Source organism: Oncorhynchus kisutch, linkage group LG5 (genome assembly GCF_002021735.2).
Source record: "Oncorhynchus kisutch isolate 150728-3 linkage group LG5, Okis_V2, whole genome shotgun sequence".
In the NCBI taxonomy this organism is placed as follows: domain Eukaryota; kingdom Metazoa; phylum Chordata; class Actinopteri; order Salmoniformes; family Salmonidae; genus Oncorhynchus; species Oncorhynchus kisutch.
Window position 1 is genome coordinate 44,679,279 of NC_034178.2, and position 72,089 is coordinate 44,751,367.

General features: G+C 42.9%; 3 protein-coding genes across 20 annotated transcripts in view; 2 read left to right on the forward strand and 1 right to left on the reverse strand.

Moving 5' to 3' along the window:
* The first annotated feature begins 1,102 nt into the window (after nucleotides 1–1,102).
* cdk18 (cyclin dependent kinase 18) lies at nucleotides 1,103–46,888 on the forward strand. 3 transcript variants are annotated; one of them, XM_020483381.2, is made up of 17 exons: nucleotides 1,170–1,498; nucleotides 17,120–17,179; nucleotides 26,772–26,893; nucleotides 38,369–38,517; nucleotides 39,510–39,656; nucleotides 40,126–40,182; nucleotides 41,173–41,287; nucleotides 41,565–41,659; nucleotides 41,776–41,838; nucleotides 42,187–42,310; nucleotides 42,476–42,596; nucleotides 43,471–43,568; nucleotides 43,716–43,821; nucleotides 43,928–43,970; nucleotides 44,061–44,151; nucleotides 44,287–44,364; nucleotides 44,490–46,888. In XM_020483381.2, exons 3-17 carry the CDS (start codon nucleotides 26,776–26,778, stop codon nucleotides 44,522–44,524), a joined length of 1,440 nt encoding a protein of 479 aa, XP_020338970.1. In that variant the 5' UTR covers nucleotides 1,170–1,498; nucleotides 17,120–17,179; nucleotides 26,772–26,775; the 3' UTR covers nucleotides 44,525–46,888. The 3 variants fall into 3 exon arrangements, with proteins under 3 accessions (XP_020338969.1, XP_020338970.1, XP_031681000.1); XM_020483380.2 differs by lacking the exon at nucleotides 17,120–17,179 and having other exon boundaries at nucleotides 1,103–1,498; XM_031825140.1 differs by lacking the exons at nucleotides 1,170–1,498; nucleotides 17,120–17,179 and adding an exon at nucleotides 19,874–20,068.
* A 1,345-nt stretch (nucleotides 46,889–48,233) lies between these two features.
* LOC109891083 (major facilitator superfamily domain-containing protein 4A) lies at nucleotides 48,234–59,114 on the forward strand. Of its 15 annotated transcripts, none has more exons than XM_031825142.1 (8): nucleotides 48,243–48,694; nucleotides 54,782–55,038; nucleotides 55,277–55,433; nucleotides 55,764–56,133; nucleotides 56,520–56,666; nucleotides 56,731–56,801; nucleotides 57,248–57,368; nucleotides 57,658–59,114. In XM_031825142.1, exons 4-8 carry the CDS (start codon nucleotides 55,800–55,802, stop codon nucleotides 57,738–57,740), a joined length of 756 nt encoding a protein of 251 aa, XP_031681002.1. In that variant the 5' UTR covers nucleotides 48,243–48,694; nucleotides 54,782–55,038; nucleotides 55,277–55,433; nucleotides 55,764–55,799; the 3' UTR covers nucleotides 57,741–59,114. The 15 variants fall into 15 exon arrangements, 10 of the variants coding, with proteins under 10 accessions (XP_031681002.1, XP_031681001.1, XP_031681009.1 ...); XM_031825141.1 differs by having other exon boundaries at nucleotides 55,277–55,406; XM_031825149.1 differs by having other exon boundaries at nucleotides 55,277–55,406; nucleotides 55,764–55,877; nucleotides 57,439–57,952.
* Nucleotides 59,115–66,812: 7,698 nt separating this feature from the next.
* LOC109891085 (ETS domain-containing protein Elk-4) overlaps nucleotides 66,813–72,089 on the reverse strand; it is a 16,439-nt gene continuing 11,162 nt past the window's right edge. For both annotated transcript variants that reach the window (XM_031825151.1, XM_020483385.2), the window contains one exon: nucleotides 66,813–70,047. In XM_031825151.1, coding sequence (XP_031681011.1) covers nucleotides 69,949–70,047 — 99 coding nt within the window. In that variant the 3' untranslated portion in view covers nucleotides 66,813–69,948. The remainder of the gene's footprint in view (nucleotides 70,048–72,089) is intronic.

Genomic DNA, 72,089 nt, shown 5'->3' on the forward strand with positions numbered 1-72,089 from the left:
TGTGTTACAGGAACGTTCTTGCAACATCAGGCACATGTTTTATGCAAACATACAAACATTTGGGGAATGTTCTTTGGTGGTTGTTACAGATGTTGTGGACAACATTTTAGTGAATGTTAGGAGAACATTCCAAGGATATTTAATCTCAAACATTTTTGATAAACAAATATATTTTGTCAAAACATTTTCTCAAGATAAAACCCTAGCTAGAACTTAATGGGAATCTTAGCTAATGTTCTGGGAATGTTCCCGGTTTGCTGGGTATTCACTACTTTTGCCTTGGGTCGGGTTTACGAGACTAAAAGGTGCATGTGTTGTTCTCATAACTGCTGTAAAGGAGATGATTGTCGAGAGCATCCTGACGGGTTGCATCACTGCCTGGTATGGAAACTGCTCGGCCTCCAACTGCAAGGCACTACAGAGGGTAGTGCGTACGGCCCAGTACATCACCGGGGCCAAGCCATCCAGGACCTCTATACCAGGCTGTCAGAGGAAGGCCCTAAAAATTGTCAAAGACTCCAGCCACCCTAGTCATAGACTGTTCTCTCTGCTACTGCACGGCAAGCGGTACCGGAGCGCCAAGTCTAGGTCACAGAGGCTTCAAAACAGCTTCTACCCTCAAGCCATAAGACTCCTGAACAGCTAATCAAATGGCTGCTGCTACTCTCTGTTATTATCTATGCATAGCCACTTTAATAACTCTACCTACATGTACATAATTACATAAATGACCTTGACACCGGTGCCCCTGCAATTTGACACACTGACTCTGTACGGGTAACCCCTGTATATAGCCCCGCTATTGTTATTTACTGCTGCTTTTTATTATTTGTTATACTTATCTCTTCATTTTTTTGTATTTTCTTAAAACCGGATTGTTGGTTGAGGGCTTGTAAGTAAGCATTTCACTGTACGGTCTACACCGGTTTTATTCGGCGCGTGTGACAAATACAATTTGATTTGTTCAGTTGCTTCAACCTGTTTCCAAAAAATGGCTGTCCTGCATTAGCTGGTTAAAGTGAGAATCATGTCAACACTGCAGAGGAGGCTGTGGAACGCTTGTGCGATGCTGAGCTGTGATTGGCCGTTGCTATAACAATGAGGGCGGGGTGAATGCGGTAGGGGGCGGAGAGAGAGATTGACGATAACACTCTTCTGTAGCGTTCCCTCTCTTCTCATAATCTCGAGTTAGTTTATGTTTTTTTCTGTTTATTATTTTTCAGTCAGCAGGTCATTGCATGCAGGCGGACGGAGTGGCTGAGTCCTGCGCTGTCAGAGGGGGAGATTGGAGTGGTTGTCTCTTGCTACTACGCTCTTTCTATTTCTCTCTCTTGCTTGTGTTCTGCATGCTACCATCGGAATAACATTCCTGCAGCTCTGGATTATCTGCCTAAAACACAGAATTACACTTTTACACACACACCTGGGAAATCTCTGGATACCGTAAATAGAAGGAGAGAGGCTTCTGTTTCCCTTCGCGGGCGACCTCTTCTCCCCTGTAAGTACAACTGCAGCTGCTCTCTCTCCCTCTCTGCAGCGGTGTGTAACGTTACTTCTCACGTTGTCTGTATCTCTTTCTCTCTATCTTTCATACCTATCTGTTTTACCGTTTGCAAATGGAAGCACTTTATGTATATAGTCCCCCCATTTGAAGGTGTCATAGGTATTTGGACAGTGTATTAAAGTAATCAAATCTTTGTTGTACCCATATTCCTAGCACGCAACTACACCAAGCGTGTGAATCTACAAACTTGTTGGATGCATTTTTCAGTTTGTTTTGGTTTGTCTCAGATTGTTGTGTCCAATAGAAGAGAATGGTAAATTGTTAATAAGAAAATATGTTTCTGAACACCTCTATATTAATGTGAAATGCCTCCATGATTATGGATATTGAGGAATAAATCGTGAAAATGTAATGAGTGAGAAAATGACACAGGCAGAAAGATCATACCCCCCCCCTCCCCTCCCCTCCCTTCAAAAAGTATGCCTGCTAATCTTTGTGTGTCTGTGTCTCTCCCTCTCTCTCTCTCTCTCTCTCTCTCTGTGTGTCATACCCCCCCCCCCCCTCCTCCTAAAAAAAATGCTAACCTCTCACCATTACCAATAACAGCGGAGGTTAATGTGGCGGTGTTCTTTTCTCACTCATCAATAGTCACGATTCATTCATGATTATCCATAATCAAATCAAATTGTATTGGTCACATACACGTGTTTAGCAGATGTTATTGCAGGTGTAGCGAAATGCGTGTTCTTCTAGTTCCGACAGTGCAGCAATATCTAACAAGTAATCACGGTAACACACACATTAACGTAGCATGTCTTGGGGATATGATCAAATATGAGAATACACTCAAATAAAAGGTGACATTCTGTAGTGTCGCTACATTTGATCTCAAATCCAAAATGCTAGAGTTAAATTAAAAGTTTTAGCTTGAGGTTTCTACAGATCTGCCAACCCTGGATCGGTAAGGCCTTGCCCTGTGTCCTTTGCAGTGACACATATTCACCTCTGGCACTCTTGCACAATTAATTTTATTATTATTATATATATATATTTTTTTTATAATTGCCAGCTTGGTTCTCCAAAGACACTAGGCTAAAGATCGCTGTTTAAGAGCTAGTTAAAAACACGGTCTCACAATGAGTGAAGATGGAATCACTGAGAAAGAAACAGGGAGCATAAAGGTGTGTGTACAGGTGTAGGATCTTAATTTAATCACCCTGTTGCGGAACACTTCCTAATATTCAGTTGTACCTACTACCATACCCTATTCAAAGACACTAAAATCTTTTTTCTTGCCCATTTTTCTTGCCCTTTTTTTCTTGCACACATACACAATCCATATCTCAATTGTCTCACGGTTTAAAAATCCTTCTTTAACCTGTCTCCTTCCCTTCATGTACACTGATTTGAAGTGGATTTAACAAGTGACCTCAATAAGGGATCACAGCTTTCACCTGGATTCACCTGAATTCACCTGGTCAGTCTATGTCATGGAAAGTGTTGCCAGTTATTCTGCGCTCTGGCACACTGACTAGAGCTCTGAAATCGGAGTAGATAGCCAGAGTAAATTTACAAACACACCCTTAGATTGACACACATGTGCGTTAATCCTTAACAGTCTGTTAGACATATTGTACTTTTCTTAAATGTTGTTTTGTATTTGACTAAAACAAGCAGACAACAACAAAATTGCTTTTGAAAAACGTAAACTATTTGTTGTGAGCCAATGGGGTAACCTAGGTAACAACAGGTTGTTTTCTAATACCGACTGGGATTATCGCAATTATGCATCACCTAATCAACATAGAACCTCCCTTTTTTTTCTTTTTTTTTAAATATATATTTTGAATATTCATCAGTGTGTTGTGTGGAAGCTCTGTGGCAGCAGACTGTCAGCAGGGCAGAGGGAGACAGACTGAGATAAACAGACAGACAACTATTAATAACTCGAACAGCCTTTATCAGCACTGTTTGTATTATGTCGTTACATTACCATAATTACAATAAAGGTTAAATAAATAAAAAATGTGTACACTACCATGAAGACTGAGGGACTAGAGTAGTGCACATGTTATTTCCTTAAGTTTCTAACTGTAGTTATATCATCAAAGAAGAACTAGTATGCTTATACAAACGTACTTGCATTTTTTAAATGAAATTAATTATAAAATGACATGTATACTTTTGTTAATCCCTTTGAGGCTTTGTCTTCATTCAGCTTTGACTTAACTATACTATATAAAAATCTAAACGCAACATGCAACAATTTCAAGGATATGACTTAGTTGCAGTTCTTATAAGGAAATCAGTCGATTTAAATTAATTAGGCCCTAATCTATGGATTTCACATGACCGGGCAGGGGTGCACCCATGTGTGGGCCTTGGAGGGCACAGGCCCACCCACTGGGGAGCCAGGCCCACCCAATCAGAATGAGTTCCTCTTCAAAAAGGGCTTTATTACAGACAAAAATATTCCTCAGCACCCTTGGGATCTTTCATTTCAGAACCATGAAACATGGAACCAACACTTTACATGTTGCGTTTATATTATTGTTCAATATATATTCAGATCCTCTTTTTTGTTGCAGCCACATTTCTCCACCACATAACTTTTTAGAAAACAAAGACAAGCACAAGAGACAACCATTTTAATAAGCCATTATCAATCATCTGCTAACAGAGGTCACATACACAGAAAAACATTTGATAAACAATGTTATTCTTACAAACAACGGCCTCTAGTCTTATGTCGAGTGCTTCCTTGGGAACAGGTCAACAGTACTAAGTAGGATGGGTAAGTATACCAATATGAACATACTGTACATTTGGATAGAAAAATACATACTTACTAGCTAGCTAACAACAACTATCTACTTCCTGTTTTGTCTTCTTCTGCTGTAGTGACTGCTTATTTACTACCAACATCAACTAGTAAAATCACTACCTGATTACTATTGACAAGCCTGTGTGTACTAAAGAGTTAGTGTTTTTAATACTTATTTACAACCAACATCAAGTAGTTAAAATCTCTACCTGAGTACTACTTTACTACTGGAAACACTGTTTTACTACTGAACACAACTCTAATTGTGTATCTGAGTAGTGCATAAACTACACAATCCCTACAAGTCTCTACATAGCCACTACTGCACGAAATATGTTTTGTCTAGTATTTCAGTAGTCGTTTTTCATTACGTAGGAGAGAAATACAACACTGTGGAAGGGAAAAGAGAAGGCAACTGTTCTTGAGAAAATATATATTTTTTTGGCTGAAGACACTTTGATACTCTTAGTTTGACCGTAGCTTCTGTTTGCGTCTTTAGTTGACACAATGTAAAAGCCCTTTTCCTTGGTAAAGATACACTGCCTCACAGAGACGATAAGACACATTCCTCTGTACCTCATGTAGAAGGGGTCTGCTTGTTTCTGCCAGCTTACGCTCAATCGTCTTAGCCCTGAGACCTGTAGTGGCGGTCACTCCTCAACCATGATATGAGTAGTGGTGATTTTCTGCTCTCTGAGGCACGGATGTATGGGCAAAAGGTCAGCATCAACCTTCTCTGGCCATATATATATATATATATATATATATATTACACACACTGTGTGGGGGCATTGATTGTGAGAGAGCTGGGGGACAAACAGCAATGAGTAATTTGAGAGTACTCTGAAATCAGGGTTAGATGAAGTCGTCAATAGAGCCAATACATCACCACTCAGATGTCTGGGATGGTGACATCATCAGTACTATTTAGATGGCCTGGCTCATGAATACTTTATGAAAGAGAATAGTTCAGCTTGCTTAATGTAATGAGTACGATGGGAGACAGAGAGCTGGTTTCAAGCGCAGGGCGCAGCAGGTGTTTTTTAGTAAAGGATCACAGAAGGCAGGTAGCTGGGTCCAGGGACAGGCAGAAGGTCATACACAGGGACTCCAACAAGGTAACAGTACAGACAGGGAAAAGGCTAATAACGAAGTCCAAGAGATCAGGCAAGAGGTTGATGATAGGAAATCTGATAGGCAGGGAATACGCAAAAAGACGTTGTTAGTGAGGATGGCCAAAAACTATGATACACAGGAGGACTAATACGGAAATAAACAGAGCTTCGACTAGATTGTGTATCAAAACAAACAATACCTCAAAATGATGGGGTGCAAAGAAGTGAACTAAATAGTGTGTGTAAATGACATACAGGTGTGTGAACAGGTGATCAGAATTCAGGTGATTGGGATCTAGAGAGTGAGCTGCGTTCAGGGGATCTATGTGTTTGAGAGTGTGAGTTGGAAGCAGACGTTTCACTTCAGGCATTCCCAGCCAATTGTGATATTTTGGTTCTTCTTGAATTCAGTGGCATTTGGGCATGGTTCATTTTTCTTGATAAAAAAAAAATATATCTCTAATTGTAAATCAACTAATATGGCAGTTTAATGACTTTAAATCATTTTTACCATTATGATAACAATGTGCCACCAGTAAAAGTAGTAACATCAATTACACATTTAAGGTAATTGAGTTTAGGTTTAGGCATTCAGACAAGTTAAGGAATGGGTTAAAGAAATCCTCTGGTACTGTTGTATACTTTTTAGCCAGTAGTTCCAAAAGTAGCACTTACGAGCCAAACGTGGTCCCTGAAAATAACATAAAATGTCATATGTGCACATATGTGCATCCCGTCATTATTCTCACTCTGCTGTGTGTGCATCTTGCTAGCTATCACTCAAATGGCGAGGGTCTGAACTGAAGCTCTTGGTTAGAAATCAAATTGCTAGGGGGCAGGCCCACATGGGGGGAAATATAGGGAAAATGGCAAAAAAACAAAATAAAAAACCCCCCAGCTAGTTACAAACAAGAGATTCCATGGCTAATTGAGGTAAAATAGTCATTCTGACAATGTAGATTCTGCATGTATGAACTACACATTGACATATCCAGCCCAAAGCGGGAGGATTAAAAAATACTTTTCTATTCACAAAAAGTTCCAGAGCATGTCTTTAAGTTTTGAGATAGGGTTCAAACAGAACATTTTTAAATGACTTCTGTGGTATAAATGACTTGCATTATGTTTGATCATTGATAATCAGTTCAATATAAACAAAATATGTATTACAGTCATGTAAAAAAGTAAGTAAACCACCTGGAAATTAGTATTTCTATTTGGACAGATGAATATGTAACCTTCACTTGACGGATAAAGGTACTTATACTTTGCAATAATTTATTCATCAAAAATCTACAGAAATGCAATTCCATATACAGTATATTTATAAGACCACTTTCCAAAGTTTACTTACTTTTTCACGTGACGATGTGCAACTATTTGCCACCACATTTCAAGAATGACCCATTTACAAGGTTAATGGGGTGCCCTAACTTTTTAGAATTTCAAACCTGCCCAGAATTAAAACTTGCTGTACTTGACTGGCTAAGCAACTAGTCTCGATTGTAAAGCTTCTTTCACTAATAGTGATTTGTATTGAATGGGGGAATTTGCTGATGTGTAGCACCCTGTTTTGTGCAGTTCAGGAGAACGAAGAGAACTGATATTATGCGGAATATGATGGAGACCTCAGATCTAGGAGGAAACTGACTGCAAACATTTCTCTCAGCCTCATGGCAAAATGTGTAAAATAGCATGTAATTAGTTAATGCGATCATGTGTTGAGTGATTGAATTTACCTGTGTTATCCTGTTATTGCATTAGGGTGTGTACTTACTCCATGTTAGTGAGTTAGTGTAGTGTGTATGATGCCAGGGCTGTAGGGTTAAGTGTCATTTTTAAACAGTATACACTGAGTGTACAAAACATTAAGAACACCTTTCTAATATTGAGTTGCATTCCCCCCCTTTTGCCAGCCTCAATTCATCTGGGCATGGACTCTACAAGTTGTCGAAAGCATTCCACAGGGATCCTGGCCCATGTTGACTCCAATGCAGTTGTGTCAAGTTGGCTGGATGTCCTTTGGGTGGTGGACCATTCTTGATGCAAATGGGAAACATTTGAGCGTTAAAGAAAACAGCAGCATTGCAGTTCTTGACACAAGCCGGTGTGCCTGGCACCTACTACCATAGCACGTTCAAAGGAACTTAAATGTTTTGTCTTGCCCATTCACCCTCAATGGCACACACACTATCTATGTCTCAATTGTTTTAAGGCTTAAAAATCCTTCTTTAATCTGTCTTCTCCCCTTCATCTACAGTGATTTAATGTGGATTTAACAAGTGAACTCAGTAAGGGATCATAGACTGATCAGGTGAACCCAGGTAAAAGCTATGTCATGTAAAGAGAAGATGGTCTTAATGTTTTGTACACACAGTGTATATAAGTATAGGTAGAAACAGGAGCTAAGAATCACACAGGACCAGAGAAGCTCACCATGAAATGTCCCTAATTCCAAACCAACACCTAGCTCCCACCCCTAGACACCTCTTAATACCAACTGTGAGGAGTTCCCTTCTCTGATGTCCCCTTCAATACCATTGACCCATAAAAGCCACGTATTTTACGAGTCTAGGGAGGGAGACAATATTTCCTGCCTCAGGAAGGTACAGTAAGTGACATCACTGCACAATGCTAATTTAAGCCCTATTCTTACAGGACTAGTATTACTAAAGAATTTTGGTTATGTCATTTAATATTTAAAAAATGAAATAATAATTCACCTTTTATTTAACCAGGTAGGCCAGTTGAGGAGATGTTCTCATTTACAACTGCGACCTGGCCAAGATAAAGTAAAGTAGTGCGACAAAAACAACAACACAGAGTTACACATGGGATAAATTAACGTACAGTCAATAATGCAATAGAAAAATCAGTATACATTGTGTGCAAATGAAATAAGGAGGTAAGGCAATAAATAGGCCATAGTGGCGACGTAATTACAATTCAGAATTTAAAACACTGGAGTGATATGTGCAGATGAGGATGTGCAAGTAGAAATACTGGTGTGCAAAAGAGCAGAAAAACAAATATAAGGGATGAGGTAGGTAGTTGGTTGGATGGGCTATTTACAGATGGACTGTGTACACCTGCAGCGATCGGTAAGCTGCTTTGACAGCTGACGCTTGAAGTTAGTGAGGGAGATATAAGTCTCCAACTAGCAATTCGTTCCATTCATTGGCAGCAGAGAACTGGAAGAAAAGGCGGCCAAAAGAGGTGTTGGCTTTGACCAGTGAAATATACCTACTGGAGCATGTGCTGACAGTGGGTGTTGCTATGGTGACCAGTGAGCTGAGATAAGGCGGAGCTTTACCTAGCAAAGACTTATAGATTACCTGGAGCCAGTGGGTTTGGCGACGAATATGTAGCGAGGACCAGCCAACGAGAGAGTACAGGTCACGGGGGTGGGTAGTATATGGGGCTTTGGTGACAAAACGGATGGCACTGTGATAGACTGCATCCAATTTGCTGAGTAAAGTGTTGGAGGCTATTTTGTAAATGACATCGCCGAAGTCGAGGATCGGTAGGGTAGTCAGTTTTACGAGGGTATGTTTGGCAGCATGAGTGAAGGAGACTTTGTGCGAAATAGGAAGCAGATTCTAGATTTAATATTGGATTGGAGATGCTTAATATGAGTCTGGAAGGAGAGTTTACAGTCTAGCCAGACACCTAGGTATTTATAGTTGTCCACATATTCTAAGTCAGAACTGTCCAGAGTAGTGATGCTAGTCAGGCGTGCGGGCGGGGACAGCGATCGGTTGAAGAGCATGCATTTAGTTTTACTAGCATTTAAGAGCAGTTGGAGGCTATGGAAGGAGTGTTGTATGTCATTGAAGCTAGTCTGGAGGTTTGTTAGCACAGTGTCCAAAGAAGACCAGATGTATGCAGAATGGTGTCATCTGCGTGGAGGTGGATCAAAGAGTCACCCACAGCAAGAGCGACATCATTGATGTATACAGAGAAAAGAGTCAGCCCGAGAATTGAACCCTGTGGCACCCCCATAGAGACTGCCAGAGGTCCAGACAACAGGCCCTCCGATTTGACACACAGAGGAGGGGGGGGGGGGGGCTTGGGCCAGTTGCTGCAGGGGGGTGCACAGCCAGGTGGAAAGCCATAGAGAAATGCTTTTTGAAATTATCGTGGATTTATTGGTGGTGACAGTGTTTCCTAGTCTCAGTGCAGTGGGCAGCTGGGAGGAGGTGCTCTTATTCTCCATGAACTTTACAGTGTCCCGGAACCTTTTTTGGAATTAGTGCTGCAGGATGCAAATTTCTGTTAGGAAAGCAAAGGCTAGCTTTTTCAAACTTGACTGTGTATATTGGTTCCTGACTTCCCTGAAAAGTTCCATATCGCGGGGACTATTCGATGCTAGTGCAGTATGCCACAGGATGTTTTTGTGCTTGTCAATGGCAGTCAAGTCTGGAGTGAACCAAGGGCTATATCTGTTCTTAGTTCTACATTTTTTGAATGGGGCATGCTTATTTAAGATGGTGAGGAAAGCACATGTTTTTTAAATAACCAGGCATCCTCTAATGAGGAGGTGAGGTCAATATCCTTCCAGGATACCCGGGCCAGGTTGATTAGGAAGGCCTGCTCGCAGAAGTGTTTTAGGGACCGTTTGACCGCGGACCCATAACGGACGCCGGCAATGAGGCAGTGATCGCCGAGATCCTGGTTGAAAACAGCAGAGGTGTATTTGGAGGGCAAGTAGGTCAGGGTGATCTATGAGGGTGCCCATGTTTATGGATTTGGGGTTGTACCTGGTAGGTTCCTTGATAATTTGTGTGAGATTGAGGGCATCTAGCTTTGATTATAGGATGGCCGGGGTGTTAATCATATGCCAATTTAGGTCACCTAGCAGCATGAACTCTGACGATAGATGGGGGGCAGTCAATTCACATATGGTGTCCAGGGCACAGCTGGGAGCTTAGGGGGGTCTATAGCAAGTGGCAACAATGAGGGACTTATTTCTGGAGAGATGGATTTTTAGAATTAGAAGCTCGAACTGTTTGGACATAAACCTGGATAGTATTACAGAACTCAGCAGGCTCTCTCTACAGAAGATTGCAGTTCTATCTTGGACACTCTATAAGTAGGGCCCCCCCATTCTGATGGCAACACCGCCATCTTGGCCGTGGCGGATCGCTTTTCCAAGGCCGTCCACTTCATTCCTTTCCCCAAGTTACCCTCTGCCAAGGAGACGGCCCAGCTCATGGTGCAGCACGTCTTCCGGGCCCATGGGCATGGTCTCCGAATGCGGCCCTCAGTTCTCATCCCGGTTCTGGAAGGCGTTCTACACCCTCATTGGGTCGTCGGCCAGCCTGTCTTCCGGGTTCTACCGCCAGTCTAACAGCCAGTCGGAGCGAACCAACCAGGACCTCAAGACCAACCTGTGCTGCCTGTTCTCCTCCAATCACACCACCTGGAGCCAGCAGCTGGTGTGGGTGGAATATGCCTGCATCACCCTTCCCTGCTCTGCCATGGGCCTATCACCGTTTGAGTGTTCCCTGGGGTATCAGCCCCCGCTCTTCCCTGAGCAAGAGGAAGTCGGCATACCTTCTGCCCAGATGTTTGTCCGCCTTTGTCATCGTACATGGAGGAAAGCCCGGTCGTCACTCCTCAAGACCACCTCCAGGTATCGACGACAAGTGGATCGCCATCGGACCCCAGCTCCCCAGTATTGTCTCGGGCAGAAGGCATGGCTATCCACCCGGGATCTGCCCCTCCGGGTGGAAATCCCGCAAACTGTCCCCCCGGTTTATCGGCCCGTTCCCCATTCCCAAGATCATTAGCCCCTCTGCTGTTCGTCTTCTTTTGCCCGGTACCCTTCGTAAACATCCCACCTTTCATGTGTCCAGAGTCAAACCCATATCTCACAGCCCTTTGTCTCCCCTTTCCAAGCCCACTACTCTCCCCCGTCTCATCAACGGCCAACTGGCTTACACAGTGAGGAGTCTACTGAAGGTTCGACCTCGGGGCAGGGGATTCTATTACCTGGTTGACTGGGAGGGTTATGTCCCGGAGGAGAGGTCCTGGGTTCCGCCAGGAACATCCTGGACCCAGGCCTCATTGCGGACTTTCAGCACTGACACCCCGGTCAACCAGGTATGCGCCCAGGTAGGACACCAGGTGGCGCCCCATTGTATTCACCCCCCTCCAGGTGTCGCCCATTTTCCCCATTATCCACTGTGTGTTTATACTTGTGCTCTCTGTTTGTCTGTTGCCAGTTCGTCTTGTTTGTTCAAGTCAACCAGCATTTTGTGTCTCAGCTCCTGTTTTTACCAGTCTCTCTTTTCTCACCCTCCTGGTTTTGACCCTTGCCTGTCCTGACTCCGAGCCCGCATGCCTGCCCCTGAGCCTGCCTGCCAACCTGTACCTGTGCCCCCCCTCTGGATTACCGACCTCTGCCTTACCCTGACTCTGAGCCTGCCTTCTACACGGTACCGTTTCCACACCTCTGGTTTACTGACCCCTGCCTGCATTGACCTGTCTATTGCCTGCTCCTGTTGGAATATTACACTATTGTTTATTCGATGTGGTCTGCATCTGGTTCTTACCTTCATACCTGATACGATGTTGCATCTTGAGGAGGACCATTTCAACTTTGGAAATTGATACACTGTGGCAGGACGCTGTCAGTGCATGGAGCCAGTGCATCAGGATACAGATTGAGATATAGTTTTTCATTTTCTAGCTCAGAATATACAGTATTTTTCATAATCACAGTGTAATTTTAAAGGCATGTGCTGTTCTCCTACTTTGCGGCAGCTAAGCGACAAATCAGAGAAGAGATGTGACCAACTGGAGAAGAGAATCGACAGGAAGATAGACGTCATCCTAAGCTCATGTGAGTCTGCTCCGCTCTGCTCACTTATCATGGTTCTGCATCTGGTCTCTTTCAATGGGGCCCCATCAAACACTTCACCCTTTGCAGCAGAACTTTGTGTCATTGACCAGTATGTCCACAGCTCAGGTCCCCCAACCACCCAGTCAGACCCGAGGGAAACTGGTTGTAGGCTTGTATAGAATTCTCCCATGGCCTTCGAACATGACATATCTGGACACACCCATGAAACTGCCAATAGGCCCACGTCCAGATCTTCCGTGGCCAGTCATCCGGTAGGGGAAGGAAACACAGAGGAGAGGCACAGGCCCATGCACAGCACCCCCATGAGTACTGACTTTAATAAGGAGGGCCGCTTCTATGAAGGTGATGGCCTGAAGACCAAGTTGGCTATGTTTGAGGGTAAGGAGGATTGGGGGTCATTCATGATTCCTTTTGAATGTCTAGCACGGAAATACTACTGGAACTCAGAGAAACCTGACAGGCTGCACGAGTGCCTGAGGGGTCATTCCATCTGTTTTGTGTGCTCCCTCCCACAGTACGTTAGGGAGGACAACGACCAGCTGGTCACGCACCTGCAGACCAGGTTTGGTCAGAAGGAACCACCCACGACTGTGAGGAGGAAACTGGGGGAGATTAGGCAGGGTATGGAAACATCTGCTGAGTTTGCAGAGGAGGTCAATTGCCTGGTTTCTCTTGCCTATCCTGGGGCTAGCTTGGTGCCTCAGGATCAGCTTGCCACTGACGCTTTCCTTAATGGACTCAAAAAACAAAAGGTGGCATACCAGGTGATAAACTGTGACCCTGGCTCAAGCACAGCAACTCGTGGAGGTGCGTGAGCACAACTTAAAGGCAACTGTTGGTCGTGTCAGCAAATCAAGGCACAGGGCTCGAAGCCTATCGTGGTCTGACTCAGACGAACAACCAGTGACATACATGGTTCAAGGGCCCACATAAGTTTGAGTCTCTACTAGAAGAAAGTAAAATGTTACGGGTGGAGCTGAGAAGCCTCGAACACCCCCCTGCACCCCCTAAGTTTGTCATGTCCGGCCCCATCAGCTACCTAGAGCTGTCTACTGAGCGGGGGAGAAGGAGGTCCGGCCAAGGCGGAGTCACGTTCCAGTCCCCAAGCCCAAACAAAGGTGCCAAAACCACCTGCTTCCAGTGTCGGGAGGGGCATTTCAGAAGACAATGCTCAAGGTCTCCTGGCCCCACCCCATCCAGAACTCTAGACAGACGCCCAACTCCAGACCTCACCACCATGAACAAGTCCCGAGAATAGGGCGAGCTGCTAGCCGAGGCCCAAGCCTTCAGATCCCAGTCTAAGTTAATGGGGTTGGTCAATTTGCACACTGGGTTGAGGCCTACCCACTCCCAGACCAAGGTACAGAGAGCACAAGAACACATTCTTATTTTCAATGACTGCCTAGCAACGGTGGGTTAACTGCCTTGTTCAGGGGCAGAGCGACAGATTTTTACCTTGTCAGCTTGGGGATTCAATCTTTCAACCTTACAGTTAACTAGTCCAACACTGTAACCACCTGCCTCTCATTGCACTCCATGAGGAGCCTGCCTGTTACGCGAATGCAGAAAGAAGCCAAGGTAAGTTGCTAGCTAGCATTAAACTTATCTTATAAAAAACAATCATAATCACTAGTTTAACTACACATGGTTGATGATATTACTAGTTTATCTAGCGTGTCCTGCATTTCATATTATCGATGCAGTGCGCATTTGCGAAAAAGGTTGTTGCTCCAACGTGTACCTAACCATAAACATCAATGCCTTTCTTAAAATCAATACACAAGTATACATTTTTAAACCTGCATATTTAGTTAATATTGCTTGCTAACATGAATTTCTTTTAACTAGGTAAATTGTGTCACTTCTCTTGCAACAGAGTCAGGGTATATGCAGCTGTTTGGGCCGCCTAGCTCGTTGCGAACTGTGTGAAGACTATTTCTTCCTAACAAAGACAGCCAACTTCGCCAAACGGGGGATGATTTAACAAAAGCGCATTTGCGAAAAAAGCACAATCGTTGCACGACTGTACCTAACCATAAACACCAATGCCTTTCTTAAAATCAATACAGAAAGTATATATTTTTAAACCTGCATATTTAGCTCAAATAAATCCAGGTTAGCAGGCAATATTAACCAAGTGAAATTGTGTCACTTTTCTTGCTTTAATTGCACGCAGAGTCAGGGTTTATGCAACAGTTTGGGCCGCCTGGCTTGTTGCGAACTAATTTGCCAGAATTTTATGTAATTATGACAACATTGAAGGTTGTGCAATGTAACAGCAATATTTAGACTTAGGGATGCCACCCGTTAGATAAAATACGGAACGGTTTCGTATTTCACTGAAATAATAAACGTTTTTGTGGAGCGATGGGTAACGATGCTTCGAGGGTGGCTGTTGTTGATGTGTTGTCGACGTGTTCCTGGTTCGAACCCAGGTAGGGGTGAGGAGAGGGACGGAAGCTATACTGTCACACTGGCAATACTAAAGTGCCTATAAGAACATCCAATAGTCAAAGGTATATGAAATACAAATGGTATAGAGAGAAATAGGCCTATAAATACTATATAACTACATCCTAAACCTCTTACCTTGGAATATTGAAGTCTCATGTTAAAAGGAACCAGCAGCTTTCATATGTTCTCATGTTCTGAGCAAGGAACTTAAATGTTAGCTTTTTTACATGGCACATATTGCACTTTTACTTTCTTCTTCAACATTTTGTTTTTGCATTATTTAAAAATAAGTGTTCATTCAGAATTGTTGTGATTGTCATTATTACAAATAAATAAATAAAAATCGACCAATATTTTTTAATTTGTTTATATTTTTAATCGGTCTCGGCTTTTTTTGGTCCTCCAATAATCGGTATCGGCGTTGAAAAATCATAATTGGTCGACCTCTAGTTTCAAGCAGTAGTAGTCCCTGTGCCCAAGAACACTAAGGTAGCTTGCCTAAATGACTACCAACCCGTAGCACTCACGTCTGTAGCCATGAAGTGCTTTGAAAGGCTGGTCATGGCTCACATCAACACCATTATCCCTGAAACACTAGACACACTCCAATTTGCATACCGCCCCAACAGATCCACAGATGAGGCCATCTCTATTGCACTCCACACTGCCCTTTCCCACAGAAGGAACACATATATGAGAATGCTATTCATTGATTACAGCTCAGCGTTCAACACCATAGTGCCCTCAAAGCTCATCAATAAGCTAAGGACCCTGGGACTAAACACTTCCCTCGACAAGTGGATCCTGGACTTCGTGACGGGACGCCCCCAGGTAGTAAGGGTAGGTAACAACACATCCGCCACGCTGATCCTCAACACGGAGGCCTCCCAGGGGTGCTTGCTCAGCCCCCTCCTGTACTCCATGTTCATTCATGACTGCATGGCCAGGCACTACTCCAACATCCTTAAGTTTGCCGATGACGCAACAGTGGAAGGCCTGATTACCGACAACGATGCGACAGCCTATAGGGAGGAGGTCAGAGACCTGGCCATGTGGTGCCAAGATAACAACCTCTTCCCTCAACATGATCAAGACAAAGGAGATGATTGTGGACTACAGGAAAAGGAGGACCGAGCACACCCCCATTCTCATCGATGGGGCTGTAGTGGAGCATATTGAGAGCTTTAAGTTCCTTGGTGTCCACATCACCAACAAACTATCATGGTCCAAACACACCAAGACGGCTGTAAAGAGGGCACGACAAAGCCTATTCCCCCTCAGGAGACTATGAAGATTTGGCATGGGTCCTCAGATTCTCAAAAAGTTCTACAACTGCAGCATCGAGAGCATACTGGTTGTATGGTATGGCCTGGTATGGCAACTGCTCTGCCTCCGACCGCAAGGCACTACAGAGGGTAGTGCGTGTGTGTTTTGTCGGTGTGTGGTTCCGCTTATACAGGACTATTAAAGGCCCAGTGCACTACTTTAATGATCCCCCCCCCCCCTACTTCCTGCGGCTATGACTGTACATTACGTAAATAACATTTATCTTAACCATAACTTGACCTCAGCAGCAGATTAAATATGTCCTGATTCTCCACTCTTCCTTTAGATATCTAGCTCACTGAGATACCTTCCAAAGGTTATGTGTAGAGACAAAACAGACATTATCATTCAATAACTGTGCAGGGGTGTTTACTGTAAGTACAGACAGAGGAAAGTGCCCAGCCTGCTCTGTTTTCTGTATATATGCCAAAATCACCTGTGTGAGTGAGTACAGTACATAGTAATTGACACTCTGCAATCATACACTATCCAGCACACTTAGTTCAACACGGCCAAGGTCGACATCTGATGTTCCAGGTACAATCACATCACATGCACCTGCATAAGCACATTAACAAGCATACACACACACACACTTCTTTTTTTACAATATACACTTGCAAACACTGAGTGCACACAAAGACTTTGTAATTGCAAGCACAATGTCATATTATGACTACAACCAAAAGGAAAATGTCCAAACAAGATAAGAATGCATAACATAAATGTCCTATTACATAAAGCTGCATGGCCAAGCCTGGAACACAATGGAGCACTCTAATGTTGACCCAGCAGAGTGAGATATTTGTTTTTCACTTAGGCCCATGATGTACAGTCGGCCTTCTGTTCAGAGAGAGAGCGAGAGAGATGCACACACCAGACACACACACACACACCGAAGATGGAGAGACCGAGAGGGGGGACAAGACAGAGCCCAAAGAAAGGAGCATTTGTTGTCTTACGAGTCATGTCTCTGCTGCTGGCGAGGAAAAATACAAAAGGTTATCTTTATTATTGTCTCACCACAGATGAGGAGAGAGGGATGGATGGAGGAGGGACAGGTCAGGGGAAAACTCCCACCATGCATGGTGAGTCTGAGTCCATGAGACGTGTCATTGTAATGTTGAACACAACAACAGTCCCTTTGGAACATGACCAGAGGAGAAACAACAGTCCTTCACCACTGTACTGTACTTATATTATCTGCAGTCACTCACACACAATTACCACAACAGCCCTTTACAGCCCTAACATTTCACTGAAGAACATAAGTGCTTCCAATTCTGTTTTCTTTGTGTATAATGGATTGTTTTGTGTCTTGAAAGTAGCTTGTCTTTTAGTCTCTTGCACCTGGAAATAACAAACTTTGCACTGGACTGGTCAACAGCTGTGTTTGGATGTGAATTTGCTTGTGCGTGTACCTGCTTGTGTGCAATGGTGCTTCTGTACTCTGGTATATGGGGGACAGATGTTCAATGTTCCTGTGTGTGCCTGAATGTCCTTTCGGGACATTCTCTCTAGGAGAATGTTGTCGGATGTGTGTAGAGACAGTGTATGTGTTGTGTGTATTCGTAGACAACGAGTTTGTGTGGATGAAAGAGTGCGCATGTGCAATGTGTGTGTATGTATGTTTGTGTGTGTTTTGGAGAGCTACCGCCGGTTACACAGGCAGCGCTTGAATGAGCAGTCTTTCGGTGCGTGTGAACTGTTGGGGCGAGAGGTAATATGACCACAGGCCCAGAGTTGGCCTCACTACTGAGCAGTAACAAAGTCTGCACAGTACAAAGGCACACTCATTCATTGTTATTCCTTAAATCCATTTATACAAAATAAACACCAGCTCAATCTTTCTTTCTCTTCCTCTCACATCACCCTCTCCTCACATGTGCCATTCTTACTGCATGCTCATCTGCTTTCCACAACTTCCTTTTTAAAATCCATCAAACCATGTCAAGGGCAAGGTATTGGTATTTAGGATTGTGATGCACATTTGCCATGGTACTTTGAATGTTTTTTTCAATGTTCTCATCCTTTCTTTTTCCATTGAAATATCTGTGTATCTGTTTGTTTGTGACTGCTGTCTCCTCTCCTGCCAGGTTCAGAGGTCTGATTGGAAAATCACACTGGTCAGATTAGACTGCTTCCTACTGTAATGGATTTTCCTACCATTGAGCCCAGGCACACATTTCAGCCTATCATGTGGTTTTGGGATATTTCTGTGGGCTGGAGAGTGTGTGTGTCATGTTCCTGATGTGCACTGACCTGCATAAACCCATGAAGCCAAAGTGAACAAGCAACACATCATCTACCTCAGTAGGCTGTATTCTTGAGAGAAGTTTAATCCAGGACAATGGTTGATTTCTACAGACATTTGGGTTGTGGATTTACAGCATATGACAGGAGTTATTATGGAAGTCCTTTTTGCTAGAAAGACTATTTGAACAATAGTTAGATGGATCATGATGATTCATTCAATTAAGACAGAAGTGATAAACACAACAAGCAGCTAATAGACTCAACTTTCCTTTTATAACTCATCTAATGCATTCTAAACTTTACAGGAGAGAGGATTGCTGGAGTGGAGCAGAGAGACCATTAGTGCTCTCTCTCTCAGGAGAAAGATGCACCATTAAGGCTATCTGTGTCCAGGACTGATCAGAGGGAATGAATGGTGGGACTGAGCCTTGCTGGCACCCCTACATGACCAGATGCCCTCTGATTGTGTGTGTGTGTGTTAATCGTCTCATTATTTGTCTGTTTGTGTGTGTGGGGTGGGGGTTATGTTCCCAATCAAATACACCAAACCCCACTGAGCCTTCATGTGTTGAACATAGAACACTCATAACTTATTTTTCTCAATCTTCTCTGCATCTTCTGGTCTTCGGTAGTTGTGTATCCTGCATTGACCACCCCCACACACACACACACACACACACACATAGTCATACTGTACATTTACTGAGCCTGACGCCATGTTCTTTGACAGTGTTAAAGCCATCCTATTGGCTCAGAGCATAGAGCTCCCAGAATGCACCCTGCTCCAAACAGAGGGATATGTTGTCTGTAAACAAGATACTTGTAGCACACCACCATTGGTAACACTTCCCTGACAACACACAAACATACTTACTCTGTGCTCAGGAACACTTCGTATGCTGATTACTCAACACTACATACATCAGCTACTACAGAAATAAAATGACTGCAACACTTAACAAAGAGCTGCAGTCATTTTTAGAATGTGTGGCAAAAAAACTCAAAGCTAAAAAAACTAAAAGCATTGTATTTGGGACATATCATTCACTAAACCCTAAACCTCAACTAAATCATGTAATGACTAATGTGGAAATCAAGCATGTTGAGGAGACAACTGCTTGATGTAACCCTGGATTGCAAACTGTCATGGTCAAAACATATTGTTACAACGGTAGCTAAGATGGGGAGAGGTCTCTTCGTATCGCTATCAACAAAACAAGTCCTACAGGGCCTAGTTTTGTCGCACCTGAACTACTGCCCAGTCATATGGTCAAGTGCCACAAAAAGGGACACGCAAACAACAGTTGGCCCAGAACAGAGAAGCACGGCTAGCCCTTAAATGTACACGGAGAGCTAACATCAATAACATGCGTGAGTTGGGGTGGGGTGGGAATTCTGTTGTTTTTCTATGTTTTGTTCTGTTGTTTATATTTCTATGTGTTTGGCCTTGTATGGTTCTCAATCAGAGGCAGGTGTCAGTCGTTGTCTCTGATTGGGAGCCGTATTTAGGTAGCCTGTTTTCTATTGTGTTTTGTGGGTGGTTGTATCCCGTGTTAGTGTTTTCATCATACGGGACTGTTTCGGTTGTTTTGTTTGTATTTTTGTTCAGTGTTCTGTTGATTTATTAAATATATCATTATGGACACTTACCACGCTGCACATTGGTCTGATCCTTGCTACTCCTCCTCTGAAGAAGAGGAATTCCGTTACAATATGATGTGGTAAAGTAGTGTGTAATAATGTGTTGTGTGATTTGTAATTGCCTTAGTCTTTTTTGGACCCCAGGAAGAGTAGCTGCTGCTTTGGCAGGTACTAATGGCGATCTGTAAGAAATACAAAATATTTACGTTACGACACACAAGCTGCTTTGGAGAGCTGGAAAGAGAAAGGGGGAGGAGAGCAGTGAGGAAAAGGCGAAGCGAGATGTTTCACTCAATCTTTGCAAAATAAGCCAAATGCGTTTTCTATGGGCTTATTTTGGATCTAAGCTTGTCGCCTGTCTTCCCGCCTTTGGGACAATGACTCCCATTGTTAGGGCACGGAGACATGAGCATCTCATCATTGAATACAGATCTCTGAGAAGAGCAATGAATCGAGAGGTTGAATCCAAAGGACATAGAACTATCATTCTCTTGTCTCTCCCAACCTTTGAGGGGAAGATTTAATGCAACACCCGGTTTGCTGGTCATCTGCCAAACAGACGTTGCTTTTAAAGGGGCAATCACCAGTTGCTACATCTATTTTTTATAAATGAATGGCATATACCCATTAATGCTTAAAGAATATAGTTTATAAATGACTCAATCTAATTTTATTGGTTAAAACTCATTTTTTTCAACCACTACACAAATTTCTTGTCCTAACTGACTTGCTAGAACTATAGTTCTATGACATCTACTTTGTGCATGACACAGTAATTTTACCAACAATTGTTTACAGACATATTATTTCACTTATAATTCACTGTATCACAATTCCAGTTGGTCAGAAGTTTACATAAACTAAGTTGACAGTGCCTTTAAACAGCTTGGAAAATCCCAGAAAAGTATGCCATGGCTTTAGAAGCTTCTGATAGGCTAATTGACATCATTTGAGTCAATTGGAGGTGTACCTGTGGATGTATTTCAAGGCCTACCTTAAACTCAGTGCATCTTTGCTTGACAAATTGTAGACCTCCAAGTCTGGTTCATCCTTGGGAGAAATTTCCAGACGCCTGAAGGTACCACGTTCATCTGTACCACGTTCATCTCAACAAGGAAGAATCCACTGCTCCAAAAATGCCGTAAAAAAGCTAGACTACGGTTTGCAACTGCACATGGGGACAAAGATCATACTTTTTAGAGAAATATCCTCTGGTCTGATGAAACATAAATATAACTGTTTGGCCATAATGACCATTGTTATGTTTGGAGGAAAAAGGGGGAGGCTTGCAAGCCGAAGAACACCATCCCAACTACGAAGCACGGGGGTGGCTGCAGGAGGGACTGGTGCGCTTCACAAAATAGATGGCATCATGAGGAAGAAAATTATGTGGATATATTGAAGCAACATCTCGACATCAGTCAGGAGTTAGAAGTTAAAGCTTGGTCGCAAATGGGTCTTCCAAATGGACAATGAACCCAAGCATACTTCCAAGGTTGTGGCAAAATGGCTTAAGGACAACAAAGTCAAGGTATTGGAGTGGCCAAAACAAAGCCTTGACCTCAAGTCTATAGAAAATGTGTGGGCAGAACTGAAAAAGTGTGTGTGAGCAAGGAGGCCTACAAACCTGACTCAGTTACACCAGCTCTGTCAGGAGGAATGGGCCAAAGTTCACCCAACCTATTGTGGGAAGCTTAAACAATTTAAAGGCAATGCCACCAAATACTAATTGATTGCATGTAAACTTCTGACCCAATTGGAATGTGATGAAAGAAATAAAAGCTTAAATAAATCATTCTCTCTACTATTATGCTGACATTTCACATTCTTAAAATAAAGTGGTGATCCTTACTGACCTAAAACAGGGAAGTTTTACTAGGATTAAATGTCAGGAATTGTGAAAAACTGTGTTTACATACACCTTAGCCAAATACATTTAAACTTCCGACTTCAACTGTACGTATATGGATGAGCGATGGCCGAGCGGCATAGATGGTATAAAATACAGTATATACTGCACATGTGATATGAGTAATGTAAGATATGTTAACATGATTTAAAGTGGCATTATTTAAAGTGACTAGTGATCCATTTATTAAAGTGTCCAGTGATTGGAATGTTGTTCTGAAAGAGCTGCAAAATCTGGACCCCTACAAATCAGCCAGGCTAGACAATCTGGACCCTCTCTTTCTAAAATGATCTGCTGAAATTGTTGCAACCCCTATTACTAGCCTGTTCAACCTCTCTTTCGTATCGTCTGAGATTCCCAAAGATTGGAAAGCTGCCGCCATCATCCCCCTCTTTAAAGGGGGAGTCATTCTATACCCAAACTGCTACAGACCTATCTTGCCTTTCTAAGGTCTTCGAAAGCCAAGTTAACAAACATATTACCGACCATTTCGAATCCCACCGTACCTTCTCCGCTATGCAATCTGGTTTCAGAGCTGGTCATGGTTGCACCTCAGCCATGCTCAATGTCCTAAATTACATCATAACCGCCATCGATAAGAGACATTACTGTGCAACCGTATTCATCGACCTGGCCAAGGCTTTCGACTCTGTCAATCACCACATTCTTATCGGCAGACTCAACATCCTTGGTTTCTCAAATGACTGCCTCGCCTGGTTCACCAACTACTTCTCTGATAGAGTTCAGTGTGTCAAATTGTAGGGCGTGTGTTCCGGACCTCTGGCAGTCTCTATGGGGGTGCCAGAGGGTTCAATTCTCGGGCCGACTCTCTTCTCTGTATACATCAATGATGTTGCTCTTGCTGCTGGTGATTCTTTGATCCACCTCTACGCAGACGACACTATTCTGTGTACTTCTGGCCCTTCTTTGGGCACTGTGTTAACTAACCTCCAGACGAGCTTCAATGCCATACAACTTTCCTTCCGTGGCCTCCAACTGTTCTTAAATGCAAGTAAAACGAAATGCATGCTCTTAAATCTATCGCTGCCTGCACCTGCCCGCCGGTCCAGCATCACTACTCTGGATGGTTCTGACTTAGAATATGTGGACAACTACAAATACCTAGGGGTCTGGCTAGACTGTAAACTCTCCTTCCAGACTCACATTAACCATCTCCAATCCAAAATCAAATCTAGAATCGGCTTCCTATTTCACAACAAAGCATCCTTCACTCATTCTGCCAAACATATCCTTGTAAAACTGACCATCCTACCGATCCTCGACTTCGGCAATGTCATTTACAAAATAGCCTCCAACACTCTTCTCAACAAATTGGATGCAGTCTATCACAGTGCCATCTGATTTGTCACCAAAGCCCCATATACTACCCACCACTGCGACCTGTACGCTCTAGTTGGCTGGCCCTCGCTTCATATTCGTTGCCAAACCCACTGGCTCCAGGTCATCTACAAGTCTTTGCTAGGTTAAGCTCCGCCTTATCTCAGCTCACTGGTCACCATAGCAGCACCCACCTATCGCACGCCCTCCAGCAGGTATATCTCACTGGTCAACCCCAAAGCCAATTCCTTCTTTGACCGCCTTTCCTTTCAGTTCTCTGCTGCCAATGACTGGAATGAACTGCAAAAATCACTGAAGCTGGAGACTCATATCTCTCTCACTAGCTTTAAGCACCAGCTGTCAGAGCAGCTCACAGATCACTGCACCTGTACATAGCCCATCTGTAAATAGCCCATCCAACTACCACATCCCCATACTGTATTTATTTATCTTGGTCTTTTGCATCCCAGTATCTCTACTTGCACATTCATCTTCTGCACATCTATCACTCCAGTGTTTAATTGGTATATTGTAATTATTTTGCCACCATGGCCTATTTATTGCCTTACCTCCCTTATCTTACCTCATTTGCACACACTGTATATAGACCTTTTCTACTGTATTGTTTATTTATTCCATGTGTAACTAGCCTACCTGGTTAAATAAAGGTGAAATAAAACTAATAGTAATTGGGTCACAATGTATACAGTAGCAGCCTCTGTGTTAGTGATGGCTGTTTAGCAGTCGGATGGCCTTGAGATAGATTGAAAAACAGGATCTCTCGGTCCCAGCTTTGATGCACCTGTGCTGACCTCGCCTTCTGTATGATAACGGTGTGAACAGACAGTGGCTCGGATGATTGTTGTCCTTAATGATCTTTTTGGCCTTCCTGTGACATCGGGTGCTGTAGGTGTTATGGAGGGCAGGTAGTTTGCCCCCGGTGATGCGTTGTGCAAACCGCACCATCGTCTGGAGAGCCTTGCGGTTGAGGGCGGTGCAGTTGCCGTACCAGGCTGTGATACAGCCCTACAGGATGATCTTGATTGTGCATCTGTAAAAGTTTGTCAAGGTTTTGGTTAACAACCCAAATTTCTTCAGCCTTCTGAGGTTGAAGAGGCACTGTTGTGCCTTCTTCACCACACTGTCTGTGTGGGTGGACCATTTCAGTTTGTCTGTGATGTGTAAGCCCAGGAACTTAACTTTCTACCTTCCCCTGCTGTCCCTTCGATGTGGATAGGGAGGTGCTCCCTCTGCTGTTTCCTGAAGTCCACAATCATCTCCTTTGCTTTGTTGACGTAGAGTGAGAGGTTGTTTTACTGACACCACACTCCGAGTGCCCTCACCTCCTTCCTGTAGGCTGTCTCGTCATTGTTGGTGATCAAGCCCACTAATGCTGTGTCATCTGCAAACCTGATGATTGAGTTGGAGGCGTGTATGGCCACGCAGTCATGGGTGAACAGGGAGTACAGGAGGGGGCTGAGCACACACCCTTGTGGGGCCCCAGTGTTGAGGGTCAGCGAAGTGGAGATGTTGTTTCCTACCTTCACCACCTGGGGTGGCCGGTCAGAAAGTCCTGGACCCAGTTGCACAGGGTTTAGTTAAGACCCAGGGCCTCCAGCTTGATGATGAGCTTGGAGGGTACTATGGTGTTGAATGCTGAGCTGTAGTCAATGAACATAATTCTTATTCTCATGAGTTTAGTTCAACTGAACCCAAAATATAAGCTTGTTTTACTCCAATGTTTGTAAACGATGTAAATGTAAACAAACACTATGTAGCCTCAACATGGTCAGAACTATGATGTTGATATCATGGATGGTGGTTACATTTCTCCAGGCCCATCCCTCAGCCCTTTTACCTAAACAGGAGCTGATATTGTTTCTACTGTTGATTGTCACTTTAAAGGGAAGTGTGCATCTTCAGGTTCAAATGATTGAAAAATGGAATAAGAAATTACACAGACGAATTGTACATTCTTTAGTGGCACCGACTGGTAAGATGCTTGAGGAGGGTGGTCACGTGTGCTAGAAATGCAGAGGTCCTGGATTCATGCCTCGGGGTGAGCCAAATTAGGAGGACATGGTACTCTAAGCAAGCAGCGTGATGTCCGTTACACATGCACGCACAAGCATGTGTACGACTGAGGAACATAGTTCTGCCTGTCTTAAAATAATGACATCACACACACAGTCTGAAAGGAAACTAATTAGAAAGTAGGAGACCATAGCAACCAACCTGCACTGCTGCTCAGTGAGTGAGAGTACGATATAATGAGTGGGGGGAGAGGGTTATATGGTTATGTGATGTATTGACAAAGCAGTGTCTGGGCCATGACAGAGAGGTGACTGTATTGATTAAATGCTCTCCTGCTATTTCGCTGCCTCATTATTCCATCAATCAGTGATCTGATGTTAGCATTTTTAACAGCCAGGGAGCACCACACACAGAGACTGCCTCTCTGTCTCTCTGTTTCTGACCTCAACCAAAGACCACAACCCAATCACTAACGGGAGCTGTTCTGTTTGGTGTGCCATGGGAGGGTGTGCAGTTAGGTTAGAGAACATTGGTTCAGCAGAGGGTAGTTACATATTCACTTTCCTCTGTCCAGACAGTCTGATCGTTATGCTCTTTCACCCCGGGGATTATGGTTAGTGGTTCAAATTGTATAATGTGGTCGTAGCCTGTAAAATGTTAAGGGCATGGTGTTGTTTGAGTAACTTTGCCTTGGATCTGAAAACTTGTGTTATTTATTTAACCCTTATTTTACCAGGTACTTTGACTGAGAACCCATTCTAATTTACAGCAACGATCTGGGTAATAGTTACAGGGGATAGGAGGGGGGATGAATGAGCCAATTGTAAGCTGGGATGACTTTTACCTCAGTGGGCTTACATCAAATCAAAGTTGATTTGTCACGTGCGCCGAATATAACCCTTACAGTGAAATGCTTACTTGCAGGCTCTGACCAATGCGAAAAAAAGTGTGTGTGTTTGTGTGTGTAGGTAAGTAAAGAAATAAAACAACAGTAAAAAGACATTTGAAAAAAAGAGTAGCAGGGCTATATACAGACACCTGTTAGTCAGGCTTATTGAAGTAGTATGTACATGTAGGTATCGTTAAAGTGACATGCATATATGATGAACAGAGAGTAGCAGATGCGTAAAAAGAGGGGTTGGCGGGTGGTGGGACACAATACAGATAGCCCGGGTTGGCCAATGTGCTAAAAGGTCTGACTCACGTTGGCTACGGAGAGCGTGATCACACAGTCGTCCGGAACAGCTGATGCTCTCATGCATGCCTCAGTGTTGCTTGCCTCGAAGCGAGCATAGAAGTGATTTAGCTCGTGTCACTGGGCAGCTCGCAGCTGTGCTTCCCCTTGTAGTCTGTAATAGTTTGCAAGCCCTGCCACATCCGACGAGCATCAGAGCCGGTGTAGTATGAGTCTGAAATAATATACAGCAAAAAAAACAGGGTTCGATACCCAGTCATTTACATACATGTATGCCTTGTTCTCTCTCTCTCTCTCTCTCTCTCAGCGCCATGAACAAGATGAAGAACTTTAAGCGACGTTTCTCTCTGTCTGTCCCTCGCACTGAGACCATCGAGGAAAACGAGTTCACTGAGCAAATCAACCAGCTCAACATCCAACACACTCAGGGTAAGACCTCTAACTACCTTGCACTGCCTGTCCAACACTGTCCAATGACACACAGCAAATCATCTCCTCTGTCCTCCTTGTATCCGGTGGGTCTTGCTGTTATGAGTGTTGCTAATGGATGACAGCGTTTTGGGACTATATTTAGAAACAGAAAGCTCAAAATCCTGATCCCAGATCTTACACTACTTTCTCCTCCATACATTTATTCATCCTTTTATTAATGGATCAGGCCATTCTTTGATCCGTTTGTAATCAAACCACCAGCCCAATCATCTCTGTACCAGCCCCACTCTGTCCCCACAGCCTGTATATCACTGATTTCCAGCTAAGGGAAGGCTGCAGTTTGATGAGTTTAGGACACACATTTACACAAGCTCCGAGTGGAGAGATAGAAGAGAGGAGAAGCAGAAAGAGAGGTGTGTGTGTAAGAGAGGACAGGAGAGGGAGAGACGGAGAGGGAGGGGGAGAGAGAGATGGAGAGGGAGGGGGAGAGAGAGATGGAGTGGGGGGGAAGAGAGAAAGATGGAGAGGGAGGGAGAGAGAAAGATGGAGAGGGAGGGAGAGAGAAAGATGGAGAGGGAGGGAGAGAGAAAGATGGAGAGGGAGGGAGAGAGAAAGATGGAGAGGGAGGGAGAGAGAAAGATGGAGAGGGAGGGAGAGAGAGAAAGATGGAGAGGGAGGGAGAGAGAGAGAGAAAGATGGATGGAGGGAGGTTGAGAGAGACAGAGGGAGGCAGGCAGGGAGAGAGAAAGACGGAGGGAGGGAGGGAGAGAGAAAGACGGAGAGGGAGGGGTGGAAGAGTGAGACGGGGTGCTGGGAGCTGAGGCTGATGGGGATTAGCAGTGTTCAAGACACATTTATACAAGCCAATCTCCCATGTTGTAGGCCACTGGGTCAGAGCAACAACCATCCTCTCATCTGGCACTAGTCTGCCCTGCAGCAGTGAAAGAAAACCTTTTAACCATTGTGCTCTGGTGTTCATAGTGTTCTTTAGGCTCTCTGTCAATCCAGACATTCTACCCTTCGCAACCCCTTATTCCATCACAGCCTGTTTCAGACAATAACTGAACAAAGATTTCATGAAATAATCATTGATTTCTGCAACAGTGAATCAGGGCGATGCTGTCCAACTTTCTGTCCATGTTTGGAGTGACGGACTTGGCTGACATTTTTCCCAGAATTAACCACATAACCTAACATTCCTTTCAACTCCTAATGAGTTTGGGATAAAACATCAGCAACACAACCTTTCCTAGACTCTCAAATAATGTTTTTTCACATCAAGATAAAGCTCAATCATATTCCCTGACACTGAAATACCAGAACACACAAAAAGTTTGTCACATGCATCAGAGCAGCTGTCTTTACAGGGGTCATGTCTTTATTGTTTCTAATGGATCTTTATTGCAAACAAAAAGAGAAACACAATAAGCTCGCAGATCAGAATGACTATATATAGGTGTATATCCTTAAGGCAGTTTTATCAACATAATATCTCCTTCAGTCGCCTGTCTCGGTAGGTAAGCAAAAAAATTCAATTAGTCACGTCTGAGTGAGAGATTAATTCATTAGCAAACCTTACAGGCTAACGTGTGTGTACCAGGGAGGCCACCCGTCCACCTGCCAGTCTAATCTTTACGCCAATCTAATAGAGCAACCTAGTTTACAGTGCCTTCGGGAAGTATTCAGACCCCTTGACTTTTTCCACAATTTGTTAGTTTACAGCCTTATTCTAAAATGTATTAAATAGTTTTTCCCCTCATCAATCTACACACCGCATAATGACAAAGCAAAAACGTATCACATTTCCATAAGTATTCAGACCCTTTACTCAGTACTTTGTTATAGCACCTGTGGCCCGATTACAGCCTTAGAGTATTCTTGGGTATGACGCTACAAGCTTGGCACACCTGTATTTGGGGAGTTTCTTCCATTCTTCTCTGCAGATCCTCTGAAGCTCTGTCAGGTTGGATAGGGAGCGTTGCTGCACAGCTATTTTTAGGTCTCCAGAGATGTTTGATCGGGTTCCGGTCTGGGCTCTGGCTGGGCCACTCAATGACACTTAGAGATTTGTCCCAAAGCCACTCCTGTGGTGTCTTGCCTGTGTGCTTAGGGTCGTTGTCCTGTTGGAAGGTGAACCTTCGCCCCACTTTGAGGTCCTGAGGGCTCGGGAGCAGGTTTTCTAAAAAGGTTCTCCCATCTCCACAGGGGAACTATAGAGCACTGTCAGAGTGACCATCAGGTTCTTGGTCACCTCCCTGACCAAGGCCCTTCTCCACCTCCCAAACCAAGGCCATTCTCTCTCGATTTCTCAGTTTGGCCAGCTCTAGGAAGAGTCTTGGTGGTTCCAAACTTGTTCCATTTAAGAATGATGGAGGGCACTGTTCTTGGGGACCTTCAACGCTGCAGACATTTTTTGGTACTCTTCTTCAGATCTGTGTTTCGACACAATCCTGTCTCGGCGCTCTACGGACAATTCCTTCGACCTCATGGCTTGCTCTTTGCTTTGATATGCACTGTAAACTGTGAGACCTTTATATAGACAGTTGTGTGCCTTTCTAAATCATGTCCAATCAACTGTATTTACCACAGGTGGACTCCAGTCAAGTTGTAGAAACATCTCAAGGATGATCAATGGAAACAGGATGCACCTGAGCATAATTTCGAGTCTCATACCAAAGGGTCTTAATAATTATGTAAATAAGGTATCTGTTTTTTTTTATATACATTTGCAAACATTTCTAAAAACTTGTTTTAGCTTTGACATTATGGGGTATTGTGTGTAGATATCTGAGGATTATTTATTTAGTCAATTTTAGAACAAGGCTATAACAAAATGTGGAAAAAGTCAAGGGGTAAAGTTTCACTATATTAAATAATACTTTTATATGCTGATGGAAAGATAAACATAATGAAATAATTGAATTAGTTCAGGTCATCACATTAAACACTGTCATACAAAATTTTACCAGAGCCAGCTAGAGAAGAATGGATGCCCCATCGGTAGAAAACATCGTAGTAGCCTACAACAGTAAGCTTCATTAGAAATGCAACTCTGAGAGGAACTAACAGTCAGCAGACAGCTCCTGTCTTGAATTTGAGTTTCCTACCTGGCCATGTGAGAGCCTTTGTCTGCCCTTTAATACATTATTCACAGATGTCTATATTATCTCCCAATTTACATAGGATAGGACTATAACACACAGTCTTTTAAATATACACATAGGCTGAAGACTCTGTACCCTCTCATTATAAAGAACAATATTATTGTGAACACTGTTTTCTTCCTGCTGTACCCGCACACCAACAAAAACACGACTACAAACTATCTCACACTCACTAACTCTCCTTCTTTGTGGACATGGCCTTACATAAATACATCTTGTGGTCCACTTATTGGATTGCCCTTTTCCAAACAAGCTGTCTTATACCTTTGTGTGTGTGTGTGCACACGTCTCACCTGCCCTGACCCCAATTACAAGCAGACAGATCAAAGGGTTGCTGTAACTGTGATATTTAAATGACCAGCCTGCTCCCTTTATTTCTTCCCCTCTCGCTCTCTCGTTCTGTGCCCACCCATAGCAGAAGTATTAATCAAACTAAGATGTCATCATAGCTATCTTTCTCACCATTAATCTATCACCACTTCATACTAGAGGTCGACCGATTAATCGGAATGGCCAATTAATTAGGGACGATTTCAAGTTTTCATAACAATCGGAAATCGGTATTTTTGGACACCAATTTGGCCTATTTATTTACACCTCCATTTAATTTTTATTTAACTAGGCAGGTCAGTTAAGGACACATTCTTATTTTCAATGACGGCCTAGGAACGGTGGGCTAACTGCCTTGTTCAGGGGCAGAACCACAGATTTTTACCTTGTCAGCTCGAGGATTCAATCTTGCAACCGTACAGTTAACCAGTCCAACACTCTAACCATCTGCCTCTCATTGCACTCCACGAGGAGCCTGCCTGTTACGTGAATGCAGTAAGCCAAGCTAAGTTGCTAGCTAGCATTAAACTTGTAAAAAACAATCAATCATAATTACTAGTTAACTACACATGGTTGATGATATTACTAGTTTATCTAGCGTGTCCTGCGTTGCAGGTAATCGATGCGGTGCGTATTCGCGAAAAAGGACTGTCCTTGCTCCAATGTGTACCTAACCATAAACATCAATGCCTTTCTTAAAATCAATACACAGAAGTATATATTTTTAAACCTGCATATTTAGCGTAAAGCAATCCAGGTTAGCAGGCAATATTAACCAGGTGAAATTGTGTCACTGCTCTTGCGTTCATTGCACGCAGTCAGTGTATATGCAACAGTTTGGGCCGCATAATTTGCCAGAATTTTAAGAATAAATGTTTTCGAAATGATAGATTCCGGATTCGACCATATTAATGACCTAAGGCTTGTATTCCTGTGTGTTGTTAAGTTATAACTAAGTCTATGATTTGATAGAGCAGTCTGACTGAGCGGTGGTAGGCACAAGCAGGCTCGTAAGCATTCATTCAAACAGCACTTTCATGCGTTTTGCCAGCAGCTCTTCGTTGTGCTTCAATCATTGTGCTGTTTATGACTTCAAGCCTATCAACTCCCGAGATTAGGCTGGTGTAACCGATGTTAAATGGCTAGCTAGTTAGCAGGGGGGGGGGGGGGGCTATTAGCGTTTCAAACGTCACTCGCTCTGAGACTTGGAGTGGTTGTTCCCCCCTGCTCTTCATGGGTAACGCTGCATCGAGGGTGGCTGTTGTCAATGTGATCCTGGTTCGAGCCCTGGTAGGAGCGAGGAGAGGGACAGAAGCTATACTGTTACACTGGCAATACTAAAGTGCCTATAAGAACATCCAATAGTCAAAGGTTAATGAAATACAAATGGTATAGAGAGAAATAGTCCTATACTTCCTATAATAACTACAACCTAAAACTTCTTACCTGGGAATATTGAAGACTCATGTTGAAAGTAACCACCAGCTTTCATATGTTCTTATGTTCTGAGCAAGGAACTTAAACGTTAGCTTTCTTATATGGCACATATTGCACTTTTACTTTCTTCTCCAACACTTTGTTTTTGCACGATTTAAACCAAATTGAACATGTTTCATTATTTATTTGAGGCTACATTGATTTTATTGATGTATTATATTAAGTTAAAATAAGTGTTCATTCAGTATTGTTGTAATTGTCATTATTACAAATACATTTTTTTTTTTAAATCAGCCGATTAATCGGTATCGGCTTTTTTTGGTCCTCCAATTATCGGTGTTAAAATCATAATCGGTCGACCTCTACTTCATTCCATCCAATTCCCTCTCTCTCGCCTTCGTTGATCTCTCGATCTCTATTCCATCTCTCTATCGCTCTTTTGCCCAATCAAATTTTCACCTTATTTTTCGAACACTTAAGTGAGCTGGTTAGATACTTGCCTTCTGCCTATGAATGATTAACTTTTATTTAACTAAAATCTACCATCTAAATTTCCATCATCATCATTTGCGTGCATGTACACCAGAAATGGTATCTGTGTTTGCAGACACAAGTGTATCTACTAATAAAAGGAAGACTGTGGGTGCAGGAATAAATATTAATGGATGAGCTATCTGTCAGAGAGAGAGGAGACAAGAGAAGGAAACAGAGAAAGAGGGGGGAGAGGAGACCGAGAGAGAGAGAGAGAGGGGAGGGGTGCGAAGAGAGAATATTTCCCTCTGTTTAGCCCTATCCTCACATGCTTTTGTTAGCAATCAGTGTCTCCATGGAAACAAGGAGTTAAAGAGCTCACTGCAGACTACATCAAACACCTCAGGAGGCAATTGGCTGAACACACACAAGAACGTGCAGAAGCAGAAACACACCCTAGCAACGGTCATTGAAATTGTTAAAAGGTTTTAAAAACTATTTTAATAAATGCAACAGTTGGACAATGGATAAACACTTTTTTTTTTTAAATGTATTTTAGGAGATACTCTTATCAAGAGTGACTTACAGTACTGAGTGCATACATTTTCATACCTCTTCGTACTGGTCCTCTGTGGGGATCCAACCCACAACCCTGACATTGCCATGCTCTACCAACTGAGCCTCGTGGCACTACATTTTTCACATTTTTATGAATGGAGTTCAGGCATTATATTTATTGTCAAATGGCAAAAAAATGTACTTGTGTGTGTGTGTGTATATAAACTACCGTTCAAAAGTTTGGGGTCACATAGAAATGTCCTTGTTTTGAAAGAAAAGCACATTTTTGTCCATTAAAATAACATCAAATTGATCAGAAATAAGGTGTTGTCACGTTCTGACCTTAGTTCCTTTGTTTTGTCTTAGTTTTAGTATGGTCAGGGTGTGAGTTGGGGTGGGCAGTCTGTTCTTTTTTCTATGATTTGGGATTTCTGTGTTTGGCCTGGTATGGTTCTCAATCAGAGGCAGCTGTCAATCGTTGTCCCTGATTGAGAACCATACTTAGGTAGCCTGTTTTCACCCTTGAGTTGTGGGTGATTATTTTCTGTTGAGTGTTTGTATTCTGCACCAGACAGAACTGTTTCGGTTTCGTTCGTTCACTTTGTTGTTTTGTATTGCAGTGTTCAGTTTGATTAATTAAAATATTAACATCATGAACACATACCATGCTGCGCTTTGGTCCTCCGATCCTTCCTACTACTCCTCAGAGGAGGAGGAAGAAGAAACCCGTTACAAGTGTAACACCTTCCGGTTACTAGTCCAACGCTCTAACCACTAGGCTACCGTGCCGCCCCTTTTGACTGATACTTTATATATTTTATTATTATCAAATACAACCGGTGTAGGCCTTACAGTGAAATGCTTACTTACGAGCTCCCAACCAAAAATACGGACAAAAATAAGAGATAAAAGTAACAAGTAAATAAAGAGCAGCAGTAAAACAACAATAGCGAGACTATATACAGGGGTGTACCAGTACAGAGTCAATGTGCGGGAGCATCGGTTAGTTGAGGTAGTATGTACATGTAGGTAGAGTTATTAAAGTGACTATGCTTAGATGACAACAGAGGTCCTGAATGGCAGTAGAGGAGTAGAGGTCCTGGATGGCAGGAAGTTTGGCCCGTGTACTGGGCCGTTCACACTACCCTCTGTAGTACTTTGTGGTCGGAGGCTGAGCAGTTGCCATACCAGGCAGTGATGCAACAAGTCAGGATGCTCTCGAAGGTGCAGCTGTAGAACCTTTTGAGGATCTGAGGACCCATGCCATATCTTTTCAGTCTCCTGAGGGAGAATAGGTTTTGTTGTGCCCTCTTCACGACTGTCTTGGTGTGCTTGGACCATGTTAGTTTGTTGATGATGTGGACACCAAGGAACTTGAAGCTCTCAACCTGCTCAACTGCAGACCCGTCGATGAGAATGGAGGCGTGCTCGGTCCTCTTTTTCCTGTAGTCCACAATCATCTCTTTTGTCTTGGTCACGTTGAGGGAGACGTTGTTGTCCTGGCACCACATGACCAGGTCTCTGACCTCCTCCTTATAGACTGTCTCGTTGTTGTCAGTGATCAGGCCTCCCACTGTTGTGTTATCGGCAAATTGAATGATGGTGTTGGAGTCAAATAAGTGAACATGGAGTACAGGAGGGGACTGAGCAAGCAAGACTGAGGATCAGCATTGCGGATGTGTTGTTACCTACCCAGGAAGTCCAGGATCCAGTTGCAGAGGGAGGTGTTTAGTCCAAGGGTCCTTATCTTATTGATGAGCTTTGAGGGCACTATGGTGTTGAACACTGAGCTGTAGTCAATGAATAGCATTCTCACATAGGTGTCCCTTTTGTCCAGCTGGGCAGTGTGGAGTGCAATAGAGATTGCATCATGTGTGGATCTGTTGGGGTGGTATGCAAATTGAAGTGGGTCTAGGGATTTCTGGGATAATGGTGTTGATGTGAACCATGGCCAGCCTTTCAAAGCACTTCATGACTACAGGCGTGAGTGCTACGGGTCGGTAGTCATTTAGGCACTATGGTGGTCTGCTTAAAACATGTTGGTACTACAGACTCGAACAGGGAGAGGTTGAACATTTCAGTGTAGACACTTGCCAGTTGGTCAGCACATGCTCGCAGTACTCGTCCTGGTAATCCGTCTGGCCCTGTGGCCATGTGAATGTTGACCTGTTTAAAGGTCTAACTCACCGGCTGCGGAGAGCGTGATCACAGTCTTCTGGAACAGCTGGTGCTCTCATGCATGTTTCAGTGTTATTTGCCTCGAAGCAAGCATAGAAGTAGTTTAGCTCGTCTGGTAGGCGCATGTCACTGGGCAGCTCTCGGCTGTGCTTCCCTTTGTAGTCTGTAATGGTTTGCAAGCCCTGCCACATCTGACGAGCGTCAGAGCCGGTGTGGTATAATTCGACTTTAGTCCTGTATTGACGCTTTGCCTGTTTGATGGTTTGTCGGAGGGCATAGCGGGATTTCTTATCAGCTACCGGGTTAGAGTCCTGCTCCTTGAAAGCGGCAGCTCTAGCCTTTAGCTCAGTGTTGATGCTGCCTGTAATCCATGGCTTCTGGTTGGGGTATGTATGTACAGTCACTGTGGGGACAACGTCATCGATGCACTTATTGATGAAGCTAATAACAGTTGTGGTGTACTCCATATTCCAGTCTGTGCTAGCAAAACAGTCCTGTAGCTTAGCATCTGCTTCATCTGATCACTTTTTATTGATCTTGTCACTGGTGCTTCCCTCTAATTGTTGATTGTAAGCAGGAATCAGGAGGATAGTATTATGGTCAGATTTGTTAAATTGAGGGCGAGGGAGAACTTTGTATGCATCTCTGTGTGTGGAGTATACAGTTGAAGTCGGAAGTTTACATACACTTAGGTTGGAGTCATTAAAACTCGTTTTTCAACCATTCCACAGATTTCTTGTAAACAAACTATAGTTTTGGCAGGTCGGTTAGGACATTTAATTTGTGCATGACACAAGTCATTTTTCCAACAATTGTGTACAGACAGATTATTTCACTTATAATTCACTGTATCACAATTCCAGTGGGTCAGAAGTTTACATACACTAAGTTGACTGTGCATTTAAACAGATTGGAAAATGCCAAAAAATTATGTCATGGCTTTAGAAGCTTCTGGTAGGCTAATTTACATAATTTGAGTCAATTGGGGGTGTACCTGTGAGTGTATTTCAAGGCCTACCTTCAAATATGATGCCTCTGCTTGACATCATGGGAAAATCAAAAGAACCAGGACCTCAGATAAAAAAAAGATTGTAGACCTCCACAAATCTGGTTCATCCTTGGGGGCAATTTCCAAACACCTGAAGGTACCAAGTTCATCTGTACAAACAATAGTATGCAAGTATAAACACCATAGGACCACACAGCCGCCTTACCGCTCAGCAAGGAGACATGTTCTGTCTCCTAGAGATGAACATACTTTGGTGCGAAAAGTGCAAATCAATCCCAGAACAACAGCAAAGAACATTGTGAAGATGCTGGTGGAAGCAGGTACAAAGTATCTATATCCACAGTAAAATTAGTCCTAAATCGACATAACCTGAAAGGCCGGTCAGCAAGGAAGAAGCCACTGCTCCAAAACCGCCGTAAAAAAGCCAGACTACGGTTTGCAACTGCACATGGGGACAAAGATCGTACTTTTTGGAGAAATATCCTCTGGTCTGATGAAACAAAAATAGAACTGTTTGGCCATAATGACCATAGTTATGTTTGGAGGAAAAAGGGGGAGGCTTGCAAGCCGAAGAACACCATCCCGACCATGAAGCACGGGGTGGCAGCATCATGTTGTGGGGGTGCTTTGCTGCAGGAGGGAATGGTGCATTTCACAAAATAGATGGCGTCATGAGGAAGAAAAATGATGTGGATATATTGAAGCAACACCTAAAGACATCAGTTAGGAAGTTCAAGCTTGGTCGGAAATGGGTCTTCCAAATGGACAATGACCCCAAGCATACTTCCAGAGTTGTGGCAAAATGGCTTAAGGACAACAAAGTCAAGGTACTGAAGTGGCCATCACAAAGCCCTGACCTCAATCCTATAGAACATTTGTGGGCAGAACTGAAACAGTGTGTGCACAGTGTGTGCAAGCATGGAGGCCTATTACCCTGACTCAGTTACACCAGCTCTGTCAGGAGGAATGGGCCAATATTCACCCAACTTATTGTGGGAAGCTTGTGGAAGGCTATCCGAAACATTTGACCCAAGTTAATCAATTTAAAGGCAATGCTATCAATATTAATTGAGTGTATGTAAACTTCTGACCCACTGGGAATGTGATGAAGAAATAAAAGCTGAAATAAATCATTCTCTCTACTATTATTCTGATATTTCACATTCTTAAAATAAAGTGGTGATCCTAACTGACCTACGACAGGGAATGTTTACTTGGATTAAATGTCAGGAATTGTGAAAAACTGAGTTTAAATGTATTTGGCTAAGGTGTATGTAAACTTCCCACTTCAACTGTACATGTAACGGATGTCGTCGGGAGAAAGAGAGGAGGACCAAAGCGCAGCGTGGTAAGTGTTCATGATGATGTTTAATTAAAACTCAGAACACTAAACAATAAATGACAACGTGAATTTACCAAAACCGAAACACTCACACGGAAACAAACACCCACAAACCAAAAGTGAAACCCAGGCTACCTAAGTATGATTCTCAATCAGGGACAACAATTGACAGCTGCCTCTGATTGAGAACCATACTAGGCCGAACTCAAAAACCAACATAGAAAAACAAACAGACTGCCCACCCCAACTCACGCCCTGACCATACTAACACAAAGGAACTATGGTCACAACGTGACAGTACCTATACAAACTTTACATTGTTTGCGAGATCAGACATACTATAATCCAAGTGTTCATTTTCGGAACTTGCCTTCATTTCAGTCCATCTCATTTGTAAACATTTCAACTGTATTAAATCATTACTTTTTTCAATTACACAAAAAATGAACAACCATCAAAATAAATGGCTGAATACGACAGATCCTCAAGTGGGTGGGTTATGCGCGTTGCTACTGTACGCACACACACACACACACACACACATCAAATCACTATACACACATAGGCACACATGCACATACATAGAGGTTTCAATCGGTGTGATGGAAGAGACACATATCCACTCCAAACACATCCAAAAGCAGTGAGACCAACAATCCATTCACATACAGGGTCAAACCAAGGCTGAAACACTCCACCTTGAGCTGTTCAACGGCCTGACACAGTTACACATGCACACACTTCCACACAGTATAGCTGATACAGCCTTGTGTAGTGTCCAGACTGAAAGAGTGCTGTGTTGTTTCATAAAGAGTAATTGTCCACTCAATATGTTGTGTACAAAACTGAAGAGGATAGATTGTTAAAGCAAGTGTGTGTGTGTGTGTGTGTATGAGGCTACAATATGTATTTATCAGTATCTGTGTGTTACGTTTTCTATAACACTAAAGTGTATGTTGTCTCCCTCTCTGTCTGACCTGCAGCACTGACTCCAGACAGCCTGACTCTGCCGTCACTGCACCCTGAGGCCAGTCCCAGTCCAGTGAGCCCTGAGCCAGTCGTACCTGGAGCACAGTCCCCCTCCCAGCTCCAGTACCGCAGCAAAGCACCACACCGACGCTTCTCTATGGAAGTGAGACAGGGAGGGAGAGTTGGGAAGAAAGACAAATGCATATAAAATATAGAGAGTTTAGATGTGATAAAGTTAATATTGACAGACCGATTAGTGTAGTGTAGCTCAAAACACCAATCTGAAAGGAACTGCTATACTGAGAGAGACACTAAGTAAATATAGCCTCCTGTACAAGTCAGGTAACACATTACTTGAAGGGGGTATATATAAGGCATTCATAAAACCGTTATGAAACCAGTCATAACACCATTATGATATCATAAGTGACTGGGTTCCTCTCCTCCCTCTCCAGGCTGAGTGGCCATAACTTCCTCTCAGCCTCAGAACAGCAGTAGCTGCTACACAGCCCACAGGGAATTACAAGCCATCATCGGAATTTTCTTTCTTTACCGTCTCTCGCTTTATTTCTTCTTCTTTTTTGCTGAATTCTCTCACTAAAGGTATGTCACGGCTGGGTTTAGTAACCCAGCCGTGACATACCTTTAGTGAGAGAATTCAGCCGTATTACTTTTCAACAAAAATAACTGCAAAGAGCGACTGTCACAAATGTATATGTTTGTGTACGCACGTACAAACGAGCACACACACCCTGGGGAAATGTACATACACACAAAAACTTTATTTTAGACAGTTCCAGATGTGTATTACAGGGGGACGTGTGAGATAGTCACTCACGGGAGAAATTGTGTCAGAGGGTGAGAGACTGGGGAAAAAGATTAATTGAACAGAGGTTTGATTAATCTCGGCCTATATTCAAACAGGTCTCCATTCATACAGAATAGACTCACAGAGAGATGACATTCTCAAACCAATAGTTGTCTAATCATCCCTAGCTTTAAATAGCCACAAACCTCTGGCAATGAACATTCTGGTGCAATGTGTCATTGATAATATGAGAATATTGCCCATTTATGATGGTATGTATATTGACGAATACTGATTGATTATGTGTGAGTGTTGCATATTGATGACGGATTATTGATTGTCTGCAGGACGTGAGTAAGCGTATGTCTCTGCCCATGGACATCCGCCTTCCTCCGGAGTTCCTCAAGAAGCTGCAGATGGAGAGAGAGATGGAGAGTGAGAACAACTCTCCTCCCTGCAAACCCCTCAGCCGCATGTCTCGACGGGCTTCACTGGTTAGTACCCCATACCTCGTACCCCTACTGTATACCTCATACTCCTATACCCTAATACACCCATACCCTAAATCAAACCCCTCAAACGCATGTCCCTACGGGCTTCACTGTTCAGTATCACATACCTGTACCACTATATACCATAATACACCCATACCCCAATACACTAAATCAAACCACTCAGACGCATGTCCCTACGGGCATCACTGGTCAGTATCCTGTACCCCCTATACCCCAATAGCCTAATATACCCATACCACAACACCCAGTAGGCTACCGCCTATACCCAATATCACAGTATCCCAATACCATGATCCCTAAATCATATGGTCATAACCATAAATATCCCTTTACCATCCATAACCCTACAGCACAGTTACCCTACACATAACTAACCAATATTCTAATACTGTAATAATACCCTAATGCCCTAACCATAGTAGGCTACCTAATGTGTTTTTCCATGCAGTCTGACATTGGCTTTGGAAAGCTGGAGACGTACGTGAAACTGGGCAAACTGGGAGAGGTAAGTGTGTGTCGCTATGGTCACACTCTTTCAGCTGCAGTTCAAGCCACACATCCAGCTGATGGAATAGGTGCAGGATACAGAGAATAACATGTGAAAATAAAGGAGAAACTTGAAAGTAAAGGTGTGTGGGTGTTATCAGCGTGTGGGTGTTATCAGCGTGTGGGTGTTATCGGCGTGTGGGTGTTATCGGCGTGTGGGTGTTATCGGCGTGTGGGTGTTATCGGCGTGTGGGTGTTATCGGCGTGTGGGTGTTATCGGCGTGTGGGTGTTATCGGCGTGTGGGTGTTATCGGCGTGTGGGTGTTATCGGCGTGTGGGTGTTATCGGCGTGTGGGTGTTATCGGCGTGTGGGTGTTATCGGCGTGTGGGTGTTATCGGCGTGTGGGTGTTATCGGCGTGTGGTTATTATCAGTGTGTGGGTATTCACCTTCCCTTTTACCTCATCTAGCTCCCTTAAGAAAGTCTAACAGGAAACAAGTGAGTCAACACATTCTCTGGGGACATACTGGGTTTCACCAATCTACAATAGCTGGATAGGTGTAAGCAATCCCCCTACTTAGTTTTCTTCATATGTCTTACACCTATTCAGTCCTGCCAGATCTGTGAAGGGGAGTGAACATGGGCCGCATCAGGGTGGGAGCAGTGTTCTGGAATGTATTGCAGTCTAGGTCATCTCAAACCAGAGGGGGGAGTTAAAACATGTGTTTACAGTAAACTAACAGAACCAATGAATGGTCAACCATGACTGCTCCTCCACATAACAATGTGGTCCTCTTTAAATATCTTACATCCTGCCATGAAACAAGTCATTGTTTCAAGAGGGAGACAGCAATGACATAAAGCTGCCTGGTAGCTAAATGAACCTTATTCTTAATAGGTTATGGTTAGGGGTAACGTTATAGGGTTAGACTCAGTAGTTAAAAGGGTCAGGGTTAGACATTTGGCATTGACTATTCCTTCCTGTTTCCTATTTCCTGATCCCGTGTAGGGGACGTATGCCACCGTTTTTAAGGGTCGGAGCAAACTGACAGAGAACCTGGTGGCGCTGAAAGAGATTAGGCTAGAGCACGAGGAGGGAGCGCCCTGTACAGCTATCAGAGAAGGTAACACACAGCACCCTATACAACCATTAAACCTCTCTCCTAACCTCTGCTCATCCCTCATCACACCACACATACCCACAAACGTGTTTCAACAGGGCTGAGATTTACTACTGTAGCTCATTTTCTCTCTGCCAACAAGAAGTGTGAACAGTTTGTGTCATGAACAGTGCTTGTGCCCATAGAAATGGATGTGACGCCACCCAGTGGAGCTAAAATGTAATTACCATGTCATCCATGCAGCCAGAGGTACATCCAACCATTTTCTCTGTCTCTGCAGTGTCTCTACTGAAGAACCTAAAACACGCCAACATTGTCACACTGCATGACATCATACACACAGATCGCTCCCTCACTCTTGTCTTTGAGTACCTGGTGAGTAGTTCAAACATCTTTCAAATACTTTGAGCAGTTTAATAATCAGTATCTTTTTTTTTTACATAGCTTCATGTTCTTAAATAGTGTGTGTGTTTTGTCTGTGTGTCTCTCAGGACAGTGATCTGAAACAGTACCTGGACAACTGTGGAAACCTGATGAGCATGAACAACGTCAAGGTTAGTCCCCAGAGCAATAGAGAGTTTGGCAACCTTTTAGAAACAGACGCCATGTAGTTGCCAATGAGCAGTCCATTTATCCATTCATGACAAGAATTTGGATTCTAATTTTAGAAGTTCAGTAACATTCTGTAGCATTGTTTAAAATTAAGAAAAATTCCAGGAATTGCTATTGGTCAATACTTCTCATCGGGAGCTAACATGGCTGCCGTGTGGAATTATTTGATTGTATTGTATCATGTAAATGTATCAGAAAGCAGAAACCTCAATGTCCTAACTCTAAATATATGGTTATTGTCACCCCTACTGAAAACAGTTCATCTTCTCTTCTTCTCTCTCTCTCTGTAGATCTTTATGTTCCAGTTGTTACGTGGTCTGTCCTACTGCCATAAGAGGAAGATCCTTCACAGAGACCTCAAACCTCAGAATCTGCTCATCAACGACAAGGGAGAGCTCAAACTAGCTGACTTTGGTATGACATGCACACACATACAGATAGTCTCCCCATACAGATAGATACACAGACATTGGTAACTTAGCAACCTTTTCAACACCCATTCGGCATGTAGATGACCAGATCAGTAGATAACGTTCCCTCTCGGAGATCCAGCTCATGACTGTTTGTTTGATTGGTCAGGTCTGGCACGGGCCAAGTCTGTCCCCACTAAGACCTACTCCAACGAAGTGGTGACTCTATGGTACCGCCCCCCTGAAGTACTTCTGGGTACCACAGAGTACTCTACACCCATCGACATGTGGTGAGTCGTACACTACACAGGTACACACAAAAATGCACACCCACACAGACCTCCATTCTGACTCAGAGAGACAGAATCCTTTCAGAAAACCTCTACATGTCTGTCACATTGATTAACCTTCATAAACAACAATGGAAACCTAAATGAGAGAAACCATGTTTTGATCAGATGTCTTGTCCACACTATACATGATCACAGCAACATAGCTAAGCTGTTCCTTCACTTAACTCACATATAAGCCATCACTCCTGATATGAGTAATCACCATGGTGATCATTTCTGCATCACATGAATTTACCTTGAATCTTCAAATGCTGTTATCCAGCAACACAATACAGCAACTTTCAACTAATTCGCAACACATTTTCATCAGTGGATGGGTCTCCATCAGAGCAGAGGACATCATTGTACTCTCTTACACCTTGGCTTGTACACAGGCCTGCTCTTAGATTTGTGTGTGTGTCTCTGTTCTACTGACGAATCTCCTGCTCTGTGTCAAATCAAGTTTTTATTTGTCACATACTTTGTAAACAACAGGTGTAGACTAACAGTGAAATATTTACTTATGTGTCTGTGTGCGTGTGTGGTGTGTGTACATGGTGGTCTAGACCATGTGATGTGAGTCCATCAGTGTGAGTGTGTGTGCGGCTCCAGGGGTTTGTTATTTCCATACACACTGTGTAGCATTACCACCTCCCTTCAGGCATTAGTCTCCAAAGATCACTTTGGACATGTTCCAGAACATCAAAACTGTGATGTATCATGGGTCAATTGTGAATGACTGACTGATCTACAAATAATCTGCTATGTCAAACGCACCCTTTACTTTCCATTTCAAACCTCTGTGTCTGTGCTTCCTGTGTCTGTGTTAAAGGGGCGTGGGCTGTATTCTATTTGAGATGGCGACAGGTCGTCCCATGTTCCCCGGCTCCTCAGTGAAAGAGGAGCTGCACTTAGTCTTCAGAATCATTGGTAATTCTACTCTTTCATTTATACCACTGGGCAATTGTGCAGGTAACTAGATTCAAAGACATTCAGACAACCCCCCCCCCCCATACAGACATAGAATATGAAGCATTTACATTAACCTTTCTCTCTCTCTCTCTCCCTCTCTCTCAGGTACCCCAAAAGAAGACAGCTGGCCAGGTATCTCCAATAATGATGAGTTCAGATCCTACATGTTCCCCGAGTACAGACCTCAGCCACTCATCAACCACGTGCCTAGGTAACACAACCACAGCATTACCGCAATAAGACCACTCACCAACCACTAGCTCAGGTAACACAAACCACAACCCAGTAACATAACCAGAATCTACTGTCCTCTCCAGGCTGGATACTGAGGGGATTGACATGCTAACTGCTTTACTCCTGGTAAGAAAAACACTTACACCAACCTGTAACCAATAGTGTTCAATACCAAACCTTTATTCTGGCGTTGTGTGCATCTCCGTGTTATTTCAGTATGACACTAGGACCAGAGTCTCAGCTGAAGCATCTCTTAGACACACCTACTTCCTCACCCTGGGAGAGAACATCCACAGCCTTGCAGACAGTAAGAAACACACATTAAATGTATTTGACTTCAATCATGTGGTGAGAATGATGTATTAAGTTGCAATTTATGTTTTGTGCTTCATGCTCTCTATCTCACTCCCTCCCTCTCACTCTCTCACCTCTCTCTCTCTAGCCTCCTCTGTGTTTTCTCTCAGAGAAATTAAACTACAGAAAGACCCAGGCCACCGCAGCTCAGTGTTCCAGCCTCCAGGTACAACAAATACAGTACTACTCCCATAAACCATCACAATAACACAAATAACAACTACTGCAAATAAACCATGAAACATGTTCAGTTCATTCATGTGATCCTCCTGTTCTCTTTACCAAACCCAGGTCGGGGGAAGAACAGAAGGCAGAGCATATTCTAAAGGACGACCAGCCGATGGAGTGCAGACAGGGCGAGAGAAACCCTCAAGGAGGAATCGGCTTTGAAGACAAACACACTCCAATCCCTCATACAAACAGAAATACAAATGCAAACACAAACATCCAGGTCACATCAGTCTAACCTAAAAGGTATTTCCTGGTTAAATAAAGGTTCAAGTTAAATTTACACACACACACACACATCTAATCCTCTCCATCCCCACAACAGAGGATGGATACAGACAGGGTTTCTGAGAATAAACTAGCACTACACCTCAAACGTCTTGGAGCCGAGTTCCCTCTATATGAGCATTCTACTGTCATGATTCTGGGACTGACCAGGAAGTATCTCCCATTCTCCTACCCAATCCCCTTCCTACTCAGCCCCCGGCAGACACCCAAGCTAACCAATCACTCTGCATGTTTCAATGATCTCCACTTCTCCCTTTCCCTTCCTCCTCTCCTTCTGTTCATGTCCCCTTGTAATAAAATAACACAGAGTTAGCACCTTGCAACACAACCACCATCTGAGACCAAAACTCTAAATCTAAACTAAATCTGAATGGTTGGGCAAACCTGCCTCTACATAACCACCCCTTGATTTCACCTAGTGGGGATTTCATTCAAATCAGTATTACAGTTTTTGAAATGGCCTTAGTAAAATGTGCTTGAGATTTCTTTCTTCAAAATATGATATAAAGAAACCTATGGGCATTTGCTTTGCATTAGTGAATAACACACGTTTAGTGTTCGTATCACTGAGTCTCCTATTTGCACAAGCCTGAAATCACCTCTGAAGAGTGTTCCTGGACTGGCTCTAGATTAAGATGAAGAAGGATCAGACAAAGACCATTACATAATAAACCCGGAATTGCAAATGGAAACTGACTATTCCAATTGGTTTATTCACTTCCATTCACTGGAGCACAAATTCTGATCTCCCCACTTCTCTCTGAAGTGTGCAGTTGTCCCCCCCCCCCCCCCCATATGAAATGGGCTTGGGAACTCCAATTGGCTCCCAGAGCAGATATAGGATATAGGATCACTGTCTAATCTGTCTCCATTTTATGCTTGGACCGAGCCTCTCTTCTAACAGTCTCACCTTACCTCTCACCTACCTCTCTCCTAACCTAGGGTGCATCTAGTCTTGAGGGGGTTCCTCTTCTCCTCTCATTCATCTAAACTGCTATAAAAAAAGACAGGGTCACTGAAAAGCAATTTGGGGTAAGCCTACTAGGATTCAATCTGTTTACACCTCTGTGTGTCCAGCGCATTTCTATCTGATGAAAGAAAGGGAACAAGGAGAGGGAGCCACTATAGACTACTCAGATGCAGTTCTCTCTACCCCACACTGGAGACAATGCCAATAATCTTCTAGAGATAACTTTCCTTGTCTCCTTTACTTCCTCACCACCTAACTGAAAAAAACAGACAGGTAAAAGCAATATGGTGGACACTTCTCCAGTCCTATCAGTGGCCATGAAGGAAATAAGGTAAGGATGGGAAGCCAAAAGCATTGGGACCCACTGGGAGAGATGGTGATCTGTGTATTACACTTTAAAACTTCCCCTCTGTTTATTTTAGCAACCTCTGGGGCAGAAGTATTATCCTACTGTATATGTTTTGCTGTGGTAAATAAAGATATTTTAAATAATGTACTGTAATGAAAATAAATCATATGTACCTTAAAGGCCCAGTGCAGTCAAATGTGATATTCCTGTGTTTTATGTATATTTCCACACTATGAGGTTTGAGTAATACTGTGAAAATGATGATAATGCCCTTTTGGTGTAAGAGCTGTTTGAAAATACCACCCGTTTACTGCCAGGTGGTAAATTAGTTAATAGTCAAATAAGAAAGAGAGTTCCAAACCTCTCTGGCAATAACAGCGAGTTTTCAGTTTTCCCCTCAATCAGACCACTCCCATTTAGTCTTAGCAAAATTAGACATTTCTCTTCGCTAAGGAAGCTATCTGGTTATTTAGATATTAGTTTATTTTAGACAATTTGAATAGACAGCAATCACAGTAAGGTACTTAATTGTAAACCAGAAATGACTTGATGTCTGATAAAAATATCTGCATTGGACCTTTAAGAGATGTTTTTCTTCTTTCTCAGTGAATTTTATGCCAGATGATACAAGTGATGACTGTATTAAATGACTGTAGATGATGTCTAAATGTTTTATAAAAGATAAAGTATATTTAGATTTTGTATCAAATGTGATATTCAATATTTTGTGTGATTTATCTACAGGACTATTATTAAAACAAGAGAAACTGAATGTATTGTGACTGCCAAGAAGCCAAAAGTGATCAAATAATAAATAACTGATAAATTAATAAATTATATCATTCTGTAGCACAATGACCGTCTCTGATTCAGTACTTATACACAATGCGGTCTATGACTGAGCGTCTTCAATCATGACGGAAAATAAATAGAAAGCAAGAAAATGTAGTGTTCAATAGGTGTCACAATTCCAAATCTGGCTTTTCATACTAACTTGGACATTTAATCATCCATATTTCGTCACTCATGATCTACTTTAAGATATTGACCATAACCTATTTATTAAGATCATGAATCTCGTGGTCATAATGCGATTGAGGAAAACCAACAGGAGTCGCAACACAGACCACTAGTCAATGGACAAACCCAGCACTATTCCATAAAAATGCATTACACGGAAAATAACGACAATGGCACTTCACATAACATAGATTATTGCTAAACAGTCAAATCTAGCGTGGAAGATGCAGGCGCGAAAATCTGATACCAATTTTGGAGGGGACAATTACATAACATTTTCTCAAGAGCAATTCCTGAGGGGGACACCAAAAGTAGTGCTGTAACACAGCCTACGTTGTAATATGTTAAATGTATATTGAGGAACCATAATCACTACTACTGGATAATTGATAGGTACAGTAGTTAACTGAAGGGTTGTCCCAACTTGTTCAAATGTTTAAATCATTATAATAATAATAATTATAGCACTGTTCCTTATCAGTCCAGTATGTACCTGGTTAAATAAAGGTGAAATACAATTTTTTAAAGTTCCCTGGCGACAATTTAGCTTTTGCAACGAGACCATTCAATATATTTTAGACAATGGTAGAAGAGGGTATAGTTATGTTCAGTTTATCGCTAACCTTATCACAGGGACTTTGAAGCACTACAGCTACATGCTGATCTTGGAATAAACTGACGATAGCAAAGATTCCATCTTTGACAACGCCACATAAATGGAATAGGTACTAGCTAGCTTGATAGTCAATGTTTGCTTTAGTTTGCGCGCTAGCTCTGCAAATTCAGCTAGTGTGTGAACCCTGCCAACATTTAAAACATTTAAAAAAACATTGATATGGCGCGATTGACTGGATTAACCTCACGTCAGTTATGTGCATTGAGAGCCTTTCGGACAGTAGATACGAACCCTCTATCACCTTGCCAGCTAAAGAACTGGCAGTGGATCAAACCATTGTGAGGCAAAGGGCGGAGGGGTCGTAATCTTTTGAAACTTAAAAACGCGCTATTAAGTGTCTATAATCAGCACTAGTGCTTTCATTGCGTATTATTAATATTATTGAAATTACATAGTTATGTTTACAGTGATATATTTTTCCCAGGATGGGGGTCGTGTCCCCCCTGGGATTTCCGCCTATGGGAAGATGCCCTTCTCGAGTTCAGTGATGGACATCAGTCGCCAGGGGAGGGCACTGCGAGTTTGACAGGTTTAGAAGTGTGACGTAACTGGAAGACAAACAACAGGTTATTAACTCAATTTACTAACGATGTGCAGGCATCCCAACTCCGCCAGCCAAATTTAAATAACTTCAGGGGGGTTGTTGTCGGCGCACGTCAAGGTCTCCTTATAACCTTCGTCTCAATTCAATTAGATGGTTTCCCTCTCTTAAACAGCTCCAGTGCTCGTCACGGCAACAACGAGATGTTAGTAGATTATCTGGTCTGGGCTTTGTTCAAGCGCCACTGGCACATCCTGACCTACTGGAGCGTGTTCTTTAGTTTCGGGCTGTGTATTGCGTTCCTGGGGCCGAACATCCTGGACCTGAGGTGTCAGACCCAGTCCACTCTGCAGGAGATCTTCTTCTTCGCCCAACAGCTCTCTCTCATGCTGGGGAGCGCCCTGGGAGGAATCTTCAAGAAGATGTGAGTGTCAGATGTCTGGCTACTGGTGTGGCCAATGTGTACCAGCCAGGGTTGGGGTAAATTTAGTTTCAAGTGATTTTTAAACTATAACCTGGGATTTGTTTTTCGGCAACAGCAATTAACAGCAGCCCCTCCACTAGTTTTGGTGTGCAGCAGAGGGATTGGCAGTCATAACACCCACATGATAGTCTACTTTGAAACATCTTTAGTTTGGAAGCTATATATTTTTGTCCTTTAAGTTCCAGTTATTTGTGAACAACGGATGGAGTAAAAACACTTTTTATATTGTGGTTTATGATATAGTGCTAAACTCTTGGTTTCCATCCAACATTTTTATGAATGTAAAGTGGTCTCAGAGCATTTCATGTTATTCTGTATGAGAATCCGAGACACTCCATTTAGTATGATACATTATCTTACGTTTGGTATCGTTACATAAGACAGATGGTTACTTAAGGCAAAATCGAAAGTATAACAGTAGGCGTATAATATGAAGGTCTAGCAGCCCAAAGGTAGCGAGTTCTAATCTCACCACGGACCATTTTTGCTAATTAGCAACTTTACAACTACTTGCTACTTTACAACTACTTACCATGTTAGCTAACCCATTTCCAAACCCAAACCTTAACCCTTTAGCTCTATGACTCGGGAAACCATGCAGTTCATTAGGCTACAGCTGAAACAAGTTATGATGAACTAAACAGGATGGTGATCTTGATGCTCCTTTCCAATAAATATCAAGGGTCTTATTCTGGTGACATGATTGTCGATGCCTGACTGCTGTTTGACAAATGCAAATATTCTGTCTCTTATCCACAATAATCATCTTGTAGACTAGCTTACCTGCTCAGCCTACCCGCACTGTATCTGCAAGCTGTTGGCTAGAGTGCACTTTCCAAGACCAGAGAAGGCAAATTTTGCTATTTATTTGTGATCACTATCGGTAGAGTTGAAAATGCGATGGAAACACAACTTACGCGAAAATGTGTACATTATCGGTGTTTTGTTCCCCGAGCCACTTAGTTATCACTCTTGCCTTATGGCAAGGTGCTCCATCGTGCTGGAAAAGGCATTGTTTGTCACCAAACTGTTCCTGGATGGTTGGGAGAAGTTGCTCTCGGAGGATGTGTTGGTACCATTCTTTATTCATGGCTGTGTTCATAGACACATTTCTGAGTGAGCCCACTCCCTTGGCTGAGAAGCAACCCCACACATGAATGGTCTCAGGATGCTTCACTGTTGGCATGACACAGGACTGATGGTAGCACTCACCTGGTCTTCTCCAGACAAGCTTTTTTACGGATGCCCCAAACAATCGGAAAGGGGATTCATCAGAGAAAATTGCTTTACCCCAGCCCTCAGCAGTCCAATCCCTGTACCTTTTGCAGAATATCAGTCTGTCCCTGATGTTTTCCCTGGAGAGAAGTGGCTTCTTTGCTGCTCTTCTTGACACCAGGCCATCCTCCAAGTCTTTGCCTCACTGTGCGTGCAGATGCACTCACACCTGCCTGCTGCCACGATCCCGCAGCTGAATCAACTTTAGGAGACGGTCCTGGTGCTTGCTGGACTTTCTTGGGAGCCCTGAAGCCTTCTTCACAACAATTGAACCGCTCTCCTTGAAGTTCTTGATGATCCGATAAATGGTTGATTTAGGTGCAATCTTACTGGCAGCAATATCCTTGCCTGTGAAGCCCTTTTTGTGCAAAGAAATGATGATGGCATGTGTTTCCTTGCAGGTAATCATGGTTGACAGAGGAAGAACAATGACTCCAAGCACCACCCTCCTTTTGAAGCTTCCAGTCTGTTATTCAAACTCAATCATCATGACAGAGTGATCTCCAGCCTTGTCCTCGTCAACACTCACACCTGTGTTAACGAGAGAATCACTGACATGATGTCAGCTGGTCCTTTTGTGGCAGGCCTGAAATGCAGTGGAAATGTTTTTGGGGGATTCAGTTCATTTGCATGGCAAAGAGGGACTTTGCAATTAATATGATCACTTTTAATAACATTCTGGAGTATATACAAATTGCCATCATACAAACTGAGGCATCAGACTTTGTTAAAATTAATATTTGTGTCATTCTCAACTTTTGGCCATGACTGTACTGTTCACAGATCATAGGGTCTTACAGGAGGCATGTAGAGGTCTAAAAAAGTGCCTAAAATGGCCAATTTCATAATTTTCTCAAAGGTTTGTGACAAATGTTGTCCCCGCCCACACGGGACGGTTGAGCTAATGTGCGCTAATGTGATTAGCATGATGTTTTAAGTAAAAAATAACATTTCCCAGGACATAGACCTATCTGACATGGGCAGAAAGCTTAAATTCTTGTTAATCTAACTGCACTGTCCAATTTACAGTAGCTATTTACAGTGAAAGAATACCATGCTATTGTTTGAGTAGAGTGCACAGTTATGAACTTGAAACTGTATCAATAAACCAATTAGGCACATTTGGGCAGACTTGATACAACATTTTGAACAGTAATGCAATGAATAATTGGATCAGTCTAAAATGTTGCACATCACTGCTGCCATCGAGTGGCCAAAATTTAAATTACACATAGAGTCCTAAGTCATAATGGCCTTTCTCTTGCATTTTAAAGATGGAACATAAAAAATTGAATACACATTTATTTCTTTGTATTATCTTTTACCAGATCTAATGTGTTATTCTCCGACATTAATTTCACATTTTCACAAATTTCAAAGTGTTTCCTTTCAAATGGTATCAAGAATATGCATATCCTTGCTTCGGGTCTTGAGCTACAGGTAGTTAAATTTGGGTAAGTCATTTTTGGCTAAAATTGTGCGGGGGGGGGGGGGGTGGGGTCTGATCCTTAAGTTGTTTAAACTCTTTCCTCCCAATGACGTTCCTATATGAGAATTACCAGCGTAATCTGAGATTCCCCCCAAAATTCTGTTGCCGTGGAATTGCCCAAGTCAAGGATTTACAATTATACCACAGACTTGATAGACCAGACAAGGCTTAAAGTGCTTTGCTTCTGTTTAAAAGTGTGATACTCCTTGGCACAAATTAATTGAGTGCTCCATTGGTTCTTGCATTAGGCAAAGTGCTAACTGGATGGCATCAGGGTGTATTTAGTGTTCAGGATATGGGAGGGGTTGCCAAGATGCCTACAATGCCTTGTGGAGGCTGAGTGTGAATTTGTCTCAGTGATGCTCATGAATTGGGAAGTTGAGTATTTTGCTTCTGTCACCACCCCAGAACATAACAAATGACTGCCCTCTAAGAACTGCCAATATTGTTCCCATACCAATGAAGTTTGTTTGAACCAAATTTGTCTTGTGTGACATTCACAGATCTCCAGTCCAATCGTTCTGCTCTGATACTTTTTTTGAGTTAGTGCCACTGCCACATGACTGGGGTTTAATTACACATACACCTGTATCAGAGCTGAGCACTGAAGAGAACATAAAAACAGAAGGTGAAGGTGAAGGGGAGTAGAGAGAAACAGGAAGGGAGAGAGAGTGAGCGATGGGAAGAGAGCGATTGAGAGGTAGAGAGAGAGAGAGAGAACATATTCTGATGTTGGGGAGGGAGAGAGGAAAAAAATATGTACATATTCTGGTGTTAACTGCAACTTGCTGTGTTTTATTAGGGACCCAGTCTAATGGAACGTTAGTTCTCAAACCAGCTCACAGAGCGAGAGAGTGGAAAATTGGCAGGGCAGAGGTGGAGATAAGGCGGGGCTTGCTGGACACTAGGTGCCTCGGGGGTCGGAAACTCTGACAAACAGGGTAAATACGACTGTAGCATTTATCAGTGGAGATTGGGTCAAGGGGACATTCCTGCTACAATACTGCCCACGCTAGTAGAGCTGGAGAAACAAACCCTCAGCTACCCTACCTCTAGCCCTGGGTTAAGGCCAGAGAGGGAGAGCTAAGCAGGCCTGGGCACAGTCACTTCCTGGATGGGAGACCAGATGTGTCTAGAAGTGAAGAGAGGGCCAGAAAGGGGGCTCAATTACCTTGTTGTAACTTTACTTTCATTAATCTGAAGACTGTTTATTCATTTAATCCACTAACTATGTTTAATTGTTATCCGATTTTTAAAGTAATGATGTAACAATTAACTCATTAGAAATTTGGGGCACCATGGAAGAGGTTATTTAAGGAGTTACCATCTCCCGAATTAAACTCTATAAGGTCTTTACCTATAACATCCATAAAACAGTCAACATATTAATCAGAACCTCTTATTATATAATTCTGAACAATCGTAACCTCATACATCTGCAAAAAACCCAGCCTTACTCATGATTCAGTACTACATCAATTGGTTTAATTATTTATTTACTAGTTAACTTCTTCGAGATAGGGGGCGCTCTTTTAATTTTTGGATAAAAAACGTTCCCGTTTTAAACAAGATATTTTGTCACAAAAAGATGCTCGACTATGCATGTAATTGACAGCTTTGGAAAGAAAAAACTCTGACGTTTCCAAAACTGCAAAGATATAATCTGTGAGTGCCCCAGAACTAATGCTACAGGCGAAACCAAGATGAGATTTCATACAGGAAATGGTCCAGATTTTGAATGCCCTGTGTTCCAATGTCTCCTTATATGGCTGTGAATGCGCCAGGAATGAGCCTGCACTTTCTGTCGTTTCCCCAAGGTGTCTACAGCATTGTGACGTATTTGTAGGCATATCATTGGAAGATTGACCATAAGAGACTACATTTACCAGGTGTCCGCCCGGTGTCCTCCGTCAAAATTAGGCTATCAATATTCTTACACAAATGCTTGTTTAGCTATGGTTCAAAAGCATATTTTGAAAATCTGAGGTGACAGTGTTGTTAACAAAAGGCTAAGCTTGTGAGCTAATATATTTATTTCATTTCATTTGCGATTTTCATGAATAGTTAACATTGCGTTATGCTAATGAGCTTGAGGCTACAAATAGGATCCCGGATCCGGGATTGCTCGTCGCAACAGGTTAACTAAAATTAGAAAACAGGATAAAATACACACTTAATACATGAGAAGGTCCCTAGCGGACTGACAATATGACAGCTTGTTACAGAGGGGGGGGAAAGAGAGGGAGAGGTAAAAAGGGACACTTATCGTGGATACATTTTAGAACGATTCTCACATTTAATCAAATACTTTGCACACAAACCGGTGCCCATTTGAAATAAGAAATCATGAATGTATTTCTTTGCCGTTTTGAGACTCGTAATAGGATGGGAGGGTTTGAAGCGTTGTAGAATGGTCCTCTTCGATTCGCTTTCCTCGAAATCTGACTTAGGACAGCTAATCAGCCATACCAGTGATTGTCTGGGAGTTGAGATCCTCGCCTACACCTCGTGTTGATTGTTCAGGGTTCAGGATTCAGACCACTTTACACGTACAGCTGCCATCTGGCAATGTTCTGGTCTCAGAGGTGAAGTATTTTCTCCATTTGAAATGTGTAGCTCCTGCCTCACGTTTCCTGGTCTAATGTTTATTTCTGTTGACAATCCTTTTATGCCCTCTGGCCGAAGGGAGCGGTTCTGTCAGTCTGACGGTATCTGACCTTATTGGGGTGTGGCTACTTACTTATGCACAGTTTATAGTAGTTAGGAATGTGATTTTAGGAGGTATAAGAGAATCTCTGAACAAAAATACTTGAATACTTTTTCATATTATAGTATTGGATGGAAACTTTACAGATAAAGGGGATATACTTTCCAAGTTACAGTATTTCGTCCATAATTTTTAATGACGTCAAAATAAAAAACAGCATGACATTAGTTTTCTATAGTTCCCCACTGACCATTCAGTCTGTTAACAAAGGACATTCATTTCACCAATACTGGAGGGGAAAAGAGAATCCTCTTCTCATTACATTTATGACAGGGCGTGAGATGTGGTTTTTGCCATAATCCCACTATGCCACCATGTGCTGATGCTTGGCGTTGCCATGGCAATATCTGGCATGGCGATGGGGGTGATTGACACCATTGCCAACCAGTAGCTGGTGAAACTCTACCAGAAAGCTTCAGCAGTGTTCCTACAGGTCAGAGAGGGGGAGAGGAGGAGAAAGTGAGTAATCACAAATTTTCCCCTCCTATCTCCTCAGGTCCTGCATTTCTTCATAGGGCTGGGTGCGTTGGTGAGTCCCCTCGTAGCAGACCCTTTCCTGTCTGAGGGGAGTTGTGTTCTGGGGGGACATGACAGCCAACTCCTCCACTGACCCCCATCACCTTCGCAGCTCCCTGGCAGGCAAAGGGACAACCCCATTGCACAAGATATCCCACCACTTCCACCTCCAGACAGAGGGCATCATCATCACCACCAACATCTCCTACTCATTCTGGATCATGTCTTTTTATTAATGTAAGTGTATAAGCACTTTGTTAGCAGTTAGAATGTTGTGTTGTAGCTGTGGTTGATACAGTAGCTGCAGGTTAGCAGTAGTGGCTGGTTGATTTGAATAACAAAACAAAGGGACATTGTACCGCGGGGCAAGCTTCCTATAGATCACTGAGATAGATGGCTCTTTTAAATAACAAATAACCAGCGAGTCACAGCTTTTTTTATTTAATATTTTCAATTGTGTATGTTCTTTCTCTAGCTGCCTGTACCTGTAGCAGTGTATTTGTTGATGTACCTTGAGCGGCTGTTTCCCTGCTCCAACCAAAGCCCTCGTTTGCTGGACAAGGAGAAAAACTCAGAGAAGAACGAACAGGACCACAACATCCAGGGTAAGACGCCTCTCACCCAACCCAAGGGTAAGTCTAACAATACTCCCCTCACACCACCACAGGATAAGACACCTCTCACCCAACCCAGGGGTAAGTCTAACAATACTCCCCTCACACCACCACAGGGTAAGACACCTCACACATTCACCCAACCCAATGTAAGACCCCCCCCCCCTAAAATATCCACAACAGCTGCCAGGGTAGAACCCCATAGACACTACAGCCCCAACTCCAAACGTCTCACCAACTAAAACATGGCTAGTGCTTGGCTGGAATAAAAGCCTGAACACTGTAGCTGTCCAGGGCTGGGGTTGAAGAACCCTGAACTAAACATGTAATTCTGTACTGTAAATCCAGGTCACTGTGGTTTGCTTGGCTGCTGTAACTGGTGAAATGAAGGATCGCCCCGCCTCTTACTTCCTCCTCTACATTCTGGGTGGAGCCGTGCTCTTCATCACCGATGGCGTCATTGTGAGACTGAACTTTGCCACACACACACACACACACACGACTGCTCACTGTCAACCTACTAATTCCTGTTTGTTTAACCCAGGGTTCCTACACAGGATTCATTTACACATACGCAGTGTCTCCTCCCCTCTCTCAGCCAGCCATCTTGTGTGGCAATCTGACCAGTGTGTTCTGGGCATCTGTCACCGCGGGCAGACTGGCATCTATATATCTGTCATACAGATACACACAACAACGACTAATCAATGTCAGCCTGGTACAGACACACTTCTGTTTTTGTAAACTAGTAGTGTGTGAGTGTTGAAGTGAGAAGTGAAACGGCTTTATATGACGCGTCTGAGAAAGACATTATTGGAGAGATGATCAGATATTTGAGACTGGTGTATATTTTAAAACAGTCAGGTGGATACATAGAGGTCGTTATTGCACACTCGTACAACACACACACATACAATGTGAAGAGCACGGAACCCAGTTTGAATTCAAATAAAGTCAAACAAGCATTTAGAGGTAGATTACACATGGTAAATATTCTGATGTCCTCCTTACAACTGTATTTAGAGAGAAGGGCATGAACATATGATAACCAAAATAAATATCTGTACCGCTCTCCTGCTCTCCTGCCCTTCCCTCTATTTCAAGTGGGGATGATAGTGGTGCAGTGTCTGCTGTTGATCCTGTACTCCAGCCATGTGTTCATCTTCATGGGGACGTGTGTGTTGGGCCTCTTCATCAGCAGTGTGTTCCCCTGCATGGTGGCCCTCACAGAAGATATGGTCAACTATAAAGGTACACACACAGTAAGAATGCTTATATTTGAGATTATATAGATAGTCTCCTCTCCCTGCCTTAGGTTGTGTCACTACAGTCCTGGTGACCAGTGCTGGTACGGGAGAGATGGTTCTGCAGCTTCTCACAGGACAGGTAAGGAACACAGGAGGGCGTGTGTTTGACTGCTTTTTATGAATAGACTGTGTATACCAGGGATCATCGACTAGATTCCGCCACGGGACGATTCTTTATTGAGCAGATGGTTAGGGGGCCAGAACATAATGACAAATCATTTGTCGATTGCAAAGTGACCAAAAGAAGCCCAAACATGTATAATATTTTACTAAAACAATCATTTCAAACTTTTCTTACATTTTTTAATACAATCACTTGTTTCTTTATTATGTGTGGGAGTACTTAGGAACAGGTTTCCAAAATTAAAATCACTCAGAGCTGATTTCCTGTTGGGTTTTAGTCTTTTATGTTCAATAATGATTGAACTCTTGCGGGCCAAATACAACCACACGCAGGCCAAATTTGTCCCGCGGGCCACTAGTTGGGGAACCCTGGTGTACACTGTAATGTGTTTCTTTCTTCAGTTGATCCACAGCAAAGGCAGTTATAGTTTCCTGTTGGTTAGTATGATCTCATCCTGCATCGGATTCACTGTGTTCCTCAACCTACTCTACATTCAACAGCTACACAGGAGCTCCCAAGCAGGTACACACATACAGTTTATGAGGAAACTATTTTCGTAAAATAAAAGGATCTTATTTATGTCTCTCTACAGCCAAAGGTGCTTGTAAGGAAATCGCCATGACAGAGAAGCCTTCAAGCTAGTGATGGAGGCCGTGAGGATGAAACAAGGGACAGAGAGATGAAGACTGATCATTTTCTTTTTAAAATACAGAGTAAAGGGAAACACACCGACGACCCAACTGTTTAAAATGCCTGGAGGACAAGCAGCAACCACTGGAATTGATCCAGACTTTCTCCTCCTCTCTTCCAGCTCTCGTCAACACCCAGAGACAGTCAAGTTCAACCCAAAGACAATCCCTTCTTACCCAGTATCCACCCTCAGATCAAACATAAACTCAGATGGTTGATTCAGATTTAGCTGACTATGGATACTTACAATAGCCTATCCACTCAGAAATCAGCTGTTTGGAGTTATTTTTGTATGTTAGAACTGGGAAATGTTATGCAGTAGCTGTCTGAATGACTGTGGCATTCATAAACTAGGAGTTGGAGAGTAGATGTTAACTTTGCTTGTTTGTGTATTGATAAAGCAGTGCTTGTTCATGTCTTTGTCTTTCTAAATGCTGTCTGACAATGACACAGTGTAAAGCCATGAACAGCATGAGACCAAAGCCTCCTCCATTGACATGCTGCTTCTATAAACTCACGTCAGCTGGTATCCTGCTGGATCCTTGACTAATCCCAGTGTCTTATAAAGAGCTTTAATGTAGACAATGACCCTTGTGACTCAGGTGGAGCAATGGCATGAGGAGAAATGGAGTTGCTATGTGAGCAAGGTGTGGGTGTTGTTTCCTCACGGGGCCATCGCTAGATAAAAAGTGTGCATTTTTTTGGCGGAACTCCGTCAGGGTCTCAATTTACTGTTGAGTTAGATTAGTAGAATGAATACACAAGGTGCAATTTTGAAATTTGGTTATGCATCAGCAGTTTCTCTTATGTCAGTCACTCAATTAGCCAACCAAATCTTGCTTAGGGCCCCCAAAAGGCTAGGGCCGGCCCTGCTACCTCAAACACTTGTGTCACGGGGCCAGCCTTCCAAATCTCTTGTTGACTTGTGAGAAGCTTAGTCTTCCAGGGCTAAGGAAACACAGACAAGGTGACGAGATATTTGTTTTATTTTATAGTCTCACGTTATAAACGTTTCCTACTTCTCAAACATACACACGGCTGCACCACTCCAAGACAAGTAGCATGTAAACCTGTAAAAAGCATGTTGAACTAAAATAATTTACAGATGGTCAGTTTGAATGACAAATGGTCAGTTTGAATGACAAATGGTCAGTTTGTCATTTAACCTATAAAAGGAAGGGGAGGGACAATGACCCAAAACACACCTCCAGGCTGTGTAAGGGCTATTTTACCAAGAAGGAGAGTGATGGAGTGCTGCATCAGATGACCCGGCGTCCACAATCACCTGACCTCAACCCAATTGAGATGGTTTTGGATTAGTTGGACCGTAGAGTGAAAGAAAAGCAGCCAACAAGTGCTCAGCATATGTGGGAAATCCTTCAAGGCTGTTGGAAAATAATTCCAGGTGACTACCTCATGAAGCTGGTTGAGAGACTTCCCTAATATTAGAGAAAGGCAGATTATCCACTCGTCAGGTATCCCACTCACCGTTCTCTTACTAATGATGGGGATTTGGGCCTGGTCCAGGAAGAGCAGTACGTCCTTCGCATCTGCATCATTGAAGAAAAAATCCTTGTCCAGATCGAGGTGAGTACTTGCTGTTCTGATGTCCAGAAGATATTTTCAGTCATAGGCAACAATGGCAGAAAACATTATATACACACTTTTTTTTTATCAATGCGAAAAACACAAAATACCACACTTAGTCAGGAGCCTGTAAAATGACAGCTATCCCCTCCAGCGCCATCCAGTGTTAATATTGTTAAACATACAGCATGTCAATTTTCTAAAAAGAGTGCCCCAAAGAACATTAAGGCCTAACCTAATTTGCAAGACAACCACCGGTTGGATCAGAATCTGACAATTAATCTTGATGGTTGTACAGTCGTCTCAAAACTGTAAAGGACCTTGGCGTTACTCTGGACCGTGATCTCTCTTTTGACGAACATGTCAAGACTGTTTCAAGGACAGCTTTTTTTCCATCTACGTAACATTGCAAAAATCAGTAACTTTCTGTCTAAAAATTATGCAGAAAAATTTGTCCACCATTTGTCACTTCTAGATTTGACCACTGCAATGCTCTACATTCTGACTACCTGGATAAAGCCCAAAATAAACTTCAGTTTGTGCTAAACATGGCTGCTAGAATCTTGACTAGAACCAAAAAATGTGATCATATTTCTCTAGTGCTAGCTTCCTGTTAAGGCTAGGGCTGATTTTCAAGGTTTTACTGTTAACCTACAAAAAATATCATGGGCTTGCTCCTAACTATCTTTCCAATTTGATCCTGCCGTACATACCTACACGTACGCTACGGTCACAAGACACAGGCTTCCTTATTGTCCCTAGAATTTCTAAGCAAACAGCTGGAGGCAGGGCCTTCTCCTATAGAGCTCCTTTTTTATGGAATGGTCTGCCTATCCATGTGAGAGACGTGGACTCTGTCTCGACCTTTTTAAGTCTTTATTGAAGACTCATCTCTTCAGTAGGTCTTATGATTGAGTGTAGTCTGGCCCAGGAGTGTGAAGGTGAACGGAAAGGCACCCTTGCTGTCTCTCCCTCTCTCCACTGAGATTCTCTGCCTCTAACCCTATTACGGGGGCTGAGTCACTGGCTTACTGTTGCTCTTCGATGCCGTCCCTAGGAGGGGTGCGTCACTTGAGTGGGTTGATTCTCTGACGTGATCTTCCTGCCGGGTGCCCCCCCCTCGGGTTCGTGGTGCGGGGGAGATCTTATTGGGCTATACTCGGCCTTGTCTAAGGGTAGTAAGTTGGTGGTTGAAGATATCCCTCTAGTGGTGTGGGGGCTGTGTTTTGGCAAAGTGGGTGTGGTTATATCCTGCCTGGTTGGCCCTGTCTGGGGTTATAGTCGGACAGCGTCACAGTGTCTCCCGACCCCTCCTGTCTCAGCCTCCAGTAATTATGCTGCAATAGTTTATGTGCCCGGGGCTAGGGTCAGTCTGTTAAATCTGGAGTATTTCTCCTGTCTTATCCGGTGTCCTGTGTGAATTTAAGTATGCTCCCTCCTAATTCTCTTTCTCGCTCTCTCTTATCTCAGAGGATCTTAGCCCTAGGACCATGCCTCAGGACTACCTGGTCTGATGACTCCTTGCTGTCCTCAGTCCACCTGGTCGTGCTGCTGCTCCAGTTTTAACTGTTCTGCCTGCGACTATGGAACCCTGACCTGTTCACCGGACGTGCTACCTTGTCCCGGTCCTCTCTACCGCACCTGCCGTCTCTTACTCTGAATGATCAGCTATGAAAAGCCAACTGACATTTACTCCTGAGGTGCTGACCTGTTGCACCCTCTACAACCACTGATTATTATTATTTGACCCTGCTGGTCATCTATGAACGTTTGAACATCTTGGCCATATACTGTTATAATTTCCACCCGGCACAGCCAGAAAAGGACTGGCCACCCCTTAGAGCCTGGTTCCTCTCTAGATTTCTTCCTAGGTTCTGGCCTTTCTATTAAGTTTTTGCTAGCCACTGTGCTTCTACATATGCATTGCTTGCTGTTTGGGGTTTTAGGCTGGATTTCTGTATAGCACTTTGAGACATCGGCTGGTGTAAAAAGGGATTTATAAATACATTTGATTGATATTCTTTAGTCATGGTCCATGTGTTTCATTCAAAACCCTGTATTTCCTCTTCTCTCTTTCTCTCCCTCAGTGTCCGTCCGACTGACAGTCTCGCATTTCAGCTATGTAGTATGATTTGATACATTTAGTAGGTATGCCCAATCCCATCACCACTCCACCATTTAAACTACTCTCTCCCCATCCTACCCTCTACTGCTCCCTTACTCCCAAGTTCGTCCCCTCTTTCTCCACTCCCACACCCTACTCGCTGCTTCGCTCCCACGCCACCTTCAACCTCTTTCTCCTACCCTCTACCTCTCCCCCACCTCTTGTCTATCCCAGAGCAAAATAAGCAGTAACTGCGAGCTGCAGTTTTCCAGCTGTGCTGCATGTGTAAAATGTCCAGTGTAAACACATTTATGGATTATGTACCTTTGTTTGTAACAATGTATTTGTCAGTGTTGTGTGGCAGCCCCATGCCCAGGATGATGGTGTGTCATATGACTATTCCCAGATCTATGGGCAGTGTTCATTTTGTAAACATAATAGTGACAAAAATGTCAAACACCTATTTTTCAGCTGCAATTGAGGAGGTTATAACTGACTAAATAAACCCAGAAAAACCTTTCATTTGACTTTAACAGGAGGAGACTAAATTATCTGTGACTAAAATCTGACTACTGAGTGGACAGGACAATAGCTTTTGGAGAGATTGAGAGCTTTCCAGTGATAAGCACAATTATTATTTGCAGCACAGATGCGCAACACAGTTCCGTTCAGCAGAGGGAAGGACCCGGCACACACAACCTAGCCTATATCAGCTTGTGAGCTGCTGGGGAGCAAGCGATGAGCATGAGCAGACAGGCTCTGCCTCTTATTATACACATCACTTAGGCGACTCTCTTGCTTCACCTGTAGCTAAACAGTCACCAGCAGCCTGGTTATGAAACACAAGCTGTTTTACGAAATGAAAAACAATAGCATTAAGTTTAAGAGTAAAACAACAGTCTAGCTATGTCTCTGTCCCTTGAGTGTAGAAACGTTTCAAAATGTGTAGTGTTGGATCCTGTATTTTACATTATAGCCATTAGATATATATTATTAAATATTATCTGATGTTGGTTGTGTGAGGTGTCTGCATTTGTGCACTGGAGCATCATTATGAGATTAAACAACTGCTTGCTACTTGCCTGTTTGTGTGTGACAAGAACTGAGTAACATGGTGTGACCTGCATGTTGCAAAACTGTAGATAACAGCCCAGCAGATGCTTTGTCCTTGTGTTTGTATGTAACAATATTGAGCACATGGTGTGACTTGCTGTATCTTACAAAGTTGTGATAGGGAGGGGTGGTCATCACGAGGTTTAACTGAGATGGAAAAATACTGAACAACACAATAGCAGGAACTGAACAACTGTTCTAACTAGGCTGCGATACCAGAACAGTAAGGATCTATACATCGACGGAGGGAGGACTCCAAGAAGCGCCAAGAGGCAGGGACCCGCCTGAGCGCCTGCAATAGGCTGGGCAAGTTTAAACCACGCCCAGCCTCTACTGTGATAGACATAGTTCCAACCCGTCTGTTGGCCTATCACAATATAAAGAATACTGTTTACATACATCTTGTCAGTTCTCTGTTCTGCCCTGCGTGGTATTACAGTGAGCCCGTATATACGAAAGTTGCATTTGCCATTTATTACTTAGCTAATAAAAAATATATAGTATAAAATCGGTGACTCATTGTTATATTTATCCTGATACCAGATTCGAATTTACGCAACCCTAACAGTAGTCTCTATCGCTTGTCGCTTGTGTAGTTTCCCCACCGCTATGAGGTTCTGTAACCAATGAACTAGCCAAGTCTCCCTCTTTTCCTCTGAGAAAACGGTGAGTTAATGTGGACCCAACGACTCAGACTTCAGTACTTGGACCAGGACTTGAGCACGGGGACTTCAGCCATAGGGACATGTGACTCGATAATTGTTGACTCGGACACAGGGGACTTGGAACTCTATTTCGGACTCGAGGTTTAGTGACTCGACTACATCACTGGGCGAAACAGTTATCAGCTCCCTTTCTACTTTTGGACATCAATGTGCCTGTGTTGATAACAATTGCAATGACGTGACCGAGTGATGGAGGTGCAACCCATACTACTTTTCCAATACTTTGCGACACCATCTGGTGATTGTGCTACTCTCAAGCATGTCTGTTTTTTAATGAAATGTGCTATATCTGTGTAGGCTGAATTAGGATTTTACATGGCCGGATAATTGTTATAGTGTATATTCTGATATAGTGAACAAAAATATAAATGCAACATGCAACAATTGCAAAGATTCTACTGAGTTACAGTTCACAGAAGGAAATGAGTCAATTGAAATTAATTCATTAGGACCTATTCTGTGGATTTCACGTGGCTGGGCAGGTGCAGCCATGCCCACCCACTTGGAACCTACCTACCTGGCTGCCTGGCCAGCATGACCTTACTATCTGGCTAGCCAGACCTACCTGGCTGCCCGGCCAGCATGACCTTACTATCTGACTAGCCAGACCTACCTGGCTGCCCGGCCAGCATGACCTTACTATCTGGCTAGCCAGACCTACCTGGCCGACCTGCTAGCCCTACCAACCTGGCTGGTCGGACCTACTTGGCCCGACCAACGTACCTAGCTCACTGGCTGGCCAGCTGGACCTACCTGGCAGACCTAGCTGGCCAACTGGCTGGACCTATTTTGCTGGCCTGACCTACTAATTGACCAGCCAGGCAGGTCCGGCCGGCAAAATAGGTCCGGCCAGTCGGCCAGCTAGTTCCAAAACATACCCTTAATAATAATTAATGCAAGTCATGCAGAGCCCTTGGTCTAGTGATAACCCAGCTTAGACACGTCACCCTTCTCCCACATTTTGTTGTGTTAGCCTGAATTTTAAATGGATTAAATTGAGATTTGTTGTCACTGGCCTACACACACTGTTTTTCGAACTATTTACAAATGAATTAAAACTGAAAGGCTGAAGTAAGTATTCAACCTCCTTGTTATGGCAATAAGTTCAGGAGTAAAGATTTGCTTAACAAGTCACATAATAGAGCCCCACAGTAGAGGTGTCATAATAGAGGTGTCATAATATTCAAACAGGAAAATGGTTCCAACCGTTTTTCAAACAATTTTTTTCCCATTTCGAAACACTGTGTTTCGTGTAGGCTTACTCGGGCATGACGTTTTGATATCCATATAAAGTACATTTGGAAAGTATTCAGACCCAATGACCTTTTCCTCATTTTGTTACTACAGCCTTATTTTAAAATGGATAAAATAAAATAAAATCTGCAATTTACACACAATACCCCAAAATGTTTGCAAATGTATAAACAATAAAGAACAGAAATACCTTATTTACATAAGTATTTAGACTCTTTGCTATGAGACTTGAAATTGAGCTCAGGTGCATCCTGTTTTCATTGATCATCCTTGAGATGTTTCTACAACTTGATTGGAGTCCACCTGTGGTAAATTCAATTGATTGGACATGATTTGGAAAGGCACATAACTGTCTATATAAGGTCCTACAGTTGACAATGCATGTCAGAGCAAAAACCAAGCCGTGAGGTCAAAGGAATGGTCTGTAGAGCGCCAAGACAGCATTGTCTCGAGGCACAGATCTGGGGAATGGTACCAAAAAATGTCTGCAGCATTGAAGGTCCCCAAGAACACAGTGGCCTCCATCATTATTAAATGGAAGAAGTTTGGAACTACAAAGACTCTTCCTAGAGCTGGCCGCCCGGCCAAACTGAGCAATCGGGGGAGAAGGGCCTTGGTCAGGGAGGTGATCAAGAACACAATGGTCACTCTGACAGAGCTCTAGATTTCCTCTGTAGAGATGGGGAGAACCTTCCAGAAGGACAAGCATCTCTGTAGCACTCCACCAATCGGAAGACATTCGTCAGTAAAAGACACGACAACTAGCCTGGAATTATCCAAAAGGCACCTAAAGGACTCTCAAACCATGAGAAACAAGATTCTCTGGTCTGATGAAAACAAGATTGAACTCTTTGGCCTGAATGCCAAGTGTCATGTCTGGAAGAAACCTGGCACCATCCCTACTGTGAACTATGGTGATGGCAGCATCATGCTGTGGGGATGTTTTTCACAGGCAGGGACTGGGAGATTAGTCAGGATCGAGGCAAAGATGAACAGAGCAAAGTACAGAGATCCTTGATGAAAACCTGCTCCAGAGTGCTCAGGACCTCAGATTGGGGTGACGGTTAACTTTACAACAGGACAACAAACCTAAGCACACAGCCAAGACAAAGCAGGAGTGGCTGAATGTTCTTGAGTGGCCCAGCCAGAGCCCAGACTTGAACCCTATCTAACAGCTTTGGAGAGACCTGAAAATAGCTGTGCAGCAACGCTCCCCATCCAACCTGACAACGGTTGAGAGGATCTGCAGAGAAGAATGTGAGAAACTTCCCAAATACAGGCTTGTGTATAAGAAAGGTCAGGAAATATATATATATTTTTTACACACATTTAACCCCTTACCTTGTTGCCACAATACCTCCATTTGTTTGTATGGGTTGCCTTCAGATTCTAGATTCTCATGACACTCGTGGGGGTCCTAGAGCAGAACACAATCGTATTTGTGAGTCTCCCCTTTCCATAGAGTTGTCAACAGTGTGTAGGCCAAACTGTTCAGACACAACATAAATTTGTCTGACAAACACTTTCCACCGCAGATGCGGAAGCCCGACAGGCGGAGAAGGTGGATTGAGATGCAGCCCATACAAAAAAAATATCTTTAGCTTAAACTGACAGCTTTTGATTGGGATTTTAAAAAAATATGTTACGGGTGAGCCAATAGACAACGATTTTAAACTGCAAAAGTACCGGTTTAATAATTGAATTGTGATTCAAGGAAAAGTGGTTAAATTGTTGTTGGGGAAGGGGCGGTGCTAAGCTGACATATGGTCATACTATGGATCATTTTCCTTTAAAATTTTAGGACACCTTAAGGTATCAAACTTTTTTTTTTATTATGATAAAATATTGATTTAGTCCGTTACTACTAAAGCCCATAGAAACACATTGAATAACATTCATAAAATGGTAAAAGGGACAGTGAACAAAATACATTATAAGAAACAAGGCTTTGAAGTGTCCCATCTTAAATCTAGGAAATATTTAAAAAACTCAGGAAATAAATATTTGTATTTATTTAACCCCTTTTTGGGGTAGGCACAAAACTACCGTAATACATTTTTTTTTATACAGGTACAGGTTACCTTCAGATGAGTCCCGTGACACTTGTGGGGGTCTTAGAGCAAAACAGAGAACACCATCGTGTTCGTGAGAATCTTCCCTTTCCACAGTGTAGGTCAAACCCTAGACGTTTATGTGAGAAGACTGATTTTTCAGGATGTCTCATGGTCTGACAAACACCGGTCTAGCTCTGCCACGTTTCACCTCAGATGTGGATGTGTCACACTGGGGGATGTGATGGATTGAGACGTGTCCAATGCAACAAAACTCTATCTAGCTTGACAGATTTTTTTTTTGTCATGTAACTTAGATTGACGAACAGGTGCATCAATCGACTCTAGGGGGTTTAATGTAAAATACACATTTTTCTGAAATATGCACTAGGTGTAATGTTTTGTGCAACAGGGTCTAATGAATGAAACATGAATCAAAATCATTAATATGCCTACATATTCAGAGGTTGTCTTTATCAGAACTATAGTTGTATATAGAACTGTTTCTGACTACTGTATCAAGTTAATAAATCCAACTCTTTAGTTTAGAGGTAATACACATCTGTTATAAGGCCAAACTAAACATAGGGACTCTGCTTCATTTAAAGTTATGCCTCTTAGACACACTTCCTTAGAATATAAACATTTAAAATGTAATCCTTAGATTTGCATTATAAAGTACTTTGTGCATAGGTTTTGCTGTTGATTGGGAAATAGAAATGTACACAATATTCATTTACAGCTATAATTAGATCAATATAGCTTTTTGAAAGAAGTATAATTTGAAACACAGAAAAGCGATGCTGTAAAATCTCATACTACAGCCACCCCATTGTTCTAAATGCCAACATTAATACACACACCTACAGACAATATTAACAATATCAAAATACTTAACAAAGACATGGATTTAAGTTTCACTCCTTAAGGCTTCGATGCTCAAATAGTCAATGCCATTAGTCCAACAATGAGTATAGAAAACGGTGTAAAAACCAAAGACATCACCATTAAAAACAGACTACAGAACAGCATGGAGCCTCGCATCTGGTCATGTAACAAAACCACAGATTACAATTCAGATTGTTAGGGTGATAGGGGAGGGGGAGACGGAATTCATTGAAAATACATGTCAGCTGAAGTTCACATCACAATCATATGACAGAGAAAATAGTATCTGACACCTCATAAGCAGATAACAGACACAAAGAGAGGGAAAGAAGAGAGGGATTAAGACAGGTTTGAAGGTATACTGATAAATCATATACATGTGTACATGTTTTAGCTCGTGCAAAATCAAGTTTAGCAGAATATCCCTAGAAATGATTTGTGGTACATTAAAAGCTCATGTTCCTCATTCACAGGACTTGCAAATGTGGGTGACGATATTCCATACTTAAGATGACTGTCATTCAAATCATAATACCTATGCAAACCTGTTCTAAAACATGAATCATATACACCAAAATGTAAATGTTATGTCACATTATGTCATGAGAATAAGTAAAAAACGCTATTGTGGCAGGCTTTGAACACCCTGTGTGGGTATTCTGAAAGCCTGCTTCTGCCTTCAACCGTGCCACATCATTGCCATTTTCTAAACAGTCTTGACAAGGTGACATGTTTGCAATGCAGAAAGACTGGCACCACCCAGGCTATTCACTGGCCATGTCATGGCAAGGGCCGTTTTTACACACGGGTCATTTTACCCACACCTGGGAGAGGAAACACATAGGAGAGCCGACTTTGGACAAGTAAAGAACCAGTAGAAATCTATAATACTTTATGTATTACTTTATCAATTCACGTTATAAACCAAATACTGTTAGTGCTCTGTAGAAGCTGAGGTTTGCTCCCAGGGAGAGCGTATAGGCACTGGAGACCAGGGCAGAGGGAGTAGGATAGGGTAGAGAGGAAGGATGGTTGTTCCTCCTCTTCATGTTTGGCTTGGGGGTTAAGGCACCACATTAGAATGGCTGAGTCTTATGGAGCAATGCTGTGGGTTAGTGACAATATGCCATCCAACACTAGCGCCAGCGAAAGTACTCCTCACTTATCAATTCTATATTCGGAATCAAGATGTGATTTTGCTTCACACATTTCATGTTTTTCTTATGGCTTTATATCAACAGAAGTGCATAGCCGTAGGGTTAGTTTAGGGTGAGGATCATTATTTGCTCAATCTCCACAAGGTTCGAGGCTATTTGTCAAAGGAGGTGATAATAATGGTCCATTGTACTACCTGAGGCCACAGGTTGGTTTAGATTTCCTTTGTAGGTTAGGAATATGGTTAAGGCCAGGTTTAAGGTTGGGACAAAGGTAATGGTTATGGCTTCTCATAAATGTACCTAGAGGTATAGGGGCTTTTTCACACAAATTCAAGCATTACCAACAAATAGGTCAAATATGCCCATTTGTCTCTGGTATAAATGGTGGGTGTGAGGTGTTTTGGTTTTGTTCTGATGTGAGGGCGTTACAGTAAGGACTTAATCTGTTATGGCAACAGTTTATGCTTGCCAACACCAAGTGTGAGGCCAGTTGAAGCATTTCCCATCTGAGGTGGTCTCCAACTTTTAACAAATGTAACATGTCACGAGCTACAAATTATTTTCTAGCTTTCAAATATATACATTATTCTCCTCTCCGGATCCTTTGTGTACAAGAGAAAGTAGTGCACTCTTTTCTGTCAATATACCTGGTAAAATAATGGTTAATAAAAAACTAAGGAGGGCCCTACAAAAATAAAATATAAATCCCCAAATTTGGTTTAATATTTTCCCAAATTCTGTTCTCTCCGTTTTATTTTTCCTGGTTTTAGATTTTTTAGTTTGTCACTCAAATTACAATTGTTCACAGAGAAGCAACCAAACTGGATGTTCTGAATCAATGTCAATGCTTAAAAAGAACGAACATTTAGATTTGAGTGAAATTCCCGTTTTTTTATATTTAATTGCGCATCTTGTGTCTAATGTACCGGTCTAGCGATGGTTCTGTAGTGCTATTGTGTTAGGTTTGGCTTTTTAAGCCAATAGTGGCTAACCAGGGGGGGGATAATGTCAATGTTGCGTTGGTTAGATAGTAGCTGGGAGCTTGCGGTGTCTGATACTTGTGAGATTTGTTTATGACAGTTTGCAGTGAAACACGTGAAAATTGCGAGTTACTGGTATCTCGTGATTGACCTGTTTGAGACCCCTGGTTTAAAACATACAACAAATAGCAGGAACATTATCCATGAAAACATCTAAAAAACTGCATTGGAATTGACAACACAGCATCAAACAGAATAGAAGAAGGAAATAATATGAAGGTTCACATAAAAATAAAAAAAATCTGTAATACCATTGGTCTCAAGAACAGAGACACAATTGCCTGTTCCAGGTAGAGATGCACATTTGTGACTGCTCAGCATCCAATCCATGAACTTTGCAGCACCCATTACTATGGCAATTCCTAAAGTCTGGCTAAGCCCTCTTTAGGGGAGTTGTGAACCACTGTGTCTTGTGTCTGTTTGGGGGGTGTGGGGGGAGCTGAAGTAGGGCCTCATTGTCTGGGGGCTGCACAGGTTCCAAGGATAAGGTCTCTTATGTCTTATGAGGGTCTGGGGTGAGGGGTCCAGGGGTGTTGGTCCCATCGAGGCTGTGTGTGGGGATATGGAAATGAGGGGTGAGCACCGAGGGGAACTGGAAGAGAACACATAAGAGAACACATGAGAACACAGAACTGCTTCAAATGGGTCATAAAGAGCAGAATTTGGGTCCATAGAATAGAGGACAGAAACAGATGACACAGTAAGGAGTAGAAACACAGGGTGTTTCTCAATATGCATACTACCGTGCTCCACACTCATGCTCAGAGTTCGTTCTCAGAGGATGCTAGAGTGTGGAAAATGCATAAAAATGTACATTTTGAGAAGCACTCGCTTGCCATTGCATTACCTTTAACCAATACAGGCAAAACAACTACATAAAGTAAATGCAAGCATGTAACTTCATAATTATGAGCCACCTACAGTGGGGCAAAAAAGTATTTAGTCAGCCACCAATTGTGCAAGTTCTCCCACTTAAAGATGAGAGGCCTATAATTTATGGACAGGTGTATTTTATACTGATAACAAGTGCCACAGGTGCCATTAATACAGGTAACGAGTGGAGGACAGAGGAGCCTCTTTCTGTGAAAGCCTGAAATCTTGCTTGTTTGTAGGTGACCAAATACTTATTTTCCACCATAATTTGCAAATAAATTCATAAAAAATCCTACAATGTGATTTTCTGGATGTTTTCCCCTCATTTTTTCTGTCATAGTTGAAGTGTACCTATGATGTAAATGACAGGCCTCTCATCTTTTTAAGTGGGAGAACTTGCACAATTGGTGGCTGACTACGCCCTCAGAGCATGTGCAGACCAGCTGGCTGGTGTGTTTACGGACATATTCAATCAATCCCTATCCCAGTCTGCTGTTCCCACATGCTTCAAGAGGGCCACCATTGTTCCTGTTCCCAAGAAAGCGAAGGTAACTGAGCTAAACGACTACCGCCCCGTAGCACTCACTTCCGTCATCATGAAGTGCTCTGAGAGACTAGTCTAGGACCATATCACCTCCACCCTACCTGACACCCTAGACCCACTCCAATTTGCTTACCGCCCAAATAGGTCCACAGACGATGCAATCTCAACCACACTGCACACTACCCTAACCCATCTGGACAAGAGGAATACCTATGTAAGAATGCTGTTCATCGACTACAGCTCAGCATTTAACACCATAGTACCCTCAACTCGTCATCAAGCTCGAGACCCTGGGTCTCTACCCCGCACTGTGCAACTGGGTACTGGACTTCCTGACGGGCCACCCCCAGGTGGTGAGGGTAGGGTAACAACATCTCCACCCCGCTGATCCTCAACACTGGGGCCCCACAAGGGTGCGTTCTGAGCCCTCTCCTGTACTCCCTGTTCACCCACGACTGCGTGGCCACGCACGCCTCCAACTCAATCATCAAGTTTGCGGACGACACAACAGTGGTAGGCTTGATTACCAACAATGACGAGACTGCCTACAGGGAGGAGGTGAGGGCCCTCGGAGTGTGGTGTCAGGAAAATAACCTCACACTCAACGTCAACAAAACTAAGGAGATAATTGTGGACTTCAGGAAACAGCAGATGTTTTTTACATGTAAAAAACAACCTAAAACGAATGTAATGAAAAGGTAATGTAGATGGCCAACGTTAGCTAACAATTCTTTATCAGTTAGCCTGCGGTCTACGCACACTACAGTGGCTATTCTAGGCAGTTAAACATTTCATAATTAACATAGTACGTATTTATTTTTAACGTATCAAGGCAACACGATGTGATTAGGCAACTTTTCGTTTCAAAGTCGGAGGTCATTTTCTCTCACTTCAGCTCAAAACCAGCAGCCATTTTTTTCAAGAAATATTGAGTTTTTTTACTTGGCTCGTCATATTACACCAACAATCCTGGGAATATTTCAATTGAAGCTTGAATCGATTAATACTGAGAAATATGTACAAACAAAGTATGCATCTGCGAACAACCATCCATGTTCCGTTTCATATACTTTGATGTGGACTCGTACTCTGATTACCGTTCCATGCTCGAAGCACACTAGTATGCATATCAAACTGACAGAGAGGACAAGGATAGAAAGAGGGATAAGAGAGACTGAAGTGCAGTGGAAATTGAAGGGATCCCTGAGAGAGGGATG

Excerpts from the sequence above, each read along its gene's own strand:
- cdk18 (XM_031825140.1), top strand. The coding sequence starts at position 19,986 with ATGGACACTTACCACGCTGCACATTGGTCTGATCCTTGCTACTCCTCC. Across the intron at positions 43,971-44,060 it reads TGCTAACTGCTTTACTCCTG|TATGACACTAGGACCAGAGT; the intron begins GTAAGAAAAACA and ends GTGTTATTTCAG. Across the intron at positions 44,365-44,489 it reads CTCAGTGTTCCAGCCTCCAG|GTCGGGGGAAGAACAGAAGG; the intron begins GTACAACAAATA and ends TACCAAACCCAG.
- LOC109891083 (XM_020483383.2), top strand. The coding sequence starts at position 55,800 with ATGAAGGATCGCCCCGCCTCTTACTTCCTCCTCTACATTCTGGGTGGA. Across the intron at positions 56,667-56,730 it reads AGATATGGTCAACTATAAAG|GTTGTGTCACTACAGTCCTG; the intron begins GTACACACACAG and ends TCCCTGCCTTAG. Across the intron at positions 56,802-57,247 it reads TGCAGCTTCTCACAGGACAG|TTGATCCACAGCAAAGGCAG; the intron begins GTAAGGAACACA and ends TTCTTTCTTCAG.